General features: G+C 37.0%; 1 protein-coding gene across 1 annotated transcript; it reads right to left on the bottom strand.

The window, feature by feature from the left end:
• Positions 1–20,478: 20,478 nt before the first annotated feature.
• ZPLD1 (zona pellucida like domain containing 1) lies at positions 20,479–63,883 on the bottom strand. The gene is made up of 10 exons (XM_008267008.4): positions 63,778–63,883; positions 47,954–48,174; positions 45,192–45,373; positions 43,655–43,727; positions 37,626–37,723; positions 35,810–35,890; positions 28,934–29,105; positions 27,500–27,608; positions 21,658–21,687; positions 20,479–21,223 (listed from the first exon to the last, which is right to left on the bottom strand). The coding sequence occupies exons 1-10, from the start codon at positions 63,881–63,883 to the stop codon at positions 21,048–21,050; spliced, it is 1,248 nt and encodes a 415-aa protein (XP_008265230.1). The 3' UTR covers positions 20,479–21,047.
• Between the last annotated feature and the right edge of the window lie 8,206 nt (positions 63,884–72,089).

Raw genomic sequence — 72,089 nt, 5'->3', positions numbered from 1 at the left:
GAGGCTCTGAATTGCTGCATCTTTCACAATATATTTTTATGTAGGGGTAAATGTGTACATTTCAGATAGACTCTGCAATATTTTTATCTATCCCATGATTTAAATCAGAGTAAAACTAATAAGAACTTGTTTTTCTCCACGCATTTCATTTAATTATGCAATTATATAATTTATACAGAGATTGTATTTGAAATGCACTATGCAAAGTAAGGTTTAAAGTTACACAGGCATACTATGTGAATGTGAGGTTCCTAACTCCAATGATAAAGTCACTTAAGCATAAATGTTAAAGAAATGGTAAGCATGTATTTTTACTAAATAATTATCATTATGTTTTTGTACTATTGTCCCCTCATAGGGGTGTTACTTTTTTAATTCATAAATGTGTCTTGGAATAAGAGAGGAAATGAACAACATACTATGTTAAAACTATTTCTTCCAGAGAAAGCATTGGCAGGGGAAGTCTATTCAAAGGGTATTGTCTCTTTGGTTAAGCAGGAAATGAATTTGCTACAAAGGGTTGTGGAACTCTGATCTGATAGAATTGAAGGTAATTAAAATCTAATGGTAGAATCTAACCATTTAAATTGCAATTTAAATTGGTCAAATAGGATTGAAATCAGAATACTTGACAACCTTAAAATGGGACTATAAGAGATTCACTGTGTGCATGTGAAGTATTTTGCTTACTCTGGATTAAAATTAACATTTCATGGGTCAAATGAAATAGTTTCTAAATTTATGACTTTTTATTAGTATAAAAATAGTTGCAAGGACTTGCATCTTACAGAACATGATAACAAAGAACAACTGGCAGAAAATTAAAAACTCAATAACAAACAAAAGTTGATTAGGTATTTGCTGTTTATAAGGACTTATTATTCTAGCATGTATAGTTTATTATATAAAGTCTGAAGATGGGAATTTTAAATTATCAAATTTCATGGGGCCAGTACTCTGTCATAGCAACGAAAGCCACCGCCTGCAGTGCCAGCATCCCATATGGGCACCAGTTTGGGTCCCGGCTGCTCCATTTCCTATCCAGCTCTCTGCTATGGCCTGGGAAAGCCGTGGAAGATGGCCCAAGTCCTTGGGCCCCTGTACCCGCATGGGAAACCCAGTGGAAGCTCCTGGTTTCGGGCTTTAGATGAGCACAGCTCTGGTCGTTGCCATCAATTGGCAATGGGCGGATGGAAGACCTCTTTCTCTCTCTCTCTCTCTGCCTCTCCTTCTCTCTCTGTGTAATTCTGACTTTCAAATAAATGAATGAATCTTTAAAAAGCAAATAAATTGTATTTATTTCAGATTTAAGTCAAGGCCTCGTGGTTGGGACTAATATTACTCTCTGTCCAAGTGTAGAAAACTTACAATGGAAACGGACACATTTGTATGCAATTATATTATTTTCATTAAAATGTTAATATTTTAGAGTGGTTTCACACATGAAGTAGAAGAAATGCTAGTTGCACTGCTTTATTTTTATTTATCTGAGAGGAAGGGAGACAGAGACACATTCAAAGAAAGAAAGATCTTCAGTCCATTGATTCTGTCCCCTAATGCTCACAATAGCCGGGGCTGGGCCAGTCCACAGCCAGGAGGCTGCAACCCAATACAGGTTTCCCACATGGGTGGCAAGGACTCAACTGCTTGAGCCACCATCTGCTACCTCCATGGTGCACACTAGCAGGAAACTCAAACCCAGTCACTCTGACATCAGATGCATGAGTTTTAATTATATTCTGTCATGAAAGAAGAAAGCACAACAAGGACTATAATGGAAATTTAGAGCAGTAATGATTTGCCTTAGCAAATGTAGTTTTTCTGACATTTTGCTCAACATTCTTCCCAAAATATCACTAGCTCCTATTATTTTATACATTACCTAAGGCCCTAGGTACAACTATCTTTGATACTGACCAACTGATGTCCAATGTTATTAAGGATTTGAATCACTGCATCTACATCTGTCAGATTCTACCTACTTTCAGAGGACCAAGGAGAAGGTGTTCAGGCCTCATTGGCCACATAAAATATAGATATTTGAGAAAGGCCTGACAGAGATTCTGGTTTCAGCCTGGACCTGTCCTGACTATTGCAGGCATTTGGGGAATGAACCAGTAGATGGAAAATCTTACGCTCACTTTCTCTCCCTCTCACTGTGCCACTCTGCCTTTCAAATAAATAAAAATAAATATTTTAAAATAGATAAGTAAATAAAATACACTGATAGAAGAATTGCTGGTTAATCCAACAATATTAAAATATTTGTGTTAAATCAGTTTTCAGTAGGATTTATTTAATTGAAATTGCTTCCTAGTTAAGTGTTTCTCTAGTTGTACTAGGTTTATTCATATACACACCTCTCACACACACACTTCTTAAAATTTTTTTATTTTAATTTTTAGTTAGTTTTTAGCAGGTTCAATGTGCTTTGTCAATACAATTCTAAGAACATATGGTACTCCTTCCATCTCTCCCTCTCCCTTTTTTTGCTATCCTCCTTCTTTTTCCCTTTCTTTTTCTTTAAACAGTAAAAAGGCTTAATACTTTACCAAATAATTGAAAAGCAAAAGGATAGACTGTAGTTTAGTGAGAATATAGACAATGGCTATAAACAAACATTGAATGCAAAAATGACGTCAATCATATACAGTAAATTTTAAACTAATCACAGACCATTAAACTATAGTAGTATAACATTCCTAACCATTGGTTTCACAAAGGTTTAAAATAAAGTTTTACAAAACTATATTTGAAGCAGTGTTGAAACACACAGACATTTCCTTCTTTTTCCTTTCTTCGTATTTTTTTTAATTTTAGGTCCCAAATATAAGGGAAAACATGAAGCATTTGCCTTTTTGTGTCTGGCTTATTTCACTCAAAATTATGTACTGTTGTTGCATCCATTTGCTGTAGATGTAGAGATTCATTCATTCTTTTTTATATCCAAATAATATTCCATTGGGAACATACACCACATTTTCTTTATCCATTCATCTGATGATGGACACCTTGGTTGATTCAAAACTTTGGCTATACACACATACACACACACACACACTTTAAGAATGTTAGTTTTCTGAAACTTTCCTATCTCAAGGTCATGTGGGCTTAATTCATAGTGAAAAGTGAAAAAGGGGTCATAGTGAAAGACTTGATCACCATATTACATAACCACATAATTGCAAGGGAAAGAATTATTACAAAAGAGAAACACAGAGTGTAAAATGTTGCAGCAAGAAGCAAACCTGGGCCTCTGTCCATTAGCATCATTGAAATTACAGACAAGCAGATGCTAATGAAAGACAATGTACTTATGTATTTTCCCATGGAAACAATGTTAAAATTGAGAGCTCTGCTCTTGACAAGAGACTTGGCGTAAAAGTAACCTAGTTTAGGCCAACGATGTCATAAAAGCACCCATAAAATTCTTCCATATATCCAATAATAAAATTATGCCCAAAGCCTAATAAAATGAGCATAAATATCTTATATGCATTGATTATACAAAAGGGCAATCTATCCTATAAAGCATACATGCTACACATAAATAAAGTTGTACTATACCATAAATTAAAACTACTTAAAATTAATATGCTAGCTATAATAAAGATTAAACATTTAATTAACAATATTTTTGCTTGCCTGCCTAGAAATTTTATTATTTGAATGGCCTCAGTCTTTTAAGTCGCTATCTAGGGAAGATATAAATGACTTTTTCTCCTCAAAATATTCCCAGTCCTAACATCCAGGCATTGAAAAATTCTGAGACTACTCAGAAGGATCTAGCATAAAAGAAGTAAGCTGGAAATAAACATGAATAAAAACCCACATGCACTGGATGCTGTGTAGCTAACCATCAGAAATTCAAAAACAAACCACAGCCAGACTTAGACATGATCTCAATTAGTGTCAATTTCCAAGAGAGTGAAGTGACAGAAGAGACCCAAAAGTGAAATATCCCAATACTGGTTATACCTGTGGTCAAGAAACAACCCAGCTCAAGAGTCCAGTTTATACCAGGCTCTGGGGGGCAACTGACAGAGAAGCTGCAGAGAAAAGAATCATGCAATTTGTCAGAAAAATTATGTCAGCATTTGGCACTGAAGTTGTCAGGAGAGATGAAAAGAACTAATAGGGATGTAGTCTGATGGACAGAGACTTCCCAGAGTTGCGGTGGCAGTATGTCTTGGAGGCAGTAAGACTATTCTAATCCTGTCATCCATCCTGTTGGAGAAGGGGACCATAACGCACAGTCAGGTTTGTCTTCCTTGGCTCCAAAACTGGATCTGAAGTAACCTACAGTCAGGCATTCTGAAGCAGGGATTCACCAATATTTCCCCAATAGATAAAAGCTCAAATGTCCATAAGCCAGCAACCCCAACATGGTGCCCAAAAATCAAGTTCTTAGTTTTCAGAATATAATCTTAGTCCATTTGGGATACTGTATGAGAAACTGCATAAACTAAATGGTACAAACAGAAAGTTATTTTTCATAGTTTTGGAGGTTGGAACACCAAAGATTAAGGAGCCTGAAGATTCAATGTGTGGTGAAGTCTGCTTTCTCATAGACAGAGCTTTCTCTTTGCATCCTCACTTGACGGGAAATGGAAAATAAGTTCCCTCAAGCCTCTGTTAAAGGGCAGTGCCCTCATGACCTAATCAGCTCCTTAGGGGCTCACATGATTTTACTACCACTTGGGGAAATTTGTTTCAACATATGAACGGAGGGAATTCACAGTTATTCAGATCATAACAATCTTGATGCTAAACAAATGTCCTTTCAGGTAAAAAAAAATCTCAGTAATATATAGCAAATGGACTCCAAACCATTTGTGGGAAAATCAAAAGAAAACACTAAAAATGGAAACTTGATTTCTCAACATAAGCTCCAGGAGTTCAAGACACGTTTGGATGGGATGATATCAGCCATTTAGTCTTTCTCTTACCATGTCAATGTAGCCTTTCTTACATTAGTAACTAAAGAAAAATGGCTGCCCATTATAGAATATTTAAGATTACAAACATAAAAGAAGACAAACGAGCTAAACTGGGACTGGAAAGTGGGTATCTAATGATTGCCCATTAAAGCTCTCACAAATTTCTTTGTTGGACAAGAAGAATAAGTGGGAGCATTGTCATGTTGGTGAAAGACTCTGATGAAGATTTCCGAGGCAGTTTTCTGCTAAAGTTTTCTCAAAACACTCTCATAACGAGTCAATGTCATCATTCTTTGGCTCTCCAGAAAGTTAACAAGCAAAATATGTTAAACATTCCAAAAGACTGTTGCCATGATCTTTCTCTGAACTAGCCCATTTTTGCTTTGACTGGACCACTTTCACCTCTTGGTAGCCATTGTTTTGATTATGCTTTGTCTTCAGGACTGTACTGAGAAAGCCATGTAATATCTCCTGTTATAATTCTTCCATGAAAAGTTTCAGGATTTTGATCTCATTTATTTAGAATTTTCTTTGAAGGCTATGTTATTGCCTGCTGATATGGGTACAATATTTGGGTACCCATTGAGTAGAAAGTTTGCTCAACTTTAACTTTTCAGTCAGAATTGTATAAACTAAACCACCAAAATGTTTCTAGTATTGGATATTGGTGCTGTTAATTATTGGTCCTCTTCATTCAAGACAAGGACTAGATTTCAAGGTTTTCAAATTGATATGGAAGGTCCACCCAATAGACTTTGTTTTCAACCTCATGCCATTCCTTGTGACAACGAGTTATTCATTTATTAACTGATGATTTCTTTGAGGGAACTTTCCCTATCAACTTTTCATACTGCATCAATGATTTCACCATTTTCCCACCAAAGATTCATCATAAATTTGACATTTTTCTTGCTTCATTTTTATCAGAATTCATGTTGCCATGATAAGAGCTCTGTTCTAACTGATATTTTATCCATCTCAGTGCTTTCAATTAGATCCTATTCAGACATGCATGTTTTTAGTAAGTTAGTATGGATTTGGTTTAATGCAAAAAAGTTTTGGAATCCATGCATAGTTTTTTTCATAAAACACATTTCTCAGGAAAGTTTTGAAGGCCCACTGTGCATGTGTTTATATATATATATATATATATATATATATATATATATAGTTGACTCTAAAGCTTTACTTCAAGCTCTTGAAGAAGAGGAGCAATAGCTCATAAATTTTTCCTTCTACCTATTTACTTTGTTATTTTTCAATTAATTCCTCTTTTCCCTCATTTCTTCTCAACAACAACAGTAAGGTGTCAAAGAAAATAAAAACATGGAGTTTGGGCTTGTGTTTGGAAAAGAACAACACCAATTGTCTTCTTCTGTTTTCATAAAATGTGATCTGGGGATGTATTGATGATTCAATTATCTGTGTCTGAAGCTTTTCATTTCACTTTTTGAAATCATGTTCATTGCAACCATTTTATTTATGACATTCTAACACAAATACTGAGTTAATTATTTCCACTTTACAGATCAGGAAACTAATTTGAGAAATAGTAATAAGTGCACATCTCTGCTTCAAGGAATCTGTTTATTCTCAGGTCCTCTCACATTGTAGAACCTCAAAAACATTTGATTAACTGAATAATGAACACATGATTTTTCCTACCAAAGGAGAGTAACAAAAACATGTGAAGTCACATCAGTGATGAAGAATGAGGATAGTAGTAGTTGCATGCTAACTATGTTAGTCATATGATAAGCATCTTACAGTAACTTATTACTTAGAATTTGTTAAGATGATAGTAGTAGCTTTTACACTGTGCACTTGAAGAAACCAAATGATATATCTCAGAGCTAGGATTCACATTGAGGTAGGCTAACATCACATCCTGAGCTCTTAAACTCAGGTCACTCCATATAGGAAAAAGTTAAGCCAGACCCCACAATAATGGTAAACAACAGATATAATACTAAGAAGAAATCAGGCAAGGTGGACGATCTAATATCTACTATGTGCCCAATTTTTGGCCAGCTGCCTTACATAAATTATCCTTAGTCCTCAGGTTAACCTTTAAAGTTTATATGAGAATCTCATTTCATCAATAAAGAAGCTGAAGTTCAAAGAAGCTAAATGACATCCCCTAAGGTCATGCAGCTAACAAATGGCAAACCTGTGATTCCTGTAAGATCCAATTCCAAAGCAATTGCCTTTCTTTGTTATATACAACGTTGCCAAAGACCAAATTGACACAATCCAAATCCAGAAACATTCTTTGTCCATAACAAACCTGGCACAGAACTGCCAAGGAATTCAGGTATGTGTATCTTTGATCAAAGAAGTCTTTCTCAGTCTGGAGAGCTCACCTCACTAGACTGAACTTTCATATCTGCCTTCAGGGGAAAAATGAGCAATGAGGGAGAAAATATACAATGCCTCACCCAGCTCAGCTGATCAGCCCTAGTGATCAAAAAATGGCAGAAAAACATAATCATATTAAAACACTGCTCAAGGGGCCAGTAGATAATGTTCCCACCTGTGACGTCTGTATCCCATGGGAGTGCTGGTTCGAGTTTCAGCTGTTCCACCTTCGATCCAGCTCTCTGCAAATGGCCTGGAAAGCGTAGCAGAAGATGGCCCATATGTTTCTGTCCCTGCCATCCTCATGGGAGACCAAGAGAAAGCTCCTGGCTTTGGCCTGATCCAGCACAGGCTATTGTGGACATCCAGGGAGTAAACCAGTGGATGAAGGTTTCTCCTCTCTCTCTCTCTCTTTAACTCTGACTTTCAAAATAAATATGTAAACCTTAAAAAAACAGTACTACACAAATGAGAACATATTGAGTCCTTAACAGAAGTGCATTTCCACTTCTGGACATTTGGATAGAGTATGTCTTCTATATAATCTATGTCCTTTATGTTTGCAGACATACAAATAATCAAACGATGTCACATGTCTATGATGATTTATTAGCTTTCTGAAATTGGCATCAATCTTATTCTAGAACATGGGTTTATAAATGTTATTGTGCAGCAGAATCAATCCAGACCTCGTTATACAGAAAAAAAAAAAAAAAAAGACAGTTCTACCTCCCAGAGTTTTTGATTGAGTAGATCTGGACTTGGTCCTGAGAGATTGCATTGCTAACAAGTTCCCATATAACACTGATGGTCAGGGGACCATACTTTGAGGATTATGGTTGTTGCAAGTTTCCAATTCATTTCTCTTTATGACAGACAAAGGGTCTCCATTTTCTATCCACTATCAACAATGAGCCACGTGCTTTTTAAGCAACTGCTCAACTCTGGATGTAAAGAGTTTAAAGGTTCCCAGGAAAATCTAAGTACTTATTTGTAGAGGTTATAAATTCCATTGTGAGTTGCAAATTTTTCCTAAACTTAGCACACATATCTATGACAACTAAGGTAAAAACTAAGACCAATAAATCTATAATTTACAGTTTATGCATAGATTCTACACGCTTTATATTTCTTTGGCTAGTCCTGCAAAATCAATATAATCTAGAAAGCTCATCCACTCAGTATTGTACAACTTGTTCACTATTCTGCCAAAAATAAGCTAGAATAAGGTTTTGCTCATGTTTTACAAATGATTTTTTTTTAATTCTCATAATTTCACTGCAAGTCTTAGACTTTTATAGTTGTCAAAACTCAGCTAAGGAAAGCTGTGACTGACAGTTTCATTTTGACAGTTCCTTTGGAACAATTATTTAATGTGAACATTATTTAAATGTAAGAGTGGGATGAACATATCTTAGTGTGATATTTAAAAGTTAGTCCCAATATCTAACCTCTGATCAACATTTAAAACAGCATATTTTTCTTCACTTCCTTCCAATTGAAGTTGGCACAGTATTTAGATATTTGGAGAAACAATTTTGGCTAAAGAGAAAAAGAGAAACCCATTGACATGCTATCCTTGGCTCTGTTGTCTTAATCTCATCTGAAGAAAAAAAGTTATGATTTTAAACTGATGTAAAATATAATCCCTTTTGAACAGTATGCTTGACAATTTGGGAAAACATGCAGTCTTCTAAGTATTATTTCAAAGCTCATGGGTTTGTGTAAAGTTACTTTCAATAGTTGCCCTTTTGAGGAGAGATCCTGATATGGAAAGAGTTAGTGGAGGAAAGCTGTAGCTGCCTGCTTTACAGACTCGCAGGAGTGACAGTTACATTACAGTGGAGTTACTTTATAGCTACATTACACTGGAGTTCTCATCGCCCATTCCAAGAGATAACTTGGTAGGTAATAGAGGCAATGTGGAGAGTCCACACAGCTGTTATTGTTTCAACATGGAATGAGGTGAAAATCCCTAGAAAATAGTTATTAGCTTATTTCAAAAAATGGGTCATGTTCAACTGACAGAAGAAATCTGGAGTTTCCATCTTTTTCACGTGCCATTTCTCTCAAGAATTGGTAGGCAGTGGTATGATTATTCTGGAAATTGCCTTTATCTACAAACAGCATTGATTGCATGCAGCTTTCCTTAGCTCTACAGGGCAAGGATAAAACAGATTATTTGTAAAATAAAGTCTTAAAAATAACAGAGGCATATATATTTTTTCACTCTGGGTAAATGGGAAATGACTAGATGTTGTTTTCAAGTATTCCAGACATCAACTCCAAAGAGCATGGACAAGCATAATTTTCAGTGTTGATACAATGAAGATGATGTTTTTCAACCATTTCCCACAGCACAAACTCGTTTTCTGCATGAGCCTGGTTGTGTGACCATAACGAATGCTAGTGCTGTGGGAAACACAAATGTGCAAATGGAAAACAATGAGTCAGATAGTTCATGCATTGCTGTCAGTAGGAGCCAGAGTTCCCAGAAACTGCCTAGTGCGCCGTCATTGTGCAATATGAAATGTGCTGTAGATCATTTGCATGTGGACTGAAATGTGAGAATTGCTTAGGAATATACAAAGCCATTGAATTTTCACTATCTTGCAGAAAAAGTTGGTAAATGTGTTTTCTTATTAGATTAAGTACAAAGAATTGTTTTTCAATAGATGAAAATACATGAAGTTGATAATTAATAGAATTATCTCAATAATATAAACAAAACACTTCACTCAGTAAAGTAATTATCAGATGACTAAAATGCTTCCTGGTTTAAATTATCTGGGTATTTTCTCAAAAACAGAGAATATTATAGAGGACATCATAAGAAGACTAGTATTAAAGTCAATTACTTTCCAGCTGGCGCCACGGCTCACTAGGCTAATCCTCCGCCTTACGGCGCCGGCACACCAGGTTCTAGTCCCGGTCGGGGCACCGGATTCTGTCCCGGTCGCCCCTCTTCCAGGCCAGCTCTCTGCTGTGGCACGGGAGTGCAGTGGAGGATGGCCCAAGTACTTGGGCCCTGCACCCCATGGGATACCAGGAGAAGCACCTGGCTCCTGCCATCGGATCAGCGCGGTGCGCCGGTCACAGCGCATCGGCCGCGGCGGCCATTGGAGGGTGAACCAACGGCAAAAGGAAGACCTTTCTCTCTGTCTCTCTCTCTCACTGTCCACTCTGCCTGTCAAAAAAATAAATAAATTTTAAAAAGTCAATTACTTCCCACACCATCCACAGTTAGCACTTCTGAGAATTTCCTTCCTTTTTTCTGTGTGGGTAATTTTATATATATATATTTATGTATCGCTCATTTATTCATATTATTGCATAACAATCTTCTCATTTTTTATAATTCATGTTCAGTGTCTATATAGTATTATATCACAAGAAATTATCATAATAAATCTAAGAATTCTGTATTGGAGATATGTACATGGCATCTAGTACTTTAGTTAAGTAATATAATATTAATATTTTAAAGCTGTGAGTAAATGATGATGCTATTTGAGCAGCATAAATAACGTAAGTCAGATCCTTTGGTGATGGCTGGACACATGGATACCCGTAATAAAGGCTACATTTTCTAGATACCCTTGCTCCTAGAGTGACTAGGAGCAAGGAGTAAATTCTCAAAAAGTTGTAACTATATGTGTTATGAAAATGCCCTGTGGCAGCTCCTAGGATACTTCCTTAAATAGTTTATGGTGTGCACCTGTTTTTTGCACCTTTCTCTATTTCGGAGCATAGGGCTACAGCGCGGTGATGACGCAGTAATGAGCCACTAAAGGAGTCTACTGAGGGGTCCGTGGAGCAGAGCTGTTGGGCCAGCCTGGGACAATTACATGAAACCTAGAACCTAGATCTCATTTAAGCTGCTGGTATTTTGTGTCTATTACTTGCAAATGAATATTATTCTAAGCAATACAATGATTAAATTTTAATGAAATAAAACTTGCAAGGTATTCAAACACACATTGTTGCTATCTATAATCATTACAATTTTCTTAGGCAGAAAAATCAAGGTTTTGGTAGTTTGATCTAATGTCTATTGAGACGCAATAACCATGGAACCATACCAATGCTGACAGATTTCTCTGACAGTCAGTGTTCAGCTCTTCAGTATTCATCATTCGTGCACACTAACATGCTCAGATAAATAAGGAACTTGGATCTGTTCTATCAAATCTGGAGTTCCCCATTCTCTTCATCTCAGTCATTTCCAAGTTTTTAATGAGAATTTGGTTATGGGAAACACTTAAGGCATTAAAAGAATGATGACAACAAAGCATGAATTAACTGATTAATCAAACTTGGAAGGCTTAATACACTTCAAAAGTGACTCAAATTTTTCTAAGAAAAATTAGGAAAGTAGCAATTATTTTATGAGGACATTCCAAATTTAGTAGATATAAAACATCTACAAATACTCAATATTCCTATATTCTCATGCTTTATTGATATTACATATAGATTTAAAAATCACATATGTAACAGAAAAAAACTAAGTGATTAAATTAATATTTCATATTTTTTCTGGAAAAGAATTTCAAAAATTTTGAGCCCCAGCTTGAACTTTATGAATGTTTTGGCTTCTGTCATTACTTTACAATAAAAGACATAATATAAGCCAAAAATTCATGCTTCACTTCTAAGAGTATAACAGATTTTTTAATTGTTAAAGTATATCATTCTCTAATACATTAGTGCCTAGATTTTAACTATGCTAAAGAGATTTTATGACTCTCAGGCTCTGGAAGAAGTGATATTGTTGTTAATCCCTGGGATAAGGCTTTTGAGAGGCATTTATTGTATTTATAGTTCCTTTATCTCTTAAGGAGGTCAGGACATTTGTAACTGTAATGTAAATGTTCTTTGATAATCTAGGGGTAAAGCAATATAAATTTTAACACCTTGTAAAATTTATCTTTCAAGGTATAAAAAATTGGGTGGTTTTAAATGACTACTTTAGATATAAATGTATAAAGGCAATCCGCCAGCAAGTTTTCTCCCATGCCCTATAGCCTGAACCTATTAAAATCAAGAAACAGGAGTCACCATCATGCAGGTCTCAAGGAAAACATTATGTGCTCTCTGTCAAACACTCAACAACACACCATGGGACACCTAATGGCTCTGTCTGTTTCACAATCCTGCTATCGGTTCCTCATCAAATGCCCATCACCTTGAATATACCTTCCCTCTATCACAGCACCGCTTTCCTCTTTAGAAGGGACAGATGGGATATCTCAGCACCCTAAGTAATTTATCTGAAACCTAAGTGTGGAAGCTTCTTCCTTTGGGCTCCCCTCATGCACATGCTGTAAGTTAACATCTGACCTTGGGCCAGTGCTGGGAGGCAACATATTTGCAGCATGTGCCTCATTTTCTTTGACTCCTAGGATCTACCTCAAATGTGGATGCCTGGGCCGGCGCCGCGGCTCACTAGGCTAATCCTCCGCCTAGCGGCGCCGGCACACCAGGTTCTAGTCCCGGTCGGGGCGCCAGATTCTGTCCCAGTCGCCCCTCTTCCAGGTCAGCTCTCTGCTGTGGCCAGGGAGTGCAGTGGAGGATGGCCCAAGTACTTGGGCCCTGCACCCCATGGGAGACCAGGATAAGTACCTGGCTCCTGCCTTTGGATCAGCGCAGTGCGCCAGCTGCTGCGGCCATTGGAGGGTGAACCAACGGCAAAGGAAGACCTTTCTCTCTGTCTCTCTCTCTCACTGTCCACCCTGCCTGTCAAAAAAAAAAAAAAAAAAAAAAAGTGGATGCCTGAAATTCTCAGCCTGGAAGATTTACACAAATATATCCCAAACATGCCAAACATCATCATGTTTATTGCTTATGTTAGAGGCGGCAAAAGGGAATAAATATCCTTTGATCACTGTTTTTCACTTACTTCTGACACATGAGTTTGATTTTCAGAGCTAGCTTTAGACTGATAACATTTTTGGAAGTTCCTCATGATATCAAACACTTCACTAAGTGACTGATATTATTTAGTACCATTACAAAAGTCCTTTTTAAAAAACTTAGATCCGAAGTAAAGATAATGAAATGTAATTAAATAAACAAAATTAACAGGGATTTTCACAAAAGAAAGTGAAGAGTTCCCTGAATGAAAGAGTTTGGCCTAGGGCCTTGCCACATCTGTTGAATACCCTGAGACTCTGGTCCCATAAAGGATCCCCAGTCAAAGAGGTCGTTTCCCAAACTGAACACTCAAGCTACTGGAGTAAACAAAATATAAAAACAAAAATCACTAACAACATGTGTATCCAGCAGAAAAGATAATTAGAAAGTCAAGTTTTTTTAAAAAAGTATTATTTACTACAGCCATTAACACACATTATATCTGGGAGCAAAATCTAACAAAAGCTGTGTAAGATATTATCAATTTTATAAATATGGATGAGACTACATGAAAGGTAATACAGGAAAACATGATTGATAATTGGAAAAATCCAAACCATAGCAATTTTCTCCTTCTAAAAAATCCTGATGGCAATCTAGAACTTCAGTGACATAGGAATCAAAATTTTAACATTTTTCTCATAATGTCAGATTTGAAAAACCATAGGTAAAAGTTATGGTCCCAAGAATAGCCAAGGTAATTTTGAAGAAGTTACTGTTATACCATAATAATAAAGCCAGAGGTCACTGAGGAAGTAATTAGCAAATAGTTGAATTTGAAGGACCCATGGAACTGAAATATACCAGGAAGATATTTCAATAACATGTGGTTGATTTTAAAAATTAGGTTACAATAGAAAACATACAGTATGATATGAAATATACATTATTATAACATTAAAGCCCTTTGTTTGGAAAATACCCAAATGCAGTAAATACAAAAACATATATGGGAAGAAAACACATCAGTTTTTGATAATGATTGCTTCTGGAGACAAAGTAAAGGAATTAGAGGTGAACAAAATGGACTCTAATTTATATCCAAGTTTTTGTTCTGTTTCTGATGCAATGAAAACAAAATATACACCCTTGTTAATGCAGGGTGCTAGAAATTCTGTGCTTGTTACATTGCTCTCTGCACTTCCCTCCATGTTTAAAATATTCGGTAATTAAAACAAGAGAAGAAATCTGGATACCTCTAACTTCTCTTGGTGTTTTTAAATGTCCTTAGCCTCTCTTTTTCTATTGTCAAACCCCAGCCCGGTTCCACTTTTTCTCCAATATACTCCAATTATGTGTATACACAAAAAACTTACAGAAACTGCTGGCCATTTTGAATATTTTACACATAAAATGAAGACAAGATTGAGGAGAATTGCTGCGAGTCAGTGAAAATACCATGCTAGAGGAGTGAGCATGTGGATTTGTACAGCACTTGAGAAGGCGCTCAGGCAAATGTCTTCACACATACAACCCTGAATGCAAGGCCGAATCTGTGCACACTACTTTCGCCTAGAAATCCCTGTAACAATTTGCTACTTAAATAACCACACAGTCCTGTCGATTGACGCATGATGTTCATAATGATATCTTTAAAGAGTTTCTTATCAAGTTCTAAAGGCACAAAGCTATGTGAAATAAAAGAAATGTTATACATTAGCTGACATGCTAGAAAACATATTAAAATTTTGATGACTCTTTTAATGAGGAATAGTGAATCACTTTTATTCCACTTAAAGAGTGAGATGGGTTTCCACTGAAGCATCCATGATTTTTCTTCATAAAATGCAAGAAGGATTATTGAGTTCAAGTTCCTCCACTATAGGCATCCCTGTATCATTCTCTGACATCTCACTTTATTAACCATAACGCATATGTTAGAAACATAATAATTTTTAAATCACAAATTAGTTTTAATTCTCAAGTACCAAATGATCACTAAAAACAACCCTATTTCCTTTAGGCATTTTTTTTTTCATTTTAGCCAGTTGTTCACTACTGTTAAAAAGAGAAAAGCTGCAAAGCTACATACAAGCAGAAAAATCGCTTCAGGACTTGTATAACTTTGAGCCAGAGTTGCATGAAATTGTAGAACCACAACTCTCCCAGGATCTTCCAGTGTGAGTTGATTAGTCAAACCAGCAGGATTATTCAGTAATGGATTCCGCTCTGGGCAATGCTAACACAACTATGCTCCTGATGAAAACTAACTAAATTTGGGCCACATTGCCTTTGACTGAAGCTCAATGTAATGATAGTACTGCTCTTTTCTACACAGCAATGAAAGGGAAAGTTGAGATAATTATGTTGGCAATTTAAGTTAAAAAGGAAATATCCAGATACTTGAGGCAAAAGGGAATTGGAAATTTGACCTACACAAATAGTAATCTGAGTTCTCGATGTCACATGGCCAATAATACAAAGTATTTAATAAATGAAGATCACTGAGCAGAGATTTCTGTCATGTCTATTGCATATGAACAGAACACCCTCCCCCAAATCCAATCTTTCCTTGCAGTCTCAGCAAAAAGTAGCGTTAATCAACACTATTTTAGTTCTCCTGCATTATTCAAATTGGAAGAGACTGATGTCATTTGCCAATAAGCTGTCAGGCAAGAAGTTCTCACAAACATGAAAATAAAACTCTTGTATCACGTCTCCTCTTACCTTGAGCCTCTGAACAAGACAGGCTGCTGTCATGAAGAAAGCGCGTAATAGCTGTCCCTGATTTTAATTCTGTCTCCTGCCAGTGAACTGGTTCCTTCTAAGAAGTGGTCTCTCCTCTCAGTATCCAGTATCCCTGTTGCTTTTGCCCCCATTAGCTCTGCTACTCTGTTGTACGCTCTTCACTTCTTCTAGCCTGTTGCCACTCCTGAGGTCATTGGTCCTCTCTCTGGTGACCAGCACCCCCCAGTCAACTCTGTACAGTGGGCCCAATGAGCATTGTCAGGCCAGGCTCCCTTGTGTTCTGTTTCTCCTGATGATGGGGGATAATGGGCTTGATTAGAGTTCATCACTGCCCACCTACTCATGGCCCTGTCTTTCCTCCATTTGACCCAGCTGCTTCAGCTAACATAAAATAAGATCCTCTCCTTCATTAACCCTTACCTCTAGACATTAAATATTTCACAACCTCTTTAGTTGTACTGTCAAATTTTGTTAATACTTTTATTTACCCATTCCCTATTGTCACTGGGCTGATTAGGGAGTTTTGTATTTCAGCAGTGGGATACATCTGGTCCATTGAAATCCAGAATCGAACCAAAAGTCTGATCTTACTCTGAGTGGAAGGAACTCTTCCCGATAAGTGACTTCCAAGCTTCTTCATGTTTTTTTTTTTCCCTGCCTTTGGACTTGAACTGAAATATCAACTCTTCCTGGGTCTTGAACCTGCCAGCTTTTGGACAGCAACTACACTGTCAGCTCTTCTAGGTCTCCAGCTTGTCAATAGCAGATCTTGGGGGACTTGCTCAGCCTCCATAAAACATGAGCCAGTTCTTTATTTCACCTTATTGGTCCTTTGTCCCTGGAGAATCCTGAATAATAGACCAGGTCATCCTTGTATTTGTTTTGTTTACTATTCCAGAACTTTTTTTAAAAAATTCAAATTATAAATTTGGATTGTTTCCTTTGTAAATAATTGAAGAACCTCATTCCCCAAAGCCACTGAGCTATGATCAGCTTGCTCCTTTTCTTATAAATATGGAATGAAGGTAAATTTGTGCAGGCCCGCTATCCTGTTGCAATTCTTTCCTGCCATGTGCTCTGGGAATTCCTCAAGCTATGCCTCATATATGCTCACAAGCAAGCTGCTCCTGTGAATTTCTCCTGCTCTATTCTCACTTCGGGAAGTTTACTGCCTATGAGGCACGAAAGGGTGGCCTTGTACTTTCCACAACTGCCATCCACCCTCATGTCCTGTGATGCTCTGAAAGCTAATTGATGACACCTGAGGGCTCAGAGTAGGACCCACTTCTGAAAAACTGGACGCGCCCTTCATCAGGAAAATGGCTTCTTCTTAAATCTGTGTTGCTTCCCTACCTACTCACTCCCAAGACAAAGGACTGCAGCCAGACCATACAGGAACTCTAATGGGAGACTTTGAAACTGGGCAGAAACTGAACTCCTTGTCTTTGCTGTTTTAACTGTGATCACTCAAATGTTAAAGATTACAGGCTCAGGGTCAGCACTGTGGCACAGTGGGTTAAAGCCCCGACCTGCAGCGCTGGCATCCCATATGGGGACTGATTAGAGTTCCAGCTGCTCCTCCACTTCTGATCCAGGTTGCTGCTAATGTGTCTGGGAAAGCAGCAGAGGATGGCCCATGTTGCTGAGCCCCTGCATCCATGTGGGAGACCCGGAAGAAGCTCCTGGCTCTTGGCTTCAGATTGGCGCAGCTCGGGCCATTGCAGCCATTTGGGGAGTGAACCAGTGGAAGCCCTCTCTGCTCTGTCTCTACCTCTCTCTCTAACTCTGTCTTTCAAATAAATAAAATAAATCTAAAAGAGAAGAGGGGAGGGAAAGGGAGGGGAGGGGAGGGGAGGGGAGGGGAGGGGAGGAGAGGAGAGGAGAGGAGAGGAGAGGAGAGGAGAGGAGAGGAGAGGAGAGGAGAGGAGAGGTCGTAGGCTCCATTTCAGTCAGAGCCCCAGCTCAAAGGGAAGTGTACTTCTCTCCAGCAGCTGGTCCCAAGGATACGGCTCCCAACCTAGGGCTCAGAACCCACAGGACACACTCCACTTACTTCGAGAGGCCTCTGACTTTGATGTTTCATCAGGCAGTTTCTTTTAGACTAAACCTTTCTTAGTATTTGTGAAAGTAGCAATGAGTTTTTGTTTTTGTTTTTGTTTTTTGACATGTAAAGTTACAGACAGTGAGAGAGAGACAGAGAGAAAGGTCTTCTTTCTGTTGGTTCACTCCCCAAATGGTTGCAAGGGCTGGCACTGCGCTGATCCGAAGCCAGGAGCCAGGTGCTTCTTCCTGGTCTCCCAGGCAGGTGCATGGGTCCAAGCACTTGGGTCATCCTCCACTGCCTTCCCAGGCCACAGCAGAAAGCTAGACTGGAGAGGAGCAACCGGGACTCGAACCTGGCGCCCATAGGGGATGCCGGCACAGCAGGCAGAAGATTAACCAAGTGAGCCACGGCCCCAGCCCCAAAAGTAGCAATGAGATTTTGAAAGAAGGATAAACATATTTCTTTAAAAAAAAGTCAACAGTTTAAATATATTCATTTATATTTATTTTATTAAACAATCATCTTTTACATGTTATCAGACCTTACCCCTGAAGTGCAAAAAACAGTTTGAGGTATGAAAACTGAAGGAATATTTGCACATATTTTGTAAGGTTTTCATACTATAATAACCAGAAAAATCTACCATGCCTAAATATTACATGTAACTACAGATTTTAAAAACAAAGTCATATGAAACAAGCTAGGTTTATCTCATTGTAGATCTGATTTTCTCACTTATGATGAAAGGGTAGCAAAAAAATGAGATTTCAGTTACTTCCAAATGATGTATGTCCATTATTCAGATCCATAAAATGGAGTATAGAATTTAAAAGGTCAACAGCTGAAACAGTAGCCATTGCAAAAGCATAAAATCAAATTGACAGAGCAGCTTCAATGGTATAATGTCCTATTCACAGAACTTAATCCTTGCATCAATGGCAATTCACTTAAGGTATCTAAAGTACATTAATCAGAATATTTCAGTACTATCCATGGGCATACAGGGTCACATTAGTAACATGGTCAGTTAATCATATTAACATAGATAAAGTTCAAAATGGTCTTTTCAAAGTTATTTTGATGTTTACACTGAAAAGAAGAGATTGGCTTTTTAAGAGATTTAAATTTTTTATGTATCAAAAAGTTATCCAGAGATTTTACAGATCCCATTTGACTTTGTATTTATGCCCTGAAATAGAAAATTGATGCAATTACACAGCTGATCATCATAATACAAACACTCCGAAATAGTCTGGCAAACTGGAGAAAGTATCTTTTGACTTGATTGTTAATTTAATTAATGCATAGTGTAGGCATTTCATTTGAAACAAATCTAAAATTACATAATTATCTACATGTCATCCAGTAAAATAAGTACAGAATAATAAGTCCCAAATGTTCATTAGAAATTAGTTATCACAGCACTTTTTTTTTAACTTCAACATGCCACTTCTAGTAACTGCATGTGCTAGGGTTTTTTGTCATTGAAGTATTTGTTCAATTGTGTGGATTCTTCAATAAAGAAGAGGGTTTTGTTTTGTTTTGTTTTGTTTTGTTTTGTTTTGTAAGAAAATGGGCTGCTTAAAACTTAGCTTGTAAAATGTTTGGCAAAACTGATAAAATAGTCGATGCTTCTTGTACTTTACTATTACAGAAAAATAGTACTTATTCCATGGTGATTATGACACCTACAAGAAGATGTTAAAAAGAAGGCTTTAAATAATAATAATTTTAAAAAAGGTCTTTCCAGACTCTTGTGACTGACATGAAATACTGGAGATAAAGGAACACTTTTTATGGAGAGTCCAGCAAATTTCTTATTAACTACAGTAATTTCCTCTTTGTTAAGAAAAGGAATCTAACTTGTTAAAAGCCTTTGTAGGAACACTAAACTTATGTGGTAGTGACAATGTTCTCTTCCACAAGTATAGTTTGTTTTCCCACGTAATGATTCTTGAATTAAGAATGATCTTTGCACAGTTGCTTCCCTGCTGGAAACACAGCTGTGAAAGCAGCTGAACTGTTTACCTGGAAGGAGAGTTAACATGTGTTCTCACATGAACCAGAAGGAGAAAACTGAACACAGGCGCTCTGATCCAACTGAAAAATGATCTAGGGCCACTGAATATTCTTTGAGAGTTAGACACTATTTGGTACACCAATGGATGTCCTATTTTTTTTTTTTTTTTTTTGACAGGCAGAGTGGACAGAGAGAGAGAGAGACAGAGAGAATGGTCTTCCTTTGCCGTTGGTTCACCCTCCAATGGCCGCCGCGGCCGGCGCGCTGCGGCCGGCGCACCGCGCTGATCCGATGGCAGGAGCCAGGAGCCAGGTGCTTTTCCTGGTCTCCCATGGGGTGCAGGGCCCAAGCACCAGGGCCATCCTCCACTGCACTCCCTGGCCACAGCAGAGGGCTGGCCTGGAAGAGGGGCAACCGGGACAGAATCCGGCGCCCCGACCGGGACTAGAACCCGGTGTGCCGGCGCCGCTAGGCGGAGGATTAGCCTAGTGAGCCGCGGCGCCGGCTGGATGTCCTATTTTAAGACACATTTTCCAGGAGTTTCTTTTAAAATGTATGTCCTCAGACATTGAAAACAGCCAAAAAATCAAGAGGCCATAGAATGAGTAGTTAAACCTCAGGCGCGTAAATTGGCCACAACTGAAATTATATAGAATAAAAAAATTTATTTAAGGACCACATATGTGAATCTAATGCCATTGTACTGGACTTTAATGCTTGGGGTAAAATACAACAGACTCCATTTTTTCCATGTCTACCTTTTATCACCAGAAGCGATATTCAAAATAAATTTAAATAAAATGAAATATAAGGATCCCATAAGAGCTAGGTCTAGAATTTTTTGTTATTGTCAATATACCAATTCATACCATAACAATAGACCTGGCTGCATACCTAGGTAACAACAGCAATAGTATCAAAATTCTTTAGCTCTAATCATGCTGATGAGCTATACTATAGAATCTATCAACCCTACAAATACCAAATTCTGGCTGAAATTCAATTCAGATGGAACACTGACTGTATTCACATATAGTATTGTCAGTGAAGCCTTCTCCCCCAGAGCAGCTACCTGCTGCTGTTAATCAAAGACTGGATTTCTTACGCCATTTAACACCAGACTGGTGGATCCCTTCCTGTGCAGAAGGGCAAGTGAGCACAGGAGAAGGGAAAAGCTCATGACGCCCAGAATGACCAATCCCGATATCAGTGCGCTGGTGACGGTGTTCAACTGGAAAGCAGGCATACTCAGAGAACCTACAAGCAATGAAACACAGTTGTAAAGGCTCAATATCACATTTAGCTCATCTTATTCTGGTTTTATCAACAAAATATCTGTCACCAACATTTCATAGAGTAGCAGCTTGACACTGGATTATGCAATAATCTATTGGACTGTAATTGAACCTAATATCCAAAGGAGTGCTTGGTTTAGAGGTCTAATATCCCACAGGCAGCCCAAAACAAACAAAACCCCCAAACTATAAAAATTATATAAAAATTGGCAAATAAATCTCATATGAACTCAAAAATCATCACTGAACTATTATTTAGAACATAACAAATTCATAAAACCATAGGTCATTACACTTAGTTGATTACAGTTTCCTAACTGATCATCAAAAAATTTGACAGTAAAGCACTTTTATATACACACACACACACACACACATACATATTAATTATCTTACCAAGCTGTGAATTGTTTGTTGGTGTCTCATCTTGGAGCGAGAGTGGGGAGAAGAAATATAAAAATGACATTGTTATTCCAAGCAAGTATTTGCCTTTGTTTATTCTGCCTCTACCATTACTTTGCACTGACATTTTAACCTATATTTCCCCTTAACCTTCACCCACAAGCTGCATGAGGAAGAATGGAAAGTCTTTCTAAACCATTCTGTTTTCCCACTCTCTGTGCCACACACCCTGGATTTTATCATCCCCAAACCCATATCCTGCAGCTGTCATTGGTAAAGATAATACAAAATATACTGTGCTCTATTCATTCTGGCCAGCATTGTTTCATCATTATCACTCCGGTCAGGTTAGTGAGGGCAGTGATTGTTAAAAGCTATTACATTTTTATGGCACTAAAACCTGCCATTTGTTATTCTACTATAGAGAAATATTCATTATTTAGTACCACTCTATTTTAAATGTCACCAATTTGCCCAACATAATCTGCAAAAACATCATTTTAAGTTCCAAGAAGACAAATTCACACTTAATAGCTAAATGAAAGGAAATCATGACTCCTGTGCTGGCGCTGTGATTGTATTCGCATCTGTTAAGTGAAAAACTGAAGCTCTTGATTATTCACTTTTCCCTGGCAAACATAAAAGATAAAATGAATACATTTACTTGGTTTCCCTATTTTTTATTGTCTAATGTGTAATATCTATATTTCTATGAGCCCCTGACCTTGTATAACAAGTGGATTTCATATTTGTGATTAATATATGAATGTGTAAATGCCCGCAAATGTTGGTTATTTGAACCATAAAATGTGTGCAATTGTGCGTTTATTTCTGTTGTATAAATATTATTACAATTAGTGTATGTGTAATGCCACGCCATTTATAAAATGCAGTTTCATATGTTTAATCCTCACAATAGCCATATGGGTGAGATGTTATTGTTACCCCCATTTTACAGATGAAGGAACTTCCATCTGTCAGAGTCTCCATAACAAATTAAACATATGTTTAAGTCAAAACTTGGTTTCAGAGTCCTTTTTCTAAAATAGTATAAACTGGCCATGTATGGAAACTATATTTGATTATGGAGATAAATAACTCAAACTATGAAACTCAGGGTTAGTACTTGGTGTAATATTATAAAATAACCGGTGCTATTTCTTTTCAGATATATGAGCTTTGGCAGCAACAAGAGTTTTCTGTTATTTTATCTGGAAGTACAATGGCCAAAATTAAATACGGCACTCTCACAAGATTCTTTAGAGTGTTGCAATGCATTATTTTAAGACCCAAAAAAAAGAGAGAGCGAGAGAGAGAGCCCACAGGTTTTATTAGAGAACACTCAAGAGAATCCTAAACTCCCATTAACACTACTTTCCAAGATACTTTCTTATGAAAATATACAGGATGAAAGGGCTGTGATCATTCACCCAGAAGATCCATATACCCCAAAAATTATCTCAGACACAGGAGTGGAATATATAAAGGAAATTTTAAAAGTTCATGGAACATGGAATTAAATGATAAGTTTATTTTGGTTTAAAATTTTTTGAAATCCATGCATAAAGTTTTTCAAAATACACACTTTCCATGAATATTTTGATGACCTCTTGTAGAATGTTCTAAAGATTTCTTTTTTAAAACTTGTTTTGAAATCACACTTAATTGCTTTGAAAAAAAAGTATTTATATTGAATATCCCTACCACTTTTGACATCCTGAGTTTATAGCTGTCAGAATGTCCTCCACACTCCCCACCTACACTTGTGGGAACAATATTCTAGGTGTCACCCACATGGTCTTGGCTGTGTACAAAATCTCCCTGTGTGGGGACAAAACAACCCTGTGGCCTAATGAAAGCTTCCAGGACTCTACAAAAATAGATGAAAAAAAAAAAAAAAAATGTGCCCTACCTTCAGCAGAAGGCTGAAACTGAAGCATGTGTGTTTACTGTTTGGAATTCGATTTGGTAGTGAATAAAGATAAGATAATTGCTTTATCTGGTTGCTATCTGGTATCCTCAAATTTTTATATTATTGTAATCAAAAACAAAACAAACAAACAAACAAACAAAAAAACCAAAGCTGTGTCCAGCTCAGAAAGGTGAAGGGGACATTTTTCCAGGAGACTTCTGTCATCACATACTTCAATTTCTCCCTCAAATCCACTTAGTCTTTTTTTTTTTTTTAGATTTATTTTATTTATTAGAAAGACAGAGTTACAGAGAGATGTGGAAACAGAGAGAGAAGTGTTCCATCCACTGGTTCCCTCCGCAGGTGGCCACAACGGCCAAAACTGAATACATCCAAAGCCAGGAGCCAAGAGCTTCTTCTGGGTCTCCCACGTGGGTGCAGGAGCCCATGGACTTGGGCCATCTTCCACTGCTTCCCAGGCCATAACAGAGAGCTGGATCAGAAGAGAAGCAGCTAGGACTAGAACTGGGACCTATACAGGATGTACGCGCCTCAGGCCAGGACTTTAACCCACTGTGCCACAGCACCAGCCCCTATCCTCTTGGTTTTGACATGTACATGCATGCTCAAGGAGTACAGGAAGCGTTCTAGAATTGGAAAAATGTGTTGGAATACTAAACTTGGTGGGCTCTTGAAAAACTATATATCTCTCTGAGGACACATAGAAGAAAGGGAATAATACAATACTACAGCCATTGAAAGCCAGAAGTTGCAAATAAAAAATCGCCATTCACTGCTTTTCTCTCATATAAAATTAAAATAAATGGAAAAAATGAACAACAGTGGAAACACAGGAGGAATCTTAAAAGGTTCATAGAAATTCTTATGAAAAAGTTATGCATTGATTTCAAAAATATTTGCACAAACTAAATTTATCTTTTCATTCCATTATTTCATGAACATTTAGAAGCCCCCTCAAATTATGCAGACTAACTATGTTTCCCTTTTTAGCACTAACAAACCACTTTGTAACACATCTTTAGTCATCTATGTAATAAAGTGGACTGCATTTTCAAGTTAAAAACCTTCAGACTTTTTACTCCTCACTGTCCTCACTGTCCTAGTCTGTCGCTTGTCTGAACTCTATAATTCCCAAGGTCAAAGTCTGTGGCATGGTTTCTGTTCTACTTCCATTTCACAGCAGAGTGCCATTCCCAGGTGGGGGCTAAGTAAATACCTCAAATGAATTATTAACTACCTATAAAACTCAACGATACTGGTTGAAATAAAAATTTGGCCTGGGCTTCTCCAAAGGAATTTATGGACACAAAACATTCAGATGTTATTGTTTCCTGGTATGCATCATCTTACAATTTCCAGTATTACGCCCTATGATAATAAAATGTTGTCTAGCAGAAGGATTAATATTTCTAGGTAAAGATAACCACAGTGGATTTGATTTCATTAGAAAATAAAACAAGAGTTCTGAATTTAACAGTTTATTAAATTTGTCCTAAGCCAGATGTCTAGGGAAAAGGACTGGTTCAATGAGTAAATAGAGCAAAATTCTCAAGTATCAGAGAGCTTTGAAGAGAGCAAATCAAGCCTGAAATTGGACTTGTCTACATAAAATCAGCCACAGAACCTAAAGAGATAAATTCCAGCTGACCTAAGGTAAAAATAAAGTGAAACCAAGGAAAGAGGGTAGCCCTGGTAGTTAAGCTGAACATAAAGTTTTCAAAGGATTTGCCTGTGGGTAGACATGGCTTGAGTTCTAAGTTCCTATGGAATTGAATTTATTTTTGTGCAGATGTTACAGTATTACAATGTAGACATAGTTATACATGATCCTCTTAGTAGTGAGGCCACCATAGTCACCAAAACTTAAAGATCCTCCTACTGCTGTTTATCAAAGATATGAAAGAATAAATCCAGAGAGAATGAGAATGACTCAGGGGGATCCCAAATGTTGAACTCATTCCCTGTTAGGGTTTTGCTGGGAGAAAGACCTGAGGGAACTCAGAGACAACCCTAATGTGTTGGGGAATAAGTGACATCTCTGAGGAAAACAGGTCAGAAACTGGAAAGGAAGTAATTCAGGCATGACATCAGAGATGTCGTGCTAGCTCTGGGAAGATTTGGCGTGGACATACTGAGCAACCAGATGGGTGAAATCTATAAGCCTGGATAACTGGGTAAATTGTGCTAGAATTAGAACTTCTATTTGGTAAATGTTTCCAGGGTTTACAGAACTTAGACTTTTCTTGGTGTTTTTAAAAATTATCTTCTACTAATAAACTGTTTAAAAAATCTACGATATATAAATTTAGTTCGACCCAAGTAAGTAAGAAGGAAGCAAGGCAGTTATTAAGCAAAAGCCATCCACTCAAGATAGGCAGAAGAGAGGTCATTTTCAAGGGTTTTTCTGATGGCAAACTGACCCCAAAGAAAAATTGTTTTCATTGCGCCTAACCACAAACATTCCTAATCACTGGCTATAAAAAATGAATTTCTATTCAATGTAATTTGAGCTATTTCTTACAGTTAAATAGAGATAAGATTTGGCCTTTTACAGACCAGTCATTTTCAAACCATTCTAAGCACATGCCAAATACTCAGGGGATACAGACTAAGTTTGAAATTTCCTATATCATAAATGTATGAATTATTTAAAAGACTCATTATTAGTTTGCTTTCAAATAATATTGTGTCCCCACAAACACAACGAAGTGAATAATTAAAGCATTTCCTGGATTTTTCAGGCCCAACCACTTTTTACTTGTTCATCCATTTCAGGTAAAACTTGCTTTATCATTGTGGGACTGTCAGTGTGGGAGAAAAAGTAAAGGAAACCTAACTGAAACATAATAACACCCTAATATAAAATAGAGAAAACATTATTAATTTACAATACAAAACAGAAGTATTATTCCTTTTGAGAATAACTTAGAACTATAGAGAAAATATCAAAGCCTAATTTTTAAAATTCCTTTTTTCAAAATGTAGAAAATTTTGCGTAGAGAAATGCAAAATCCCAAGTCACAGCCCGCTAAAACAAACGCTGTACCTAGAACTGGTTTTCTGACTTCAGTTTCAGTGCTGTTTACCCTGCACATCTGTCTTCAACTCTCGACGTCCTGTTTCACATAGACTTAAATATATATCCCTGTGTGAAGCTGGTGTGGATGTGCGTGGGCACATGTGTGTACACGCAGTTGTATACATGGGAGTATATGTAGCTGAGCAGTTGTATGCATTAGACCATATAAATTCAGGAGTGTGGATGAGTATGTCAGATGGAAGCCTGTACTACACAGGATCCTGGAAGGAAACATGGTACTCAGACTGGAAAATTTAAGGAGAATTCAGTAGGATGACTCACAAAGATGGAGGGAATGCACAAAAGAAAGTCAAGTGATCTGGGCTGTTGGGAGTGTGTTTCCAGGACCCAGAGATAGTTTCATGGGTTGAACTGTCTGGTCAGAAACATGTGAACTTCACTTTTGTTTGTGTGCTCCCATCTCTGACAGCACCACCTAGTGCTCAAATCCAATCAGAAATTAGATGGCACGGGAGCCAGCGGATGCAGTCCACATAGGTCTTTCCTAACCCGCAGAGAACAGGGAATGGAAAGGTAAAGTGAACCGTAGGGGTAATGAAGTATGTTCAGCACAGCATACTTGTGTTTGTGTGTGTGTGTGTGTGTGTGTGAAAAGGGAACTGTGGTAAGAGCAATATTGCCCTCTGAGTAAAAGTTTTGTAAACAGAAAACCCCTGTGAAATTAAAGTTGCTTAGCAGTTTATCGAGTCTTCCAGTTAATTAGTGCTGTCTGGGAACCTCTTTGAGCTCTCATTAGAAGCCAAGTAATGAACTATTTTTGTAAGCGTCTATTACTATGCATAGGAAAGGAGGCGCACTCCTACCACTCCGAGTAATGATAGGGCCAGCAGAGAGGACGGCGTTTCCAGAAGTGCTCTGGGGGCTCCGAGTCGTCCTCATGTCTGCATCTCTCCTTTCTCTGTTGCTGCAAATCTGAGGTGTTAATGAAAACAAATGAAATTCCACACCAGCACAAAATTGTTTCTTTATGGCCATTTGGAAAGCAGATTCTTTTGGAAGAGATACCACATGTTTAATTTTATTCATTTCCTTCTGTGCATTTATTTAATTACTTTGCATATAACTGCTACAGTATTTCTCATCCTGGTCTGGGCCACATTTCTTATTTCCTCCCGCTGTAATTGTGCACTGCCTCATTAATTTACATAGCTCAGTGGTTCTCCTGGAAAAGAAATAACTGTGTTTATCAAACTTTTCCACTTTTGTAACTCTCAAGACTTTAATAAATCCTTGCATGAAATGTTGGCCAGCACGGACCTAAGGTAATGTGGACTCCTACCTGATAGAGCTAGAAAGTATCAAACAGATCAATGACTGTGAAGCGAAGCTTCCCATGTATGCATGAATGCAGCATAAATGTAAACACACAAGGAGACTTCAAAAAGTTCATGGAAATGGAAATAAAAGTTGAGTATTTTAGTGAAAAAAATTTGGAGATCCATGTATATGAATATTAAATCTACCTCAGATTTAAAGATTAGTCTGCATATTTTTCAAGTTATTATCAGTGGATCCTAGGGACCAGGTAGGAATCCAGTTTTTTTTTTTCTATTTATTTTTAAATGGGTCTGCATTTCAATGATGGCTGAATGCAATTCAGAGACACAACTTTTACAGCTTTTAACTATTAATCCAAGGATGCTGAGCCATCTGGTCCTTCTTAGCACCAGCCCAGCCCCGACTCCAGGCTTTCCCATCATCCTTTACACTGCTCCAGAGCCTCACCAGAACTAGAAGATCCTTGATTACCCTGTGTCATGTGTCTGTGACTTTGGCCAGCTTTTAGTAGGAAATGTCTTTCACACTTTGACTATCCCTTTTTTGGGTTTTTACATCTTCAAAACCACAGCTTGGGTCATTCCCTCCCCCAAATCTCCCAATCTTTACTCCATCTCTCTCATAGTGGTGAGAACTGCCTCTTACTACAGCCAATATATGTCTTTGACTTTGCACTACACAATTTTTGCCTTGCTTCCTTTCATGATTATCTCATAATCCTAAGGGATAAGCTAATTTAATTCAGAATTCACAAATACTTCAACTTTATATCCCCAGTACAATGTTTGGCACAAAGTAGGCATTAAATAAGTCCTTACTGGATGAATGAATAAATTATATTTCAAATTCTTAGACCTAATGCATATCTACTTTCTGTATAGAAATTAGTTCCTGACATTTGATACCCTTTCAGGTTAGGTCAATTCAACAATTTAGAATAAAGTTGCTTGAAAACGTACTGGCATAAGGAAGGGACAGTCATCAGCTCTGCAGAGCTTGGTAACACAGTGCAGGAAGACAGTAGACATCTTCTGATTCTTGTGCTTCACAAATCGGAACACTTCAAAAGAGAATCGGCCCCGCTGGCTTCTGCCATTTTCAATAACAGTAGTCTGAGGGTCTTTGTCACAGCTGTATTTTAGGAAATGTGAAAACAGGACATCACTGGAGAGAACCAACCTACTGGGACTTGTAAATTAATTTCTACAGTATTAAGGGTATCCCCATTCCATTAAAAGCTAACAGAACCATGCCATGTTACATCTATTAAATAAAAGTATATGCTAATTCAGTAGAAATGACAAGAGTAACCTGGACCATAGAATTTATAACAGAGCAGTTTCTGATTATAATATTACGGTCAAGTTTTTGGAGAGATGAACTTTCATAAGGTTAAAAAATCTAAGTAATATAAAATACATAAAGTAAAAAGCCTCCCTTTATCTTTGCCATCTTTTTCCACAGATTTCAAAATACATGTCTATATTCAAGCCTGCTGGAGGTGATCTCACTTATTTTTGCATTCTCCTGAGGCACTGGAAAATAGATACAAAAGCAATATACTCTTATTTTATCCTCCTTTCTTTAAACAAATGATAGCCTTCTGTCTACACTGTTTGAACCTTTTTAAAAGTTAGCAGCAAAGATGGGCATTTGATGCAACAATTAAGATGTTGGTTGGGACACCTGTCTCTCAAATCAGAGTGCCTGAGTTCAAATCCTGGCTGCACTTCTGACTTCAGCTTCCTGCTAATATACATCCTGACAGCAGTGATGGTTTGTTTTGGAGTCCCTGTCACCCACATGGGAGAATCAGACTGAGTTCCAGTTTCTTGGCTTCGGTCTGGCTCAGCCCTAGCTATTCTGGGCATTTGGGAGAGTGAACAAGTAGATGTGAGCTCTCTCTCTGTCAGCTCTCCAATAAATTTTTAAAGCAATAATGAATAGACTTGTAATACATAATTTTAAATACGTACAGTGTCATCTGTCAAATACATAGCTAGGATCATTTGATAGGTATTACCATATTATCTTCTATATATGTTCCATTTTGAACTTTACCAGCCATTTATAATAACAATTCTTATTTCTCCAAAGCCATATCAACAGTGTTAGGATAACACTTTCTATTGTTCCCTATTTGGAAAGTGAAAATAAATGATGTCTCTAACATTTTAATTCACATTTTTCTGAGAGTAAATGAATTATCTCTCTTTTCATATAAATTAAAGCCATCTGTACTTATTTATCTTAAAATTGTTTATATCATTTTCTCAAATTCTATCGTGTTGTTGGCCTTTCTCTTTATGATTCTTTCCTGACTTTTTAAAAATGTATTTATTTATTTTTGCATTGAGAGACACAAGTCCTGGCTTCTTGGCTTGTTATATATGTTGTAAATTGTTCTGCATTGCAGTTGTTTTAGACATTACTCTGTACATACATGTATGTGTCAAGGGGGTGGTGTGTGTACAGTTTTGGTTTTATGGAGTTAAGTTTTCAAAACCTTATTTTTCAAATTCTTATATATGAGATGAATGTTATTTCCATATTCTAAAGTTTTAGAGTCATTTTGTATGTTTTATTCTATCACTTTTGAGCTGTAGTTTTCACATTTAAATTAATAATCTACAGTTTATTAAATGTGTTGAGATCTAGTACTACTTTTATTGTTATGCATTATTAATCCCAGTTTTTTTAATCCTTCTTTATCATATTGAGTGTTGTACCACATTCTATCATATAGTAAATTTCCATGTGCTTTGGGATCCATAATTTACTATTTTTGGTTTTTGTCTATGTGTTTAATCTTGCTTGATATTGAATTGCTTTAACACATTTTAGAGCTTTTATTAACTATTCCATTAGATGGGACAATATGCTCCTCATTCCCATGTCGATTTGTCACTTATCTTTTTATATTTTTTGTCTTTATTTTTTTCTGTTTGTTTCATTTCTTTTTGAAAGACAGAGAGAGACTAATAGAAATTTTCTGCCTGCTAGTTCACTCCCCAAATAATCATAGTAACCAGAATTAGGCCAGACTGAAGTCAGGAGCCCAGAACTCCATCCAATTTTCCCATGTGGGTGGCAGAGACCTAAATACTTGAGCCATCACCTGCTGCCTTCCAGGGTGCATATTAATAGGAACCTATAATTGGAAGCATAGCCAGGACTCAAGCCCAAACACTCCAATAGTATTTTTTTCTTTTATTTTTATTTAGTAAATATAAATTTCCAAAGTACATTTTATGGATTACATTGGCTTTCCCCACCCATAATTTCCCTCCCATTTGCACCACTCCCACTCCCTCTCCCATTCCATTCACATCAAGATTCATTTTCAATTATCTTTGTACACAGAAGATTGATTCAGTATATATTAAGTAAAGATTTCATCAATTTGTACACACACAGAAACACAGAGTGTAAAAATACTGTTTCAGTACTAGTTATAGCATTACATCACATTGGACAGCACATTAAGGACAGATCCCACATGAGAAGTAAGTACACAGTGACTCCTGTTGTTGACTTAACAATTTGACACTTTTGTTTATGGTGTCAGTAATCTCCCTAGGCTCTAGTCATGAGTTGCCAAGGCTATGGAAGCCTTTGGGTTCACCGACTTCGATCTTATTCCAACAGGGTCATAGTCAAAGTGGAAGTTCTCTCCTCCCTTCAGAGAAAGGTACCTTCTTCTTTGATGGCCCTGTTCTTTCCACTGGGATCTCACTCACAGAGATCTTTCATTTAGGTCTTCTTTTTTTTTCCCAGAGTGTCTTGGCTTTCCATGCCTAAAATACTCTCATGGGCTCTTCAGCCAGATCCGAATGGCTTAAGGGCTGATTCTGAGGCCAGAGTGCTATTGAGGACATCTGCCATTCTATGAGTCTGCTGTGTATCCCGCTTCCCATATTGGATCATTCTCTCCTTTTTTGATTCTATCAGTTAGTATTAGCAGACACTAGTCTCGTTTGTGTGATCCCTTTGACTCTTAGACCTATCAGTGTGATCAATTGTGAACTGAAGTTGATCACTTGGACTAGTGAGATGGCATTGCTACATGCAATCTTGTAGGGATTGTATTGGAATCCCTTGGCACATTTCTAACTCCACCATTTGGGGCAAGTCCGATTGAGCATGTCCCAAATTGTACATCTCCTCCCTCTCTTATTCCCACTCTTATATTTAACAGATATCACCTTTCAGTTAAATTTTAAGCACCTAAGAATAATTTTGTGTTAATTACAGAGTTCAACCAATAGTACTAGAACAAAAAAAAAATACTAAAATGGAAAAAGTGTTACATTATACATCAACAGTCAGGACAAGAGCTGCTCAAGTCACTGTTTCTCATAGTGTCCATTTCACTTCAACAGGTTTCCTTTTTGGTGCTTAGTTAGTTGTCACCAATCAGGGAGAACATATGGTATTTGTCCCTTTGGGACTGGCTTAATTCACTCAGCATATCATATGTTCTCCCTGATCGGCGACAACTAACTGAGCACCAAAGGGGAAACCTGTTGAAGTGAAATGGACACTATGAGAAACAGTGACTTGATCAGCTCTTGTCCTGACGGTTGATGTACAATGTAATACTTTTCCATTTTAGTATACCAGTCCCAAAGGGACAAATAACATTATGCTGAGTGAATTAAGCCACTCCAATAGTATTTGTCTCTTATCTCTGTCTTCTTATTGATTAGATTAGCAAATGTTTCTCTGCTTTTTCAAATAATCTGCTTTTCTTAATTTACTGAAAAATATTAGTTCACATTTCCATTTTTGATATGTGTCATTAATTGTCTTTTTAAACTTCCAGTACTTTGTTTTCTGATATTATCACAAATTGCCGTATTCAATATGCAGTTTACTGATTATGTGAGTTAGATCTTTGACAATATTTAATTATTGGCCACCAGAATTAATCTTTTTCAGAGGCAGATTGAATTATCTGAATTTGTAGTGTTTTTAACTATGTCTTTTTATATACTCCCCATTTTATCTTATGAAAGCTTCAGATTCACCCAAAGCAACTTTTCACTATGCAGGTTTCAGTTTTTATTTAGCAAAGTTTCCTGGATTATATTTTTAAATATTTTTCTACTATTTTTGCTATTTATGGATATTATACACATATTGAATTCCCTTTATCTACCTTTTATTTCTATCTCCCCTACTCTAATCTTTTTTTATCTTTTTCTTTATATTTGTTTCTTTTCATTTGCATTTTAAAAATGTTTATCCTTAAAGTCCCCTATTGTACTTTTTGCTGTGTCAGTATTCCCTTGAATGTTTTCTAATTATGTCTTCCTTTCAGTAATGTAATTATCTTTCCTATTTGGGTCCTATGTTCTTCTTATTACATAGCTTTATCTTTTATTGTCCTATACCAAGCTACCTGAGTTCTTATAGTTCCATCTCTGTAACTATTATTTTTAAATAAGCTTTTTATTTCAGAATAGTTTTAATTTACAAAACAAAATATGTGAAGTAGTACAGAGTTCCCATTTACTCCACATTCAACTTCCCCTATTACAAACATCTTATTAATATATTAATCATGATTATTATTTTTAATTAAAAATATTGGAATCTTTAATTACAATTTTTAACTTCCATGACAATCTTTTTTTCTGATGATTTTAATTCATCTTTAAATTTTTCTGTCATTTTGACATTTTTCTCATAGCATATTAGAAAACTGCAAGAAATGCATGCATTTATTTGTCATCCCTATTTGAAAAAGTTAGATTTCCCTGGACAGATTTTCAGAGGACTCCTAAGGCAATGTGGAACAGTAAGAACCTCTTCAAGAGTTTTTTCATCCCTAGGGCTCCCTCTTCTGTTTTGCCACAGGCAAAGTGTCTGGCTGTGATGCTGTGTGGTAACTGCACAACTGACTTTACCTCTCTGAGCTTCATTCATAAGAGTTCTAACAACCCTGAGTTCCTTGGATTCATTGACCAGCCTTGCCTCCAAGGCTCAAGCTCCTGCTTTCCCAGGGACTCCTTCTCCTGTCGAAGGAGTGCATTTGCAGGAAGTTGATGCAGTCTTCCCCTTCTGACGCTCAGCACACTCTCTGCTCCTTCATCCTTCATGTTCCCCAGCCCTGGTGGTTCTTTATTTCAGTCCTACTCTTAGCACCTGTCCCCCAGAGGAGTGCCCTCTGCTTCTGGGAATGCGTTTCTGCTGGTTGCTCCTGGAATCTGCCGCACTCAGACCCCTCAGCTTTCTCTTTTCATCCATGCCTTTCTCACCACCTCTTCTCACACTACTGCCAGCAAGCCCCTCTCTGTACCATTTCTCCTGGTCTTAGCCACTTGTATCAACACTAACTCTTTTTTAATATCAAGGTTTTTTTCATTAAACAATATATTGACTAAAAATAACATTTTTGTGAATTTTTTTTATTTTTTAGTGCCCATTTCATTCTCTATTGTTTCCAGTAAGAAAACTGAAAAGATTCAGAACCAAAAGATGCATTCTGGAAGTCTGATGATCATATTCCAGATTAGTAATGTGTGGTCATTATAGAAACTTTAGGAAGTAAGATAATGTCAAAACTCGATGATCCATAACCCCACCACGTACCAATCTCCATATGAACCTGTGGGTGTTTTTCTTTACAGTCATTTCTGTCATATAAGTGAGGTATATTTTATATAGAATGTGTATGCCAAGTCATTCCCTTCACATACTAATATAATTAAATTTTAAAGAATCATTTATTTCCAAGGACAGAAATATCAAGAAGACAAGAAAGAAACTAAAACAGAACTACTTTTTGCATTTGAGAAATGACTTTATAAGACTGTGGTACCTGTGTGAACTCTGAACTTACTGGGTCTCCATAATTCACCTACGCGCTTCCCTATTGCTGAATACATAGTTTTTTCCTATGTTACACTATTTTAGCTATCATTGATAGACTAGAACATCATAATTATTTTAAATACATTTATGACATCTGCTAAGGATTTTGATGCATATTAACTTTTCACTCCCAAAAAATGCTGCACAAATTAACACTGCCAACAACATGATTCATACCCTTTAAACATCATCTTAACCTTGATAGGCAATAAAACATATTCTTTTGGTTTCCCATTATATTACTCCCATCATGTGTCAATAAGCTGCAGTGATCTGAGCCAACTGCATTTTACAAGGTGATTAGGAGACATTGCTTGACTATCAAGTCTGTTCTGCTGTCAGATAAAAATGCTGAAAGGGAACTGGAATGACTGAATGGTTTTATGATCAATGTCCCCTTTTCCCAAATGTAGATTACATTCACTCTATCACTGTCTATTGGGGAATGAAATTGAAGTTATTGGCTCTGATGAAAAAGGAGTGGTAGACAATCTTATACTTCTTATTAACTACTGATAAATGAACAAAAGTATCTTTGGGGTCTAAATTATCCAGTCCATTACTTTAATTTTACTCCACTTTCAACATATGATGAGATGGCCCAGTTGCAGATAAATAATTCTCTCCCATTGCCTTTCTCTTATTGTGAAAAATCTAACCATGCTTTTCCTATGACAGTGAAATATTTTCACATCTCCCAAACATGAATAAAACATCTTTGGTATACGTAACTTACTTACCACTCTCATTCAACAATGGCATTATCAGCATTTTGTGTTGAAAACTTAGCTCAACTTTTTACACTTCCAGCTTCAGAAGGACTAAAAGTTCAAGATGTAAAACTTTCAGTTCAAAAGCTGTAGCAGTGCCCTATCATCTCTTTATCTCACTTTGATTTTCCATTTCAGTTATCTATAACTGGGTCTTTAGTAGCAACCCAAGATATAGACACCTACCTAAGGAAGAGATCATATCGAATATCATCATTTGGGTTCCCTGATGGGGTCGTGTAGCAATAATCCATTAAAACATTCCATCTGCAGAAAGAGGCAAGCACAATCTAGAGTTAGAATCTCCCTCTAGGGGCTGGTTATTAATTCAAAGGAAGTAATTATTGACAAAATCTTAACCCGTGGAATATAGTTTACATTTCTTGTGATTTACAGAGGCTTCTTATTTATTAAAATCTTATCCTCAGCTCAAGACATTTAAAATTTTGCAACAAACTGTCATCCCCTCATTGAGTGTAGTTAAGGCTAATACGACACACAGACAAATGCACACACACACACACACACACACGGAGAGAGAAACATATGTGAATGGTCACAATCTGGGGAAACAAAACCTGAAAGTATACTCCATAGGCAGGTACATGTTTATATACTCACAACGAACAATGGTTTCATTCCCAGAAGTTACTATCTTTGACAGAATACAGAGAATATTATAATATCAAATACAGCAAATACTGTATATAAATCATACACCAGAATCTGTTGGGGGTAGGAGTGTGAATACATAATAAACATTCTGTTAGGAAGAAGAAAGCCATGAGACAAATTCACAACCTTTTCCTACAAGGCCGGATTGTGCCTAGATTTATGATTTACTTCATTCCAACTCTGAGTGTTATTTTTAAAAAATACTGATTCATGGTAAAAGAATGTCAATAAAATGAAAAAAAAAACACATATAGTAAGAATTTCAGAATCATGTGTGTCTAAGAACAGAAATGTCAAGAAGACAGAAGGGGAGAGGGTAAAAAGAGTCAAATTTCTTTTTTTTTTCTTTTTTTTTCTTTTTTTTTTTTTTTTTGACAGGCAGAGTGGACAGTGAGAGAGAGAAAGGTCTTCCTTTGCCGTTGGTTCACCCTCCAATGGCCGCCTCGGCTGGTGCGCTGCGGCTGGCGTACCGCGCTGATCCAAAGCTGGGAACCAGGTGCTTCTCCTGGTCTCCCATGGGGTGCAGGGCCCAAACATTTGGGCCATTGTCCACTGCACTCCCTGGCCACAGCAGAGAGCTGGCCTGGAAGAGGGGCAACCGGGACAGAATCCGGCACCCCGACTGGGACTAGAACCCGGTGTGCCGGTGTGCCGGCACCGCAGGCAGAGGATTAGCCTATTGAGCCGCGGCGCTGTCCTAAATTTCTAAAGTATACTAATCTCATCAGGATGCAAACTGTAAATAATAATAAATGAAACCCCAAATAAACCATTTCTATATGACTTTTTTATAGGATGGGGCAAGCTTCAGCATTTGAGTGTCTTTCCAGTTTTGATCATTCTGAGTGTTCTAAGCATCATAAGATACTTGATTGATTTTTAAAATTTTTTGCAGAGGTATTCCTGCAGATTGTTTTAAATAATTTTGCCCCAGATTTTGGAGGAAGAGTTCTTCCATTTTTTAAATAAATTAGTATTGAATAATAACATACATTAAAAAAGTGTACAAATCAAAAGTGTTCACAATGACTGCATCTGGTTTTCATCTTGCAACCAAAGAACCAATGAGCCAGAAGACATCCCCAAGCCCTTCTTCAGTCACTACCCTCTCATCTTTATGGGAGATTTTTTTTCTTCTTTTTTTAATGAATGACATAGTGTGATTGTCACCCTTTTAACTTTATAATTTGTTATTTCTTTTTATTAGTATTCTTACATGGTATAGTAATGACAGTGTTTTTCAAATTGATTTAAAAGTGAATGAGCTAACATTACTCAGGAGGATTTGGACACTTTTAACTAACAAAGGAAAAGAATTTAGAAATACCTGCCATCCAGATTAGTGGCCTGTACAGCTGCAAACACTTTGGTTTTCAAAGGTAATCCTATACTCGGAATAATTAGCTGCTGACTGTAGGTTGAATCCTAATGATGAAACAAAAAACAGTCTGTCATTACCTTCCCAACAACAGCACACTTACCATTTAAAACACTAGTCTTATGGAAAAAGAAAAGTACATCACCATAGTTCTACACAACAAACACCTAGAGGATTAATTTAATCCTTTGATTTCTTGCAGAATTGCTCTTAAGCCATAATTATGTAACAATTTTATCTCCATTCATAAATCTTTTTGTCCCATGGTTCAACCATGTATGTATTCAATGGTCTTTAGCTATTCAGTTTACTTAATGTTCAGTAGTCAATGGGCACATTTCTTAGATTAAAATTCCATTTATTGAAAAATAATGGTGGATAACATTATATTACATTTATTTATATTATATTTGCTTCAGTATAAACCATTATTGTTATAATTGTAGGTCTTATATATCTTTTGATAATGTTTAACTTATCCTAAATTACTTATGTGGCTATTTAAAATCACCAAAATTTTATTAAGAGCTAATAAGGAGACCAACACCATCTCTTAATTGCCACACTGTGTGATATGGAATTCCTGCGCCAAATTCTTCGGCACTTATTTATAGAAGGTTATCTCAGGACTTCATTTTATTTTTTTTTTTACCTTTATTTTAGATAATTTTTAGTGAGTTTATTTATATCACTGCAATTACTATAATTATTTATTTCTATTTACTTATTTTAACTTATTTGAAACGCAGAGAAAAAGACAAAGATAGACATGTGCCCTCTGTTGGTTCACTCTCCCAATGCCTGCGAAAGCTGGGGCTGGGCCTGGCTAGGCTAAAGCTAGCAGTCAGTCTGGATTTCCCCTGTGAGTTGCAGGGACTTAAGCACTTGATTATCATATGCTACCTCCCATGGTGCACATTAGCAGGAACCTGGAATCAGAAGTAGAGCAGGGACTCAAACCTTGGCACCAAGATATGGGATGAAGGCGTCTGAGTCACTGTGCCAAACGCCTGCCCCTTTATAGTAGATTAAAGCTGCAGAGTAGAAATTAATAAGTGGCATCTATCACACAATATTGAAGAAAAACGTGGAACAAGTTGTAAACACATTTTAAAATGCAAAATTTAAACAAATAATTTAGCTTAGAGACCAATTATTTCCTCAAACTCTGCTGAAACTGAAAATTTTACTGTTTTGCAGCAAAGCAAAAATGTTTCTAATGTTCCCTGAGAAAGCTTAAAGTGGCCAAGGGAAGTGAAAACATGGAACATATTCTGTATAGAAAGCTGGGAAGAAAGCAACATATTTTGAATTTTTAAAATGAAAACAGTGATGGTTTCTATATTTATATTTTTTAAATTGCATTCATGTGGAACATTGCATTCCTGAACAAATGAGGAATTATATGTAATACTTCAAAACTGCTGAATGTCAGTCTTATTTTCTGTATTCCTGAGATAAACCATAAAAGCTACTCTAACCAATCCAATAAATAGCATTTTTATTGAATTACCTCACGGCTCCCTTCTCGAGCTTCTTCGAGCAAACCACACTACATTAATTATAGCTCTTTCATCTTACGTTTGCATCAATACTCATGTTGTCCAGAAGAATGCTTACTTTCTTCACAAGTGGTTTACTTCTGAGTCATTGCAAATGACCTGTGATCCAGCTCAGGTTTAATTAAGAATCATCAACTTTTTCCTTCTGAAATTGTTTCTAAGAGATAATTTTGTGATAGTTTTGTATAGTTATCTAACATATAATTTTATATAGCTTCCTTTACTTTTATTTGTTCTATATTGTCCTTAAAATCAATTATATTTATTTAGCTTTACCCCAGCTTTTAAAATCTATTTATAATTACAGATTAATAAATAACCTACACATATGGAAATATCATCAATACATGTCAGTATTTTTCATAAGTATAATTTCCTTTTTGAAAAGGATTTATTTCATTTATTGGACATGGAGATAATGAAAGAGAAAAAGAGAGATAGAAACAGAAAAAGAGATTTTCCATCCTTTTTATTCACTCTTCCAAATGCTCAAAATAGCTAGGCTGTGCCAGGCTGTGCCAGGCCAAAGTGGAGCTAGAACTCAATCTTGATCTTCTGCACGGATGGCAAGGACCCAAGTACGTGAGCCATCACCTGCTGCCCCCTACGATGTGCATTAGCAAGAAGACATGCATTAACAGTAAGCTGGAATGGAAAACAGAGCTGGCCCGTAAACTTGTGTATAAGATGTGGGCATGTGATATGTGATGCAGGTATCCCAAGTGGCTGCTTCACTTCTGGGCCAAATACCTGCCACTATAAATACAATTCTCTTGAGTACATGTGCTTAATCCCAGAATCATGGAAATAAACAATTGTGTAAATCCCAATAGGGTACAACTTTGTCCCTTCAAATAACAAACCAGGAAATAAGAGTAGTAAGTATGCAGTATTACTTTTCATCATCCCTAAACACAATTACACATAACACTTTACAAACTATTGATGAATTCTTTTCCCTAAACATTAAAATAAAAAATTTCATATGAAATGCCCCCAGTGACCATGCATGGACATCTGATTTGAAATGCTATAATATTATATTTCAGTAGCTAAATGTGTCAAGCAAATAGCAAATATAATTTGTGATCAATTTTTAAAAGTATATCATATTTTCCTATGAAAACTACTAATTTTAATGTCCTGTGACATGACAAGATATCATGATAGCATCATGTTTAAAAACATGTTTGGTGCAGTGACATTCTTCTGTATGATACAGTAATGACAGATATATGCCACTTGATATAATGGTCAAAATCCAAAGGAAGAATTAACTAAATGTAAACTATAGACTTTAGTTAATACTAATATATCAACATTGGCTCATTGAGTATAATAAATGTAACATACTAATATGAGATATAAATTATAAAAGAAATTGTGTGTGCTAGGCTTTGTACTTCCCAGTCAAATATTTTGTAAACCTAAAATTGTTCTGGAGATGGCGATGTGACATAGCGAGTGAAGCCGCTGCCTGCAGCGTGGGCGCTGGTTGGAGGCCCAGCTGCTCCACTTCTGATCCAGCTCTCCGCTATAGCCAGGGAAAGCAGTGGAAGATGGCCCAAGTCCTTGGACCCCCACACTGTGTGGGAGACCTGGAAAAAGCTCCTGGCTCCTGACTTTGGATTGGCGCAGCTCCTACTGTTGTGGCCATTTGGGGAGTGAACCAGTTTATGGAAGACCTTTCTCTCTATCTCTCCCTTTCTCTGTAATTCTACCTCTCAAATAAATAAATAAAAATCTTTTTAAAAAATGAGAAGCATTTTTGTACCATCTATTTTAATTATAGTCTGATATCAAAAAATTGGTTGGAAGTGAAATTGACACTATGAGAAGCAATGATTTAAACAGCTCTTGTCTTGACTGTTAAGAAAGTTTATTATTTTATTTTTTATTGATTTTTTTCTACTTAATACCATTGGTTGAACTCTTCACTTACCATAGAATTAATCATATGTGCATAAAGTCAATTGAAGATAGATCCCAGTTAAAAATAAGAGTGGGAATAAGAGAGGGAGGAGCTGTATAGTTTTGCACACATTCCCATGGACTTACCCCTAAGGGAAAAGCTAAAAACTTACTATGGGACTCCCATTAACCTAGATGGTAATAATGCCATCTTATGTGTTAAAGTTATCATATTGAGTGTTTAGTTGATCATATAGATAGGATTAAGTGTCAAGGGGATAACAGAAATAAGACCAAGTATCTGGTAATAATAATAGATAGAATTAAAAAGGAGAGAATGTCCAACATGGGAAGCAGTCCACACAGCAGATGTAAAATGACAAATGTGCTAAACAGCACTCTGACCTCAGAATCAGACCTTAAAGCACTCTTGACTGACTGATAAGCCCAACAGGGCATTTAGGCATGGAAAGCCAAGACACAGTAGCAAAAAAATAAAAGAAGTCCTAAATGAAGGATCTCTGAGTGAGATCCCAGTAGAAAAAAAAAAAAGTGGCCATCAAAGAAGGAGGTAGCTTTCTCTGAAGGGAAAAGAGAACTTCCACTTTGTTTATGGCCCTGTCTAAATACTGATGGAGTCTGTGGATTCAAAAGGCTTCCTATAGCCTTAGCAGCTCATGAAAAGAGCCTCAGGTGATGACTGACATAATTAATAAGAGTGTTAATTGTTAAATCAACAACAGGAGTCACTATGTACTTACTCCCCAAGTAGGAACTCTGTCCTTAATGAGTTGTGCTATGAGAATTAACTGTAAAACTTGTTCTCAAACAGTACTTTATACTTTGTGTCTGTGTGTAGGTGCACATTGTTGAAATCTTTCCTTAAGTATAGAGTTGGTCTTCTGTACATAAAGTTAATTAAAAATGAATCTTGAAGAATAGGATGGGAGAAGGAGTAGGAGGTGGGACAAGAGTGGGGATGGGAGTACAGGAGGGAAGAACCACTTTATTCCTAAAGTTGTACCCATGAAATTTGCATTCATTAAATAAAAGCTCTCTTAAAAAAAGAATGGTGGAATTGGTAAAAAAAAAAAAAAGGTTGCATTTTTACCATAGAATTCAAATATTTAGGTTATTATCAAATTGTAGACTTTTACTTAGCATTAAGATTCAAGAATTTCATGTTAGCAGGATTACAATATCATTTCTATTGGTTTATAACAAAGCTCTTTCCAAATTCACATTTCTAAATCTGATTTTCTGCTTTTACACTGATAGTATAATTTAATTTCAAAGAAAATTAACTGTCATGTGCATTTCCTTTTTTTTAACTTTTTAACATTGGGGATGCTCATCTTTGTCTGATTCAGTTTTAATAAATATTGAACACAAACTAGTCACCTGAATTCTACCACAAAGAACTTACATAAATCAATAGGTAGAATCATCTCAATTTATAATTATTTATAGAACTATTGCTCCCAGCAATAATAAACATCTGGTGATGTCAGGAATGAATATTACCATACATTTGCCGAGTAGTATAGAGGCAAGTAACTTGGCAACTTCTCTTTTGCAAAATAAAGTTTAGAACTGACAGAAAGGCAATCTTCATTCCAACACATTTTAATTTGTTGTTTAGAACTCTGTGGTGACAGACTACAAACTTATAAACATGATTTTTTAAATGCCTTTGGAAAATGTCCTACTACAATATTTATAGCTCATTATATTCAAAGTATAAAGTACTGACTTTTAAATCAGTTGCATGAATTATAACTCAGTGCCATGATGACATGAATAATAATGCAAAAATCAGATTCATAATTTACTAAAATGTGGGTTGATAGATTGAAAAATTGATATTTAAATCAGGCATTTAAAATGTATGAATAAAAATTTTTAATCAACATGAAAATATCATTTGGGGGATTAATGTTACAGTTATAAATAGAAATTCATGTATTTTTCACATTTTGCTGCCACTGTTGATATTTACATGACAAAACTTTAGTAGACAATGCTATGTAGTAGATCTGAGTTATTTCAGAAGTGATAGAATTATCACTAGTCAAAGCTCATATTGAAAATATTAACACATTCGTCACCAATGATTCCTCAAGAAGCATAATTTGGACTGTTTATATCTTATTATCACAAAAAATATGATTCCCCAATCAACCCTGATATGGCTATACACACATACTTATATAAGCATGCATAAATAAATATATACTTGGAAATGCAGGTAGACACTTTAATTATTACAGAATCATATTGATCATGTAAAATTCAAATCATTTATCAGCTTTTACAAAATTAATGGGGTTTTTAGTACACCTTTATCAATAGGACATATGAAAATGGTGGTAAAAATGGATAAATGTTAGCAAAAGTGTTGTAGGGTTAATGTGGCTTTCAGCAGATTTTTATAGAGAAGCATTCGCATAAATGGCTCCTCCCAATAGTGAAAGAGAAAACAGCATCCTTCACCCATCAGCTTACGTTATAAAGGAGCAGGTTCAAAGTGCTGACAAATGTTCCATTGTTTTCTCTCACAGAAATAGCAGCCGAGGACCTAAAACAGATTTAGAAGAAGGAAAGTGTTGATTAAATTTTAAACCAGAAGTTTCAGTTAGACCTGAATGTTAAAGTTAAGGCAATAAAACTCTTCAGTAAGCTGTCAGACTTTTAGCTGGGCCTGGAGTGGGCATACTGCTTAAATCAACGAAGAGATAAATAATCAAAAAGCAAGGAAGATCAAATATAAAGACAAACTGTTCTTTATGATCTTTTTATTTATAAAGTCATCCTTTTTCACTCTGCATTATATATATATATATGAGACTTTTTGCAGAAAACCCTCATTTCATAAGAAATTGGATCTGATGGAAATATGCTTTCATCAGTTCCATTATTGTTTCATGAGATCAGGATTTTGTTTTACTTTGCTGCTATTACATGGCATGGTAAGTAGTAGGTGTGTAATAACTACGGATGTAACAAATGATTTTCCATGGATATTGCAGCTTCAGAATGTGTTCAATGTGGGGATGAGGGGGAGCAGAGGGAGATATCCTCCTCTCTACAACCTATATTCTGTTGACACAAGGCTTTTCTTTTCTCTGCATTGAAGTCTTGCTTTTGTTCAAGTTTCTTTTTTTTTTTTTTAATTATCACTGGGCTATTAACACTGATGACGATTATTTTTTAACAGAAGCAGAATGTGACTTCTATGTTTTCATATAACTAAGATGAAACAAAAAGTAGGACTTTTTTAATAGCAAACTATAAAACTGGAGACAGAAAAATTCCTCTTAATAATCACTTCATTTTGTCAAAAATATTTGACAAATACAGGTGATTACATTGTAACAGATAAAACCGTGTTCATTGAGTATGTGCTTTGGAATAAATAAATAAATAAACAAACAAAGATTGCAACCTTAGTCCATGTCTAGAACTGTTTGGCTGTGGGTCATGCCATCTTCCCTGGGAAGCATGAGCACCAGTGGAGGTGAAAGCTCCCTCGGGAGTCATGAGACAACAGAATCTGGGACAGCAGAGTCTAACAGTGAAAATATATAGCACAACCCAGTGGGGAAGCAAGGCCCACTGATGTAGTAATCAAATGCCTCACACCTGGAAACACGGAAGGAGCTTCAGGACCACTTAAGCAACCAGGATTCTCAGATGAGGGGAACAAAGGGAACGCAAGGCAGACACCTGAGTGGTTTAAGCAGTTCTAATGGGGTTGTTTGTCTAGGTAATGACAATTAGATAGGAATAGATGATGATATTCATGATGATAACGAAGAAGAAGCAGGAGGAGGAGGAAGGGGAGGAGCAGGGAGAGGGAGAGAAAGAGAAAGAGAGACACAGAGATAAATTGCTCATAATATAATTCCCATTACATTGGGTGAGTTTGGCCATTCTTAATAAATTCTTAATAAATATTGGTATTTATGTAAATTTCTTGAAGATAAGAAATGACTCAAACACAAAGATAATGTAAGAAAGCAAGACTAAAATGCAAACTTACGAGGCAAGCTGGGTATTATTAACCAGGTATTCCAATGGATAGCTACAACTAAATTTGTAAAGAAGCCCAGGTAGATAGCTGATGATTGTTGGTGGGTCTGGAGTATCAATATATCCTGAAATATTTCCTATTTGTACTGAAGATGTGTTTCCGTAAGCACTGACTCCAGGAATTGTGGATACCTGTTAGAATGGTAAGTCAAATCTGTTAATTAAATGACTATGTATATAACAAATGCAAAAGAAAACACTAGACCAGATCATTTCTAGGGTCTAGTTAGCAACAAAATGCCATGGTTTTATACACATACAATGTTATTTATAAATGAATAAGGGTGTATTTTAATTAAATGAAACTTCATATTTATTTAAGGTACTCATATTTCACAAATAAGGAGGGAGATTATATGTTCAGAGGACTACAATTATTAAAATACTCATGAATTCTCTGGAATGGTTTAAAAGAAATGACTTTAATCTCATTGTCAAAAAATAATGCTCCCAACCCAAGCACCTTCATTGCTCTGGCTTCTGTGCATACTCCCTCAGTCACCTGCCCCCACTGCCTTCACTGTGGTGTATCTCACTCCTTCCTGGAGCTCATCTTCCCTGGAAAACTGTCCCTGCTTCCCCCACATGCACGCTCCATCACAGCAGGAGGCTTGAAGAGCTTGCTGTCTTGCTGGTCCTCTCAACCTTCATCAGAACTCTTCATGGACAAGAGCCATCACAGCCTATTCACCTTTGCATCTTCAACAGAGCACAGTTATCTGCATCTTGGACCCCAAAAATATTTTTGAACAAAGCATGAAGATCTCAAATTTTCTGAGGATTATTTTTCTCAGGTTTTTCCTCTGTGGTTCAGAGAGTCTCATTCCCTTCTAGGACAGGAGTTCACAGATTATTTTTCAGGGGAAGCATAAATATCCAGAAGTTACACAAAAATATTGCCTATGTGTACATTTTGTTGGGGCTTTTTTGTTTTCACTGGACTCTCCAACCTTACTAAAATCAAAGCACTAGTATTTTAGGAAAGATTTGCAGCCATTTTGACCTTCATAAGACCAGAGGAGGACATAACTACTCCTACCATGTCAAATATAACAAGGTGCTCAATAAATATCCTTTGCAGTTATCACTGAGAACTGTAGCACTTAGTTTTCAACATTATAATAAACTTGATGGGTGAACCTAACAGCATATGAGCAAAGCTAAGGCAATTATCTACAAAGGAAGAAATGAAAATAAGTAAACCACTCCCTCCTCCCACTATTAGCCTGACTTGCTGGCTAAATACATCAATTCTACCTGTTGAAAAAATACACACACACACACGCACACACAGAACTTGTTCTCGGCTTTTTGACTGAATTGTTTTCTGGGTAGCAAGGCTTGGTGCCTTAAACCCAGAGAAGAAAACCATGAAGGAAAGGCTTCCGGGCATGAAGGGAGGGGTGGAAATGCTGTCAATCTGCGCACAGACTCCCTCCCTCAACAAGGAAACATAGGCATGTAATAATCAACCTGCCTCTTCTCCCTTAGGCTTGCTTCATAACTTTACTGCACACAACTCACAGAGATGAATAAACGTTTTTAATAAAAAGAGTCAACAATACCCAAGCTGCAGGCTTGGAAACGGTCATGGGCACAATATTCTAACTGTCCTCTGGGAAGAAGTACATAAGAAGGCTCAAAGAAATGTTTTTCCTGTCTTGCATCTCCTACCAACTCTTAGAAACTTTGTCTCTGGAATAATCAAGTTTTCCCCCGTATCCCAGGCAGTAATTTGTGAAGAGTAAAAGTCATGTGCAATGTATCGCCTTTTTGTCTTAGCTAGGATTTACCCATGAGATTATACCTAATCAAGCAAAACCAAAAATAGTACTAAGTGAATTTCAGTATAACTGATACCTCTCCCTGAAATCACAATATGAAGGCAAGTAAAAAAATTCATGGGGAAATGGAATTAAAAGATAAACTTGTTTGAATGTAAACGTTTTCCAAATTCACACAGGTTTTTTTTCATGATATGCATCTTTTATGAACTTTTTGAAGACCATATATTCACCTCAATTATTCAATTCTATTTTTGGTGTTCAAAGTGTTAATAAAGAAATGAATGATATAGACCAAACTCACTCAGGGTGGAAGTGTTCAAAGTGGTGTTTTGAGTTTCACAATGACTGGAGAGAATGTACCACTGGGATTCCATGGGTAAGATCAAATATAATAAACATGTTGAAATGCAAAGTTCAGTCTGACACAATGAAGAACTTCACACCAGAAACGTGGACAACTCTCTTTTATAAGCACTGGTGTCAACCATTCAATGACAAACATGAAAGAAAATTGCAAATTTCCCATTCTATCTTTGATCTTTCTTCCAGAATGAGTCACTGAAGCCACAGTCTAAGAGGTTCACCACCAAAGTCACTGGAACAAACATCCTTTCTATGAGCAGATTTTTCCAAAAACAATATGAGGAATATGGCTAATAATAAACTGTACAGAAATAGTCATCAGTCACTCACACAAAAGAATGTTGCCTAGGGTAGCACAGCTAACCTCAGCCCCCTCAACTGCCGGGGGAAGGCAGAACTGTATATTTAGGAGTGTAACCCTAAAACAGGCAAAGGAATGAGATTTGTTCCATTTTATTGGAATTTTTCTTGAAAGATAGATAGGACTTTTGATTATTTCATTAAATGGGAGTATTTTTATTTATGACCCCAGACTTAGCACACAATTTCACAGTCATCTTACCACTAAATTGTTTCCACAGCCCTCCAAGGTGCTGAGATTGATGATGAAAATGACCACTGCTGGAAAGGTGTTGTTATTGATGAAGCCCCTGCAGTGGGAATCCCCATGCCTCCCATTCAGTGCCAGATCTGTTTCAGAATAACCGGAGAAAAGCACCGTGCAAAAATTAATCTTCATCGTGATGGCCTGCACCCCACAGTAGACACTGATGTCTCGTTCAGCTGAATAAAAGCATAAGAAGCCAATGTAAGTCTCAATGGCGTAGTAGAGAGAACACAAATAACTTTAATATGCCTTTAAATATTTACTCATCTCCTTAGAAGTTTTAACTCATTTCTAGATTTGAATACCCCATAATACAATGAGCAAATTTATCCAGAAAATGGTTTCTGATTTAGTTATTTAGGGAGAGATATAAGAATGTAGGGATTACAGTTCATCTTTGCTTCCTTGCACCTGGTGTTCAGCAGGTGTGAATTAAATGTCAGTCTAGTATTGTCAAATGATCAGAGAATTGAGGGGAAAAATTAGATTACTGTGGAAATTCAGAACTAGAGTAGCTGAATAATTCAGATCATCTGTCTAGTGTATGAAACTCAGTAACAATGCTGTGTTTTGCCAAGTAAAGGAAAAGAAGCAGTTAAATTCACCCAAAATCAAATAGCCACTTTAGAATCTGGTAACCCATTTTATACAAGATATTGTGACAAAATCCATCCAAAAAATTCTGTCTTATTTGTATAGATTGAAACCACTTTGAGGATAAAGGGGATGAAAAATTGTGCACTGATATTATTAACAAAAATGTACAGCTTTCTCAACCAAAAAAATTTGACAATGACTATTTGTGCCTCAATAAAATAATGAATTAGGCACAGAAATGTAAAACACAATTTGTATGGCACTCCTTGATGCCATGAGTTCTTAGTAAGGAGATATGTCCAACGTCTGTAGAAGTGAACTCACATACACATTCAAAATTTTCATACTTCTAGTTAGTTCTAAGTGTAGAACAAACTCTGTGTAGAAATGCAGAGTTTGGCTGCTATGTCATTCTCCACTGTCAAATGATTTCACTTTTATCTGATCTGGTGACTATTATGGGTTGAATTGTTTCCTCCAAAATATATATATATATATATATGTTAAGTCCTAACTGCCCATACCCAAGATGTTATTTGGAACCCCCTGCCTTGAGTTTGAACTTTTAACTAACTGTGACACAATAAATTTCAGTTGTTTTAAATCATCCACAAGACAATAAGCTTCTGTTGTTTTAAGTCATCTTATTTGTGGTACTTCATCACGGCAACCATAGGAAACTAATACAGAAAACTTAGCACTTTTTAATAATCTATTTCAATAATTAGATATAGAAATCTGAAACAAGCATCAGATTTACAAAATGTGGGAAGATATAAACCAGACTGATTATACTATTTGGAGTGATGATTTTTATTTTTCAAAAGAGGATAACCAGGCCGGCGCTGCGGCTCACTAGGCTAATCCTCCGCCTTGCGGCGCCAGTACACTGGGTTCTAGTCCCAATTGCCCCTCTTCCAGGCCAGCTCTCTGCTGTGGCCAGGGAGTGCAGTAGAGGATGGCCCAAGTACTTGGGCCCTGCACCCCATGGGAGACCAGGATAAGTACCTGGCTCCTGCCATCGGATCAGCACGGTGCGCCGGCCGCGGCAGCCATTGGAGGGTGAACCAACGGCAAAGGAAGACCTTTCTCTCTGTCTCTCTCTCTCACTGTCCACTCTGCCTGTCAAAAAAAAAAAGAGGATAATCAAACAAAATAAAATACATTCTGACAGATGATAGGATGTTAAGCAACATGAATATGTTATTCAAAAAATTTAGCATAAATTTAACTTGCATAAACATCTCAATCCTATAATAACAGTAAAACTGTTCAACATTATATTTATTTTCTGTACTTTTTTTTGTTTGGAAAATGCATTGTATTTTGTGGGCATGAAGAAGTCAACATGGAAATTTCTATCTTTGGTAATCATTTGAAACTAAAAATTACCCATAAAGAAAAATGAAAACTTTTACCATGGCTGAAAGGCAAATATTAAGCTAGATGGCATAAGAAATTCCAAGCAATATTTCCTTTGTAGGTGGAAAAATTATTAATTATAAAGTATGCTTTGCCAACATAAAAGACAATGCATATTGTTTAAAATTAGGAAATATCTTTGCAGCCTTCTGTCGCTCCCCCTCTTCGTGGAGGAACGACACAGGACCCTGCGCTGTTCTTTCGTCTGCTCGGCCCTCCCCAGGTTTGCTGCTGGTTCTTCCCGGGTTGGCTACTATCCCTTCCACCTCCGTGGAAGGGCAGTTCCCCCTGGCCGCATTCCCCACTTCCGCAGGGGAGCGGCACACTGCCGGCCGGCTCTCTCGGGGGCTGCACAGGTGTTCCCTCAGATGTTCCCCTTAGATGTTCCTGGTGCATGCCATCTCTCTCCTCCTTTATAGTCCTCCTCCGCCAATCCATGCTCGGCTGCCCACACGCCGAGTACACTGCTCTCCTCCAATCAGGAGCAGGTCCTACAGTTTATTGGCTGAACTGGAGGCAGCTGTGCAGAAGCTGTTTTCTTCTCTCCCAGCGCCATATTGTGGGAGAGCAGATGCATAGAATAAGTCTTAATTCCAGTAACAGTCTAGTCCGAGCTGCTCCCCACACCTTCAACAACATTGATTATTTAAATGCAAACATACCCCTCAAATGTATCTTTCCCTAAAACAATATAGTTCATTTTCACAAATATTTTTGAGTACTTATGGGCTTCAAAGTACATCTTAAATCTATTGACTTTTCTCAACTTATATGCTATTCCTTGACCCGTGTCATCAGTGTTTTCTCTTTGGTATATTGCATTAACTTCCTGATTCCTTTATTTCCACCTCTAATCCCCTTCAATTAGTATAGCTTTAATACTTTCATCTGGTTAAGTAAACTTCTTGCTCTAATTGACAAAAGCTACTCATTTCACTTAAAACAAAAGTCTAAAACCATTCAGGTCCTCAAGACTCTCCATGATCCCCTACCTGCTACCTCTGCATTTTCATCTCCCTCTCTTCTATCACCCTTAATCCATATATTTTTTTCTATCATTTCTTTGAGTGATCACAGCCAAAATAATGTAAACTTCCTGTGTGGGATTGTCTAGAATATGGGCTTCAGAAAAATTTGGGGGAGATGACAATGCTCTCTGTCTTGATTTCAGTGGGCATTATAGGAGTATATGCAGATGTTAACACTTGAAGTTATACTCTTAAAATTAGCCCATCTTCTTGCATGTAAATTATTCCAAAATAGCATACTGTAAGCTTTTAAATCACTATAAAAGTTTACACATATGGCCTTCATTTTTTTTTTGCCTCTATTTACAATAATCCTCCTACCTCCAAGCTTTTTGTAAGTAGCCACAACCCAGATTTCCAGGCCTCAGATTTCATTTTCTCTTCCAAAAGACTTCCCTGATCTGTATCTAACATATGCTACCCTGCTGTATGACATCATATGGCATAAGAAGTATATATATTTGTGTATTTTTCTTCTCAAATAAAAGTCTGAGGAGGCAGTAAAGCTATTATATTCACCGGTGTACTCCAGTGAGTATCTAATTAATTAATTACATAAATTGTTGGCCACAATAGACTGCACAGAAGATTCAAAAAGTACTGCCCCGTCCTGAAATATAATATGTTACAGGAGATAGACATGATAACTTGGTCCACACTGGCAGATTGCATGGAGAGCTATGGGGTGGCATAGAAGGCCAACATTGCCCAGACCAGCTGGTTGGGAATGGCCTGGAGAATGTGGTATTGAGCTTGGTTTTGATGTGTCAGTACATCATAAATAAGGAGTAAAAAACTTATAACACAAAGGAGACCAGATGAATAATGAAAAATGCTCAGACTGGTTAGGAGTTGGTTCATTTTCATTAAAATTTAAAATGGAAAAAAAAAATGACAGGAAATGTGGCCAAATGGCAGGCACAGGAAAAAAAATCATAGGAGATGTCTACATGTAAAATGATCTCTTTAAAATAGCAAAATGTCTACCTGAATGTCAAATCAAATTCTCAACTATTAAAGAGCTTGCTAACAACTCTTTATGCCCAGTGAAATAGAGAACAAGTATTATTGCATTACTTGATATATCAGAAATACACAAAGTGGATACAAACTAAAAAATAATTTCACAAAAGAGGTTTTATTCTCCTTAACTTAAGCCAGCTAAAGACTTCAGTTTCCTCACCTCCTCGTGGGGAAATTCATTCTTGCTTAGAATACTTTGAAAATGGCAGTGCGTACATGGAGAGCTCTTTTCTGTGCTCTGCTTTATAGCGAAGACTTGTAACCCCTGCAATGGAACTGAATTTCCTAAAAGCTGATCCCACTTGAAGATATGATAACAAACAAAAGGCTTTATGTAGTGTAAGAAAAGCAATCTGTTCAAATCCATCCTAACCCAGTTTTCTAAAGACTTTTCACTGTCCTTCAGAGAAACACTGGTTATAGATACTAAAGACACCCATGCAGCACAACTTTGCCATTTCTGAGCCTTTCAGGGAGAAAAAAGATGAAGCTTCAAGTCCTCAAAGGGCAAAAATCTCTATTTTCTACCAAAATAACAGTTGCCCTCAATAATTAAATTTTTGAGTTTTTTACTGTCCATTCCTAGCCTGAAAAACAACATACTATTCAACAATACTTGAGTAGTAAACAACCAATGAACACAAGCAAACAAAAAAAAAAAGGATAAGTATTTTTGAGAGATTTGACTTCGATGTTCTGTGTTTAAAGATACTCAGTATGTGCAAATGGCACACCTGATTACATAGTTTATGTGCAATTATGTTTCAAAAATGGCCATTTTTCTCCCTGATATTTTTTCTTTGAACTTTTATTTTAATAAATATAAATTTCCAAAGTACAACTTTTGAATTATAGAGGTTTTTCCCCCATAACCTCCCTCCCACCCACAACCATCTCATCTCCCACTCCCTCTCCCATCCCATTCTTCATTAACATTCAGTTTCAATTATCTTTGTATATAGAAGATCAACGTATATAATAAGTAAAGATTTCAACAGACTGCACCCACACAAACACACAAAGTATAGAGTACTGTTTGAGTAGTAATTTTGCTGTTAATCTGCATAGTACAACACATTAAGGACAGAGATCCTACATGGGGAGCAGGTGCACAGTGACTCCTGTTGTTGATTTAACAATTGACACTCTTATTATGGTGTCAGTAAGCACCCGAGGCTCTTGTCATGAGCTGCCAAGGCTATGGAAGCCTCTTTAGTTCACCAACTCTGATCTTCTTTAGACAAGGCCATACTCAAAGTGGAAGTTCTCTCCTCGCTTCAGAGAAAGGTACCTCCTTCTTTGATGGCCCGTTCTTTCCACTGGGATCTCACTCGCAGAGATCTTTTATTTAGGTCATTTTTTTTTGCCACAGTGTCTTGGTTTTTCATGCCTGAGAAACTCCCATGGGCTTTTTGGCTAGATCTGAATGCCTTAAGGGCTGATTCTGAGGCCAGAGTGCTGTTTAGGGCATTTGCCATTCTATGAGTCTGCTGTGTATCCTGCTTCCCATGTAGGATCATTCTCCCTGCTATTTTAACTAAGCCAATCTCTTCATAAAATTTTTTAAAAAGATTTATTTATTTGAAAGTCAAAGTTACAGGCAGAGAGGGAGAGATCTTACATCTACTGGTGTACTCCCCAGATGAGTGCAACAAAAGGCTGGGCCAGGCCAAAGCCAAGATCCAGGAGCCTCATCTGGGTCTCGCATGTGGGTGGTAGGAGCACAAACTCTTGGATCATCTTCTGCTGCTTTCTCCAGGCCATTAGCAGGGAACTAGGTTGGAAGTAGAGTGCTGAGATATAAGCCAGAGCCTGCATGGGATGCCACCCTCACTGGAGATTACTTTACTGACTATGCTACAACACTGGCCACCACAAAATTTTTTAAGTGCAATATACAATTGAATTAGGTAAAAATAAATTCTGTATCCCTCTCATCTATTATCTAGGTAATGGGATGGTCTGTCTCAGATTTTCTAAAATTATGCAGATTTTATATATCCTGTTACAGTGTCAGGTACTCTTATTACCATGTATTAAAAAAGCATTCTGATTTGGAGTTCATCAAATATGGTTATTATACAAGTGGAGTAAGCAAGGGATGGGTACAATTCTACAGAAACATCACTCAACTTACATATCCTTAATAAAGTTTTATCCTAGAATATTTAATTATACCTTGCCTTTAGATAAACTTATGTGGCACAAATAATTCACATATCTAATAAACATATCTTATTGAGTTCTTTTTCCCCAGTCAACTTGCTTAAATCTAACATCCAGATGAGGACCAAGTTCCCTAGCTTTGCTTGATAGACTGAATTATTTTTGTCTCCTCTCTGTTCTGTTACATTAGAAGTCTACAATTCCTTTCACTAGCATCAGATTTGTTTTTAACATCTTCTGATAATTTTATAGACATGACACAGAACAATGCAATTATTCAAATAATTTGCATACATGTATAATACAAAGGTGGCAACACGTTGAAATTTTGCTGTACGGTGATACTCAGCATTGCAATGCATTTGCTCAAAATATTTTTTTACCACTGAGCTGAAAAAATAAAAATCCATATGAAAAGAAATTCTGGAGCTTAGTGTATAATATAACCAAAAGTTGCAAAGAACAAGGCCGAAATATACAAAATCAGTGCCTACAGTTTCTTATTAGCCTAGAGGTTATTGGTTGTATTTATTTTCAAACTCTAAAGTATGCACTGCTTCATATAACAAAGGATTCCAGGAGAGCATTTGTTGTATGCATATGTTGTGTCAGTCTCTGTAATGGGCTCCATATGGATGGCAGGTACCCAAGTACTTGAGCCATCATTTCCTGCCTCCCAGGATGCCCAATAGAAAGAAATTGGATTAAATGTGAAGGAACTTGGACTAGAAACAGGCATTGAGATATTGGATACTGCCATCCCAAGCAGCATCTTAACCACAGCTCCAAACACCCACCAGACTAACACTTCTTAGACTCTTGTGCAAATGAATCATCAGAGCATTTTGTTAAAACATAGGTTCTGATGCACTAGATCTAGGGCAGGACTCGAGTTTCTGAATTTCATGAACACTCCCAGGTAATGCTGTAAGTCTCTCAGTCCATTGAGCTGCTAAGTCACAACTTTGTTGGATGGATCATGCCTGGTAGGGTTAAGCATGTCCAACAAATATATACTGATATGATTCACGTGCTTACAAGAATGAAAGGTCTGGATTTAAAGAAAGAAAGGTGGGAAATGGACAAGAAGCATGAAGAAAATGCAAGAGTCTGGCTCCTGTCCTAATTGGGGAAATCAATTGGCTTGGGATCTTGATTTCAAAAAAAATAGAGCTAATGGAAGACTCTGGGAGAGAGGTAAATTTATTGTACTCCTGAAACAACAATATGAAACAAAAGTGGGAAGAGAGTCAGTCTTCTCCAACCCCCATCTCTAATCCACTCCACAAACAATAACAGTATAGTAGAGTGCAGGAATGCCACCCCAAAGGGCAACTATGCCAAATAGAGTAGTGTTTCTAGTCTTCCAGCAAATGTGGTGCCTGCATCACGGGGTCACAAAGTTCAGGGGAAAAGTGACGGAACAAGAACATAAGCCTCAGCCATTTCAGGTTCTTATTACCCCTGCCTTCTTTCAAGATCCTAATTCAGTCTCATTACCATATTTTTCTCCACAACCCCAACCCATTTGCACCCTCATCCCCATCCCCACCCCCGCATCCTTCCTTGGGTTTGGAAGTTGCTTGGCCAAACTTGAAGAACCTTATGAAGGAATTCACCTCCACCTATTGCCCTGCCCCTCTCCAGACCCTTGGCCCACCTAAGATATGAAAATACTCAGCCCCTGGGGTCTGCGCCTTCCGTCACATGTTCAATCTTTGTGCACAATGGCAGTTGGATGACCTCTGCAAGTTTATTTTCTTTGAATAAATTTGGCCCAGCTGAGAGTTCGTATCCTGTCTCCTCTTTGTTCTGTGCCACTTTTCCTTACAAAAAGAAGCTTAGTAGATTTTCCCTGAGCATGTGAAGTACCACTGGAAGAACTCTGAAACAGTGCAGAAGCAGGGTCTACAATAAGCAAGTGGAGGTACCATGCAGTTCATATATAGGCATTCTGTTAACTATGATGGTGTGTGCATCCATGGGTTGGTACTGTACATAAGAACAGTATAGAACTAAAACTGGTAAGAAACAAAAATGTCCTCAATATGGGGGGAGGAGACTTTTTAAAGCTAAAGAAAGCTATATAGTACCATAGAAAATTTCACTTGGAAATGATTTACTTCCTGACCTCTAATAAATATAATAATTTAGATCATCTTAGTAGATTATAAAAGTAACTTACATATCATGTATCATTTCTGCTTCCATCTATAGAATCAGAGTAGTGATAGCTTGTGTGACACAAACTGCTTAGACAATAGATGTTAAATACGTTGTTTTCATTCATCCTTTCTAAGTTTCATCTCCTCTTACCAAGTTCTAATACAAGACTGAGGTTTTGGTGCTAAAAGAGCAAGAAATCCTGAAGGGGTATTGATATTTCATCTACACAAAATACCAACAGCTGATGAGAAATTTAAGTCAATGAGGAATTACTGTTTTCTTTCTATATTGAACAGGTTTCTTGCCACCTCAGTTTTTCATCACAACATCTGTTTCTTGTTAGCAAATGCAAGCTGTTGTTTCCAGTATTGTAGGAAATTCATGTACAGTCTGAGGCAAACTTTGCCAGCTTACAATCACACTTGCAGCTCCACATTCTTTGGAAGAAGTATCCGTTCATCTCTTTCAGGCAGAAAAGAAACCATATGAGTGCATACAAATAGAGGAAATCTAAAATTCACACAATAAAGAACTTTGTTTTAAAAACAAAGAAGGGCATGGACCCTGAATTATTCGGTCCTGAATTTAGTGATTAATTGCTGTCTTCTCCACTGTGCCTTATCACTGTAGATTAATCAGATCATGATCAGTAATCCCACCTAGGTCAGTTCTGCCTCATCTGGTCTAATAATTGAAGTCACAGGTGTGCAATGGAAAGCAGGCATTCTCTTGACAACTTGGAAACCAAGGTAGAGGAATTGGCCTTTCTTATCCACAGAGAAGGCCAGAACATACTCCCTGGGGGTAATTGTTCCATTATTGGCTTGTATTTTGTCTTTGGGCATGGAATAATGCAATGGTAAAACAAAGTCTAAACAACATTAGACAGTTCATTTTGCTTGATTTACAAAATTTCGATCAATTTAAGTTATCCATGAATTCTATTAATTAAATTTTTGATTTTCAATCTGATTTCCTATGGAACAGTCATGTTCATGGAAATATTAATAATTACTACCAGAAAAAAATATTTTCTTAGTTAAGCAGGCCCGGAAAAGGCTAAACAAATTCCCCTGACACTTGACATTTCAGACTTGTTAACACAGTAGTCCATTTTGATCTCTATCTATATAAGGCTTAAAAAAAAAAAAAGGATTTCTTTTTCTGAGATGCAGAGTTAGAGACAGAGAGAGGGGTCTTCAACCCACTGGTTCACTTCCCAAAAGGCCACAATAGCTGGAGCTGGGCCGATCCAAAGCCAGGAGCCAGGATATTCTCCCAAATCTCTCATATGCGTGCAGGGGCCCAAACCACTTGAGCCATCTTCCACTGCTTTCCCAGGCCATTATCAGAGAGCCAGTTTGGAAGAGGAGTAGCCAAGACTCGAACCAGAGCCCATATGGAATGCTGGTGCCACTGGCAGAGGTTTACCCTGTTGAGCTCCGGCACTGCCCCCTCCATACTGTTTTTTAAATTTAATATTCAAAATTCAATTTTTGGTAGCCGGCGCCGCGGCTCACTAGGCTAATCCTCCGCCTTGCGGCGCCGGCACACCGGGTTCTAGTCCTGGTCGGGGCGCCGGATTCTGTCCCAGTTGCCCCTCTTCCAGGCCAGCTCTCTGCTGTGGCCAGGGAGTGCAGTGGAGGATGGCCCAGGTGCTTGGGCCCTGCACCCGCATGGGAGACCAGGAGAAGCACCTGGCTCCTGCCATCGGATCAGCGCGATGCGCCGGCTGCAGCGCGCAGGCTGCGGCAGCCATTGGAGGGTGAACCAACAGCAAAGGAGGACCTTTCTCTCTGTCTCTCTCTCTCACTGTCAACTCTGTCAAAAAAAAAAAAATGGAAAAAAAATTCGATTTTTTATCTCAATATCTGATGAAAAGATTCCTGGTTTTATGTCCTTGTCATTAGCTAACTTTGCAGTATTAGAAAAATTCCAATCTTAAAATTACACTACTGTAAAGTGGGGACTGAAAATAATTTTTTAGGTTTTTTTGTAAGGAATAAGAGAGAACTCTGTATTGTACCTAGCACTCAACACATGGAGCCTATTGTTTTATTAGTACTATTTTAAGTAAAATGTCAAGAAAAACCAGGAAGTACACGCAGTTTTCCATAACTGGTTTGTTAACCATTAGACAGTGGAAGGCCATGAATTAGTTTCTAGTGAGATAAATCTACTTCTGTCCTGAGTTGTGTCTTTACCATCAAAGATTTCTCTTTTTTTTAAAAGATATTTTTATTTATTTGAAAATCAGAGTTACAGAGAGAAAGAGAGAGATAGAGGGAGAGAGAGATCTTCCATCTGCTGGTTGACAACTCAAATAGCTGCAACAGCCAGGGCTAAGCCAGGCAGAAGACAGGAGCCAGGATCTTCTTTGTCTCCTACGTGGGTGCAGGGGTCCAAATACTTGGACCATTTTACACTGCTTTTCCCAGGCACATTAGCCACTAGCTGGATCAGAAGTGGAGCAGCCAGGACTCGAATCAGTGCCCATATGGGATGCCAACATTGCAGGTGGGGGTTTTACCTCCTATGCCACAATGCCAGCCCCTCAAGATTTCTTTAGAGGCTAGAAAGTTTAACCCACATACCTTTCCCTTCCAAAAATGGACACTAGTACCAGAGGTATCCATCAAAGAAGCCAGGTACATTTCTTTGTATTATTTTACTCAAACCAACTAGTTCCTTGGTATCTAAAAGTATATTCTGCTTTGAATTTTATTCTGGGGAGAATAGAATTATAATTCTAGTGGTATACAAATCTACTCCTTGCTATGAGCAAGGACAGACAAGAGTTAACTAATTTTGAAATCAAATAGTATCCCTTTAACTTCAAGTGAATTAGACCATGGTGTTCTGTTGGTCCAAGGAAAAATTCCATGGAAATTAAAAAAAATAGTTCTAATGTCATGAAACAGCTAAGGTCAGAGTGGGTGACATGATTACTTTAGTCATTATTAACATTGCTTTGCATTTAGAAAGCGCTTCGCCTTTGCCAGACTCATTCTCATTCTGTCTCATTGCTTAGGATCTGAGCAGTTTGTGGAACTCCTGCAGACATCAAGGGTGATTCTAATGTGGAAGAGAAGTGGAAAGTCAAGAGGGCAGTCACAATTAACCTTTAGGATTTCTTTGTTCCCTCTGGTCTTCCTTATGCAAGCAATTTGCAAAAATGCTTACTAAATAATACCTATATAAACTTAAACCCCTCTTTGGACATTTACTCTTTTCATATTTTAGAGTTTGGGATTTCTTTTTAATTATAATTTTTAAATTGTAACAATGGGGGCAGCATTGTGATGTAGCAGGTTAAACTACCAGCTGCAAAACCAGTATCTCATATGGGTACCAGTTGAGTGCTGGATGTTCCATTTCAGATCCAGCGCCCTGCTCATATACCTGGAAAAGCAGCAGAAGATGGCTCAAATACGCTAACTCTGCCACCCATGTGGAAGAGCCATATGAAGGTTCCGGCTCCTGGCTTTGACCTGACCCAGCACCTGTCCTTGTAGCCATCTGGGGAGTGAACCAGCAGATGGAAGATTGATCTCTCTCTTTCTCACTCCCCTCCAACTTTCTGTATTTCTGCCTTTCAAATAAATAAATATTTTTAAAAATTAATGAAATAAAAATATAGAAAAATTAAATTACAGCAAAAGGAGTGTGTGTATTCATGTACATCCAAAAAGTCTGGATATTTTTTGCCTAAGCAAGGCAGTGCTGAAAGTGCTAGTTTGTATAATAAAAAATGCAAATTTGAGAAGCTTATTTCTCCCTACTGAAAATAACAGAAGATATTTCTCCTCCCTTTCTTTTCTCAGAGCATTTACAGCTGAGAACATGAAATGGTAAGTACTTTCTTCTCTCCTTGAAATATATATAAATCCTTTGGAAAACTAGGTAGAACCCTTGTCAGATTTATGACCTAGGAATGTCTTTCTTGATGACTTGAGAGCCATCTCTGAAATGTGAACATCAAGGGAGTCGGTGCCCTTATCTACCAGTTTCTATTGGGAAAATAAGAACCTGATTTGATGTGATTCTTCCTTCAAGTTTCAAAACCACATCCTGTTGTAAAGATATGAGGAGTTAATTTTTCCTCTGGGTAAAGCCAAAGCACTAACAACAATGATGACTCCAATTGCCAGGTAAAGTTAGGATGTGGGACAAACCACATATATATTGGTTGTACCTGCCTGGCTATATTAAAAAGGAGAGAGTTTTGGGTGGGTGCTGTGGTGCAGAGTTGTGCTACTAATTGCAATGGCACCATCATATATTGGAGTGCAGATTCAAGTCCCAGCTTTTCCACTTTGATCCAGCTTCCTGCTAATGCACCTGAGAAGGCAGCAGAAGATGACCCAAGTTCTTGGGCTCCTGCCACCCATGTAGGATACCAGAACCTGGCTTCTGTTTTCATGCTGGCCCAGTCCTGGCTCCTGCAGCCATTTGGAGAGTGAACCAGTACATAGTGGATTCCCCTTTTCTTCTCCCACCCCTGACCATCACTCTGCCTTTCAAATACATAAAGAAATCTTAAAAAAAAAAAGATTTCTTTCTGACTTTGAATTCTCAATGATGGCCTTTAATGTGCATTTCTTTCTGGTGTTAATGCACGTTCAATATTAGAAGTGTTTTGTTTCTCTGCTACTTTGGTGGAGACAAATTATGTCTTGGGAGAAGATATTGTTTTAATTATATTTCCCTAATGCATGATTGTGCTTTTAGTTGGAATAATGGACTCAAGAAAATAATGGAATATAAGACCCAATATTCTCATGCATTAGAGTACATTATACTCATTACAGAGTTTGAGATACAGATTCCCGACACCATACCCAGAGATTCTAACACTACATATTTGGGATAAAGTGTTACGGTCCACATTTTTTTAACAACTATAAGTGGTTTTGATGCAGGTAGTCAGAATATACCATAAAAATGGATTTTAACATAATCTTTTAAAAGTTTACTATATGATAAATACTTCGTTTTGCTTTTCTAGGTACTTCCTGGCTCATTACGAGTGTTTATAGCTAGAGCATCAGCCATATCCTCTGCTAGGCAGCCTTCTTACATCTTGGTCTTCATGCCCACTCAGAATAGGGTCATGGCTTGGCTACCCTTTGCACGACCCCAGCCAGACCTCTGGCACCTCCCTTTCCTGAGGGCCACTCCCTCCCTGTGCACAATGAACATCTCATCTCTCGCCTTCTCTGTCTGCCTCTTTATCTCTCCTCTCCCAAACCAAAGAAATAGCTATTCCTTCCCAAGGTTTATTCCTCTGCATATACCATTGATCACTTCTAAATTTTCTTTCCTCATTACATCAATTCCTAGAATTACTAATTACTGGTACTTTGATTTCTGAATACTTTTGCTTTATTCATGTGTACTCAGCCTTCTTTAGTCCAAAACAAAAACAAAAACTCTTTTCTCATTTCAGTTTCTGGCTCAGGATCTTCTCTTTCCTACACCACTAAAGATCAATAAATATCAGTTCATTGACAAATCTATCATTTTCCTTTCCCCTATTCATTCAACTCTCATAGCTATCTTCAAGCTCAACCTCTCTACCCAGACTAAGGTCCCTGTCTCCAACTTTTGGATGGAAACCTCTCCTACATGTTCTAAAACTACCTTGAATCCATTATTTCTAAACCCAAGCTATCTTTCTGGAATGTACAAGTATCCTATGTTCTGGCCAACAGTTAACAATATCAACATCTAGTTGTCCAAGATCAAAATATGCTTTAGTCTCCTCTTTCTTTCATCTCTCAAAGCTAATAAGTTCTCAAGTTCTGTTGAGTTTGCCACAAAAATCTTTCCTAACAATTGTCTCTTTGTGCTGTTCACATTGTCACTGCCTTCATATTTTTCTCTGCTCCAGTTTTTTCCAACTTGATTCTATCTTTCATACTTTTTCTAAAGTCTGCTTTCTATAATGAAATGTGATCACATCAAGAATTTAACAAGGTATGTCTCAAAACATTCAATGGCTCTTCAGTGCCTTCAAAATAAACACAAAATGCTTTCAGTACATGATATAGCATGTAAAGAATTCTTGCCAAAATAACTGAATCTTAGTTTGGCTAAATCCAGAGTGTTGGAATTCTATAAAACAAATGGAAAAATTAGAGGTAGCCTGACTATTAGAGACTATATAGCATTATTATTAAGTGTATTTGATATAAACATGAAGTATAATGATTTTAAAGTTTTTTCCACTAGATACACATACCAATGAATGAATAATGAAATTATTTAAAAATATTCCAGAGATAGAAGTCAAAAAAAAGAGAGATGACATAAAATCTATATACATTGATAACTAATAAAGCTTGGATAATCAGTAGGATATTCTCTTTACTTATCTCTACTTTTCTATATGTTTGAAACTTTCCATAACAAAAAAGTGGGGAAAAGCACTCTTTTGGGAGTATGTAAGACCAATAAATCCCTGCCTTACCATACCTATACAGACTTTACTGTCGACAACCCTGTCATGAACTCTACATTTTACTTAACATGCTAAGAACTACTGTACTAGCTTCATGGAGACATTCAGATACAGTCTAGTCTTTACACTGATATAATAACTTCACTTTGTGTACCTCCCCACTGACACTTCTATGCAAATGTGCTTCTGCCTTATGTACCATCAGCTAGAGAAAGTAAAACATGGCCAAAGGTACATAATTTGTGTGGCAGACTTGGAAAAATATTTTCAAATTGTGTAATCATTATTACGCAAGTGCAGAACTGTGGTTCTATAATTCTAGCTAATATAAAATGATGAATACTTAAATGGTACGTGGATTACCTTCTCAATGAGTATAAATTTTAACTCTGTGGATCATGTATCTCAATATGTTCAAAATCTTATTATCTGTCACAATACTGATGGGCTTCTATGGAATTCATCCTGAAACAAAGCTGTGAACTTTGGTTATGAACAACATTTTTTGAACATTGGATAACATTTTAAGTCATTTTCTTAAGCATTATTACCAAACAAATTTATTTGCATATAAAGGTAGTTTTAAAAATCTGAATTAACTTATGAGAGGAAAAAGCTGTCAGGCAAATTTTGAATGAAATTAGCCTCTCCCAATTTTACTATCCACTAGCCAATATCATTCACATCTGTGATCAGCCATTATAATAATATTAACTATGATGACCACTTTGTATGTTAATGTAGGCATAAATTACAGCTCCAGAAAAATATCTCTTTGTCATTTCCCATTTGTTAATATCCACTTAATGTAAAGGGATGGCCCTTTGTTTTCCATATATATTTAAATGATTGACTACTTAAACATAATCACTCCTCTCAGAAGTAATTAAAGAATAGATTGGGTTTAGACTTACCAGGAAATCTACTGTGGAGGTTGGCATCACAGTTATAGCCATTGAACTGAGCAGATCCGGGAAGCACTCTAATTGTTAGAAGCAGCGGCAACCATATTCGTTCCATTGCAAAACCTAGACAAGAGTTACATGTGGTGTGAATATCACAGCCTTAACTCCATCTTACTAGAGAGCATAAGGTTGATCTCAATTCACCACTGGGTAAACAGTCCACATCCACTCATTCAAAGCTCACAAAAGGCCAAAGATTATCAGAAATACCTATCAGCAAAGAAGGCAGAGATTTTTCTAATCATATTGCCGTATTATTTTCAATGTCTGACTTCAGTTTTCTTACAGTGGACAATATCACACTATTGTTATAGAAGAGCTAGAATATAAACCATAAACTTTGAAAATTAACTATATAGTGTCAGTAAAAGTTTTCACTCAAAAAAGAACTCCAGACTTCTTCCACTTCTGCAAACTTAGGGTTTGTGTATCATTTTCTCAGGAAACACAGGGATAAGGCAAAAGGAAAAATAAGAAAATAGTATGTGTGTGTACAGCATCAGACCAGTTTCAGTGACTGCTCCTTGGTTAGTAATACAAACTAATACAGACTTATGAAAACATTGAATTCTTAGGAGAAAGTAATAGAAGGTGCTTTTTAAGATGTCCATGTGGGTTGGACACATAAATAGAAATTGACTTTAACAGTTGAATACCAGCCAGTCTGGCATTTAATATTTTTTTCAGGATGCCCTTTTATTGGCCTGATAAAGTTAAAACATCTTCCAGAAGTGCACAACATACTCTCATGGTGTAGTTTTTACACTTAAAAAAAAAAAGTGTTTTCTATTTGTGGTTTTGGTCTATGCATAAAAAGCAAAAGGAAAATAAAATAGTAAATGGTTTAGTCAGATAATTTAGTATCTTCTAAAAGGTTGGGTTGAGGAAAGGGGCAGGGAATAGTATTTCAGCTGTCCTTAAAGATGTGCCCTTTAGGTGATTAATTAAGTCTTTAGCAAAAGGAAGGAAATGCATCTTGCTTTAGAATCATCATTTTATAACAAGTTTATGGTGAACAAAGTCACTTTGGTAAGGATGTGGGAAAGGAAGGCATAAGTTTACTTTCAAAAATAGGCTCTAAACAAAATACTAATTCAGAGGGAACTTCCTTCCCTCCGCATTGTATCATACTTACTCAGGCGAATCTCCAACAACTTTGAGAACAACCACATCTCTTGTTGGTTCTGATGCCCTGGGACAGTCCACAAACAGAAAGCTCACACAATGGCTGACCCACTCCCTGGGATCTCCTGGCCAAACAGTGCCATCCAGACACTTCAAATAGAATCATGGCCCTGCTATTTTGATGTCTTTGGAAGCCTACTAGGAAAGACAGCAGCTTGGCTTTGAGAGATACAGCTCACCACACACATGACTTCCATGCCCTGCCACTGCCTCCTCATTATGGGTCCCCATAATTGCCAGAATATGTTGGAGACTCCAGACCCACACTATTGGCTCCCAATATAGGGATTTCTCCTAAGAATTCAGAGTCAGGAATTTAAATTGATGAGCTTAGTATTTTAAAATACTTTCCAGTTTTTCTATTTGCTCACCAAAGAAAAATAACATCTACTGAGTATACATGCTGCACAAACAAAGTACTGTGTGACAAACCATTTAAACATAGTCCCTCATTCACAATCTCTATTATGATCAGATGAGGTTTGAATTATTATTCCTCATACAAAGAAAAAAAGTCTCAAAGAGTTTAAGTGTGATGGAAAACAAGTAAAGCAACTAGAATTAAACTCTGAATCTTATTACTAGTAAACCTCACAGCACAAGCTACTTAAATATCATTTGTCATTAAATAAATTTAGTTGGTTTTTAGGTTGCCATTTGTCATCACCTGTTTTCTTCAGCTTTTTAAATTTTTCACTCTTTAATAATTAATAAGAAATTTCTTATGTGAGTCATAAAATTTGTATATAAACATATTTTGTAAAATGAGTATTAAGAAGGAGAAAAAGCATTTATCAAAAAGGGGAAAGGCACTGATTACTCATTGTGAAAAAATTCAAAAATATTACTATAAACTGCACACATCTGTACTACCAAAAGTGGATGAACTCATGTCAATTGAAAGAACCTATAGCCTACTGAGAGCTAAAGTCCTAGCCTTACAACTTGAAATAAGACTTAAGATTGTCCAAAAAGTATTTTTTTTTTTTTGACAGGCAGAGTTGGACAGTGAGAGAGAGAGATAGAGAGAAAGGTTTCCTTCCATTGGTTCACCCCCCAAATGGCAGCTACGGCCAGTGCACTGCATGGATCCAAAGCCAGGAGCCAGGTGCAGGGGCCCAAGCACTTGGGCCATCCTCCACTGCCTTCCTGGGCCACAGCAGAGAGCTGAACTGGAAGAGGAGCAACCGGGACAGAACCAGCACCCCAACCGGGACTAGAACCCGGAGTACCAGTGCCGCAGGCGGATGATTAGCCTAGTGAGGCGCGGTGCCGGCCAGGAGAATAAAATCCTAAGCAGATATACCTTACTTTATGAAGAAGAGGTAGAAATTAAAAAAAAAAAAAAAACTTGCTTTAACAGAAAATACATAGAGAGGCAGGCATTGTGATACAGTGGCTTAAGCTACCCTAGGGCCTCCCGTATCAGATGGAGAGCCTGGGATCAAGCCCCACCTGTGCTTCTGATCTAGGGAGGCAGAGATGATGGGTCAAAAACTTGGGTTCCTGCTACCCACAGAGGAGAACCAAGTGAAGTTCCTGGCTCTTGACTTCATTCTGACTTCTAACCTAGCCCAGACTGTTGCAGGCATTTGGGGAATGAAGCTGCAGAGGGAAGATCCTCTCTCTCTCTCTTTCTCTCTCTCTTTCTCTCTCTCTCTCTCTCTCTCTCTCTCCTTCTCCTTCTCCTTCTTCTCCTTCTTCTCTCTCTCTCTCCTTCCCTCCCTTCCTCCCCTTCTCTCTCCCTCTCTCACTCTGCCTTTCAAATAAATGAGTAAATCCTTAAAAAGTACATTGACATTGATATCAGCAAATAAAGATTCAAATATCTCCTCAGCCATTCTCTATATTGGTCATTGAAAAATCAAAATGATGGGGCCAACATTTGGCACAGCAGTTAAAATTCCACTTGATACACCTACATTCTGTATCAGATTGCCTGGGTTCAAGTCCTGGCTCCACTTCTGATTCCAGCTTCCTGCTAATGTGCACTCTGGGAGGCAGTTGATAATGGCTCAAGTACCTGGCTCCATGCTAGCCACGTGGGAAACCTAGATTGAGTTCCCAGCTCCTGGCTTTTTTGTGGCCACAGCCCTGGCTATTACGGGCATTTAGGGAATGAAACATTACATGGAAGATTTGCTTCTGTTTCTTTTTATTTTTTTTTTCAAATAAATCAATTTGTAAATAATCATGATGATCATAAAACTCTAAAATATCAGTGCATGAAGAAATAGCTCATAGCCTAGAGCATAGTCTGTACATAGAGAGGGCACTGAAATCTTAGTTTCAGGAGCACCAATGGTGATAAGTAGGTTGTTCATAGCACAAGGGCATCCAAGAGAAGACTGTGGCCAGATTTTCTCTGAGTTTTATTGGCAAAGCCATGTGTTCAGGAGCTGGATTAGGACATGAGTGTGGCCCACAGGCTAATGATTACTCTGATTAGTTGAATCATATTATTTTATTTACAGTGACATTTGCACTGATCTTTATTTTAATATTAAGGTATATTAAGCAGGGAATTTCAAAAGGATATCACATTTTTATATAGGGAATATCTATATTTTGAATCTCTGTAAAATGACATTTCAAGACCTCTGGAGGCATTTTATATTCCACCTTCAAATTAAAACAAAACAATGAACTGTTAATTTGCCAATTTCCCTGTACACAGAAAACATTAGCCCTTAGCAGCAAGCTTGGAGGTGCTACCTTAATATAGTTGCAAAACACTTTTCTGAAATGGAATTGTTTGGGATTTGAGGACTATGTTGACACTCCTTACATTCATAAAACCATAAAACCCTAATTGCTCATGCTATCTCTTGGAAGGGTACAATTCTAGACTTGTGCATTCCAGTCCTGATCTGACTAAAAATGATTTGTGTTAGTCTGATTTCTGTGGTCTGCTTTGAGATAAACTGAGGTGCTTGCTGATTCACTGTGTCTCCAGCAAACTCTCAGTAGACAATATCTGCAGAAGTATTTCCCATCTTTTCCAGGTGTCTAAAGGCAACAACCAACACCCCTACTGAGTGCAAACAGTGCTTTACAAACTGCCTAACAGCCAACATGAAAAAATATATATAACTCATTCTCAGATAATAAAGACATTGAAGGTATGTATGCATAAGGATTTTGTAGGTGTTTCTGGCTTAGTACCTTCATACATTTAAATTGTCAAGAATAAGAGGAGGAGAAAGGCTCTATGTAAGATATTGAATTTTAAGAAATCCAGAAGTGTTCATTTAAAAAAAGAAGCACGTCTGAAATGGCACTAATAGGCTTAGTGTTTTACACTTAGCAACACAAAGGAGGTTACATGCTAAGTGATTTGCTGCCAAATATGTCATTATTTCTCATATTAAAAATGCATTTTAAAATGATAACTACTTCTAAACTAAGAATTTCTGATGTACTTGCTTAGTATTAAATCTGAAGTCAAAAATATAATTTCACTTTCAATTCTCACTCATTTTTTTATAGTCTGATACAATTCTGCCATAAACACAGTTCTCTAGATGCCAAAATAATATTGTTATGATCTTCCTTTTGCTGAGATATGTTATGTGCCAGGCACTGTGCTGTACTTAATATTCAAATATAGATATACATTTAAGCTTTACCCATCTTACAAATGCAAAAACTGAAGTTAAAGTTTTAATTGACATGCTCAAGGTCACAGACCTAGTGTATTGGCAGGGCAGAATTGAAGACAGAGCTTGATCTTTGTAATTATTTCACTACTCTGTTTGACTTAATTGAAGTTCATCAAATAAATAAAATTAATGTCTTCCTAATTTTCAGAAAGTAAATGATATTAAAATGTATGCTTAAATTATGTTTCAAACTAAATGATTCAGGATTGAGACAAAATATTTTCCAGTTTATATATAATTGTCATAATTGCATTTTATTCCATTAATGTAAATGGACTAATCTTCTCAGAAGTTGACTTAATAATAGTACTAGTGAGATTTCAGAGCTGGAGTGTACCAGAATGTTTTAAGTATGTCCTGCATATTTTCTAATCATGACATAGGTATTTTATTCTCCTTATTTTGAGGATGAGAAAGCTAAGACAGAGAAATACTAAGTAACTTGCCCAAAAGTAAACAGCCATTCTCTGTTAAAATTAGGATTTAGGTATAGGCCCAATGACTCCAGAATCCATCCTCAATAATTACATGGCACTACCTTCCGGAAAATGACACACATAAGAATGACTCAAATGGAAATTTGGCAATCACTTGGTAAGCTTTATTGATGTACATTTACTTATGTATTCACTTAATTACAGTAATTATATAATTAGTGAATGCTTATATGTGTCTGGTCCTCTCCAGGAGGTCTGAGATAAAGCAATAGAAATATTTTTTCTGCACAGAATTTACATTCTAATAAGAAAAGTCATAGAGAATCAAAATGTGTAAGTAAAATATACAGTATAATTGTTATAGGTGGTATGAAGAAAAATAAAACAAAAAGAATAATAGTTTTGGGGTGGGGGAAAGAATATTGAAATTTGCATGAGTTGGGAGGGGATGTATAACCAATCATATCAACAATCCTTGAGAGAAAAAGAGTAATTTTAGTTATGAAAAACGGTTTATCTGTCTTTAATTTATAATTGACTTTTATTTTTTATTATTTTTGTTTTATTTAGGAACTTCTCAAATGAAAAATACTTTTTTTAAAAAACATAAATTATTCTCTGAGAAAAACTTGGACACTTTGAAAAGTTGCATTAACCTTTTTAGATGAATAAAGGTGGCTCTTAGTGCCTGAGAAAAGTAATTTATTAAACAGCACCCCTGTGACCTGAAAAAAAAAAAGCAAACATGTTTGAAAGTGCTTTTATCTACTCTCAAGAAATAACATTCCTAGAGACAAATAGACTCAACAATTTATCAGTTTTCTACTTCTTTAATTGTATTGCTTTCACAACAACTAGTCTGTATGATACTATTATAATTGGGAAGAAAATTAAAATTCAAAGCAAAGACCGATCCTTCAAATGTTTAATCATCAGTTTAAGATTTATGCATCTTTTTCACTAAACCAAAGCTTATTTTATCATGCAGATTCACAAAAATATTAAAGAGGTCCTTTGGCACCAGAGATTCCCAGATCTTCTTGATCTCAGCTCCACTCTGCATTAACCGACCAGCTACTCTGCATATGTAAGAGGCCACTACAGCAGGCCTGGCCTCATTCCAGTACTTTTGTGTCACCCACAAAATATAAGGCCATAATATAAGTCTGCCCATCAGAAAAGATCAGAAGAGTTTCTTCAGTTTTAAATGACAGGAAAACATCTCAAAGTTTCTAGGAAAAATGAGAGGAAGGAGCTTGTGCATTGCAACAGAGATCAAAGTTTAAGTTAAAAGGATAAAGTCCTACTCCAATCTCAGACAAATCAACAGGACTCAGGTAAAAAGGCACTGACATCACACAAGGAGTCAACTATCTTGCTCAGTTAAAACTCATGGTACTACACAGTCTTCCCTCCAGGAAGGATGTATTAGTTCATCCTCCAAAATCATTAAAGTGCTTGAGGCCACAACTCTTTAATAAACAGTTTTTGACTGGAGCTCTATATTCTCTATTCCTTTGTTGCACTTGGATACACAGATAAACACACACACACACACACATACAGGTATTTATATATAATGAGGGTAGTATGAAAGTATAAAGCTTTCATGAAGAACAGTTATATACACACATTTTTAACTGTAGAGCATCCTTGTCTTGATAAAAACACACCATGCACTTTAAGAATAATGCCTCAAAGAAGGAAATATATTTAGTCATCAAGGAGACATTCAAGTGTTTTATGGCTCTAGAGAGGCTGATATCAGGATACCATAAGGGAATGTGAATGCTAAAGACTGTTCCTAGGAGAAAAACCTCCTCCGATTTTCTCTGACACAAAGTGACTGTTCATTTGTTTCCTTTTGCCCGCCTTCCTCATTTGTCTTTCTCTGGAGGGTTTTCGCAAATAATCTACAGCATTATAATGATCTACAGTGTTTAGTTTAGAACAGTTAGTCCAGGATCTTAGTTTGGGAATGTAGGAGAACAGGCAGATTAAACTAAGTCACTTTAAAATCTTCTTTTAACAACTCACCAGGTTAATTTTCAAAATACTTCCAGTTTTATTCTCTGAAGAAACTTTAAATATTTTGTATTGGCTTATTGACTTCCTCTTTTCATATATTGTTATCTAACAAATTAACAGCAAAATGATGCCAACTGTTTTCTTAAATATCCATTTCTCTTTATTAATTGAACAATGGTTACTTGTATGATTATTTCATCAAAATGAAAATATTTCTTGCTCAATAGAAACGAGTTACAAAATATTTCTGAGATAATATGGTACAGAATCACCCAATCACAGGGTACACAATACTGAGATATTCTAATATATAAGCTAATTCCCAAGTATAAGCCCAATTCTCAAAATAATCAAAAATGAATTAAGGAAATAAATCTTCAGTACTTGGTCAACTCTATTCTTAGTGTAAGGGGGGGGGGCACTTTGTATTTGTACTCCTCTACTTGAAATTCCTATACTCATTATTTCTTGAATCTAGATATTTTTACTGAGCAGTTTCTAAAAGTCAGCTTCAGGGTGCAGGGATTCAGAAAAGAGCAAAACCGACATGGTCTTTAGCCTCACAGAGTTTACAGAGTACAGAGACAGAGAGATAGCTGCTAAACTAATCACCACATCTATTAAAATAGACTTACAAAACGGATTTGGCAAGTTTTATGAAAGAAATGAAAAGTGTGTTTCAAGAATATACAACAGTGATACACAGTTTATATGGGAACTGTCAGGAAGACATTTTTCCTGAAAAGTACCATAGTTTACAAGAAATGATGGATCGATTTGAGTTAGATGAAGATTGGAGAAGCACACTCTAGATAGAGCTCACCGTGCAACTGTAAGTCCAAACATGTAAAAATAGTTCATGTTTTCTGAAACGTGGTAAATTTCCATGGTCCAAACCAAAGAGAGAATTGCCATGAGATACTGGAACTATAGACAGGAAGACCATGGC

This window comes from Oryctolagus cuniculus, chromosome 4, assembly GCF_964237555.1.
Source record: "Oryctolagus cuniculus chromosome 4, mOryCun1.1, whole genome shotgun sequence".
In the NCBI taxonomy this organism is placed as follows: domain Eukaryota; kingdom Metazoa; phylum Chordata; class Mammalia; order Lagomorpha; family Leporidae; genus Oryctolagus; species Oryctolagus cuniculus.
This window is presented reverse-complemented; position numbering and strand designations above follow the sequence as displayed.

Bases quoted from the DNA above. Each gene is read 5' to 3' on its own strand.
- ZPLD1 (XM_008267008.4), bottom strand. From the start codon at position 63,883: ATGGAACGAATATGGTTGCCGCTGCTTCTAACAATTAGAGTGCTTCCC. The intron at 35,891-37,625 runs GTATTTCTAAAT...CTCTTTCTGCAG, and splicing joins GCCACTAATCTGGATGGCAG to ATGGAATGTTTTAATGGATT. The intron at 21,224-21,657 runs GTAAGATAATTA...CATTGCTTGTAG, and splicing joins AACAAACAATTCACAGCTTG to GTTCTCTGAGTATGCCTGCT.